We start from the raw sequence: 72,089 nt of genomic DNA, 5'->3' as shown, positions 1-72,089 counted from the left end.
AAATTTTAAATATCACGTAAAATTGTAACTGAGACATTTTTTTCCCTGTTCACTTTATACCCCAGGAAATCTAGTGTAAGTTTCAATTTTCGATTTAGCGGGCCAAGTCTACATGCTCGCAAACCTTTCGCGGGCTGGATTTCACTTAAATGTTTTGAACATCGGCGGACCGGTTACTCTCACTCGCGGGCAGTACGTTGCCTACTACAAACTCAAAGTATACTTAATGACCCACTTGTTATTTTCTGAACTGAAGTACCAGCAAAAATAATATAATTGATTTTTACGTTGATTAAATTTCAAACATGAACAAAGCGTTTTTACCTTTTTATACTTTTCTATCATATATTACTTTCAATAACAACAAAACTTGGTTGTGGGCTAAATTCTTACCCAGGGTTTCCCAAACTTTTTTTCATAAGGTTTCTATGAAAAATTAAAAAATTCATGGCTCACTCCGACTAAATTTTCCAAAAAACTTCCTTTAAATACACCTAAGACTTTTTTTGCTCTTCATCATCAACTCCAGAGTATCTAGTACAAGTTTTAAATTTAGCCCCTTTGCAGGCTGTGGCCCACTTTAGTAAACCCTGCTTTAAACTCGTTTAACTAAAATTGACAACTAAAAAATTAAATTTTGTTGTTTAGAAAATGAATAAAGCTAAGCACAGTGATAGTTACAAAATATAATAAAAGACTAAATATGAATAACGAATTTAATCTAATAAAGTTATTGTTGTATTAAATTAGCTTTGTTACTAGATTGAGTTATCTGTGTTTATATAATTAGTTACAAACTAAATCACCTACATATATAACTTCTGAATATTATTAATAACATTAAATGCAGCTTATTGATAAAGGTACATATACTAATTCAATGAACTATTATACGAGAAAAAAATTATTGAAAAATGAACTCAAAACTAAAATCTACTGCAATAAATAAATTACATTAACGGTAAGAATTTAAAAAATAACTAGATTATTTTTATTACTACTATTTTATTAACATTAACTACGTTATAGTTAATAGTTTGTGTAACTAAATATTTACAATTAAAGTAAAAACCGTTTAAGAACCCGAACAAATGTTTGATTTAGTTTAAAGATAAAACAAAATTTACTTTGATTTTAGTCCTTAACAAAATGAATGGTTGTGTTTTATCAGTAACTGGTAATTATTTTATAGTAAGATACTCTAAAATAATATAAGAAAAAAATTATTCTAGGGCCGGATTTGTTATAAAAAAGTCTTCGTGGGTGGCTGTAGTTTTGAAAAGTTACACTAGATAAACTTAAAGTCATAATTTAATGCTTTTATTTTCAATCATAACTAAATTAAGATAACTTTTGTAAATATTAGTTTGTAAAAGTTCTCACTTTATCGTTTAAAACAAGTTTAGCCTTGAAAATAACCAAAAAAGGTCGCGGGTCAGAGACTTATACTTGACAAGCCGTACTTTAACCGATTCCTGGCTTTTAGAAAGATAATTTGATACAATTGTATATGCTATCTGATTTTACAAAATGCTATAATTTTTTTTTTACTTTTGGTTTTTTGTTACTAACAAAATCAAGACTAAAGGTAGTTAACAATCTTTGATATTAGTAAGCTGTTTTTATAAATGTTAAAGTTTAGCGCTGTAAAAGTTTTTAGTAAAATCACTTCTATCCCCCGTCAGCAAAACTTAAAGCCTTTTTAAAACATATTTCAAACCTTTTATTGACACATTATTACAGTAATATTTATATTTAATGTACAGTTTTTTTATGCAAAGTAAAATAGTAAATATATAATATTGAATTTGTCAAAAGTGTGTTGTTTTTTTATTGATCGTATCAGTCTTTGAAATCAAATGTCAAGTTTTATAGTATTTATAACATTTCGGAAAAAGTTAGTCATTAAAAAAAGTTTTAAGTTAGTAAAATGCATATAATATTCTAGCTTACTAATGCTATATTTACTTTTTAGTTTTTTGCTATTCTATTATCTTTTTTGTTTACTTTTTTAAGCGTTTTCAATTTAAATAAGAAAATATAACAAATCTGATCTTTAAAAAATATAGTGATACTAAAATAAAACGTAACATAAAAAATAAACTCTACGCACATTCTCACTCACTAATAAAATGTTTAGTGTCATAAGTATCAAAAAGAAAACCGATGAAAAGTAAAGTTTAAATAATTACGTTACTTTTTTACTGAATGTAATTGAATTAAAACTGTTTATTTATCATTTTTCTGGATCTAGATTATATAAACGAAGGATATAAGATTAGTATTAATAAGAAACTGTTAAAGTTTTAACATAGTTATTACTGATGTAATAAGCAGTTAGTACTATAAGATAAATTCTTTTTTTTTAGATAGTTTGTTATTTTTATGTATAACAGAGTTTTAAGCTAAAGCCTTAAAAATTCTCTAAAATAAAGACCTGATTGTAAAAGTACACAACATAGTTTCCATTTTGATTTATTTCACTTTCAAAGTCTGATTATAAAAACAAGTGAAAGAAGGTGTTCGTACTAAGCTTTGAACTATAGTTTTATTTTATGTGTACTTCCAATGAACAATTTTTATAAAGTTAAAAAAAATTAAGAAACGCTTATTAATTGGTCATATTAGAGTATATTTAACTCACAAATAAAAATTTAATAAACTTTTAAAACAAACATTCATACAGAATTTGTTGTTCTTTATCAGTTTTTTTGATAAGATTGTAGAATAGCAATAAAAGTATTGAACAAATAAAATATGCTTGATTTTTAGTTTTTACTAAAATAAGAACAACATTTGGTTGTACAATTTAAGCTTTGAGTTAAACTTCAATGGTTCTTTTTTGAAATATTCAATAAGTTTTTTTTTCCTAAAAAGTAAAAACTTTAAATATAAAACAACTAACTTAGATTTCTAAAAGTCTAAAGAAAAAAATTCAACACAAAGCATAATTTTTTTATGATTTTTAAATCAAGTACGATTATCTTTTTTAAAATTTTTTGCAGTTGTATAAACATAGCTACTATATAAAAACGTTTTATATACAAAAATATTTTTTTGCTTATTTTTCACTTTACTTTAAGATAATGCAACAACATTAGCACCTTTTACAAGGTTTCATCGGGAATGGGTCTAAATTGCACGAAGACAAAATTGCACGAGATTACTAAATTGCACGGGGGGACTAAATTGCACGAAGCCAAATTTGCACGAGGGCACAAAATTGCAAGAGGGAACAAAATTGCACGAAGACGATTTTGCACCAAGGGCCAATTTTGCACGAGTTACATTTTTGCACAAGAGTAAAAAAATACAGAAAAAATAAAAAATCAAAAACAGAAAAAAAGCTTTAAAAAAAATAAAAATAAAAAGAAAAAAAAGTTACTGACCGAGGGTAAGGGTTAGGGGTAACAGTGATAAAAAAGATAAAAAAAAATACTAATAAAAATTATTATTAAAAAAAAATTAGAAAAAAAAGCTACCGACCGAGGGTTAGGGCCTTAGGAGTAACAGTGATAGTAAAAGAAAACTAAATAACAAAATTTAAAATCAAAATTCCTACAGAAATTAATAATGTAATAAAAATAAAAAATATAATTTGTGTAAAAATGTCTCCGTACAAAAGTGTCTTCGTGCTAAAGTGACCCTTCGTGCAAAAGAGTATTTGTGCAATTTTATCCTCGTGCAATTTTGCGCACTCGTGCAAATTATACAGCTTCCCGTTTCAGCAGTGGAAATTTTCTGTATATATTTAATTAAAACATTAAAAAATTTTATTGCAATATAAGTTTAGCTTAGTTTGTAACTGCTTGTTTATCTAATCGTTTGTAATTTAGTTTTTTTATAATTATTTCATTCTATCAAAAAATAGTATTTAAAACATAGCTATAAATTTTCGAAATTTTCTACGTAACAGTGTCAGTGAGTCTTGAACAACAGTCGGACTGTTACTTTAAAACTAGAACTCTTATGTATTAGTCTTAAAAAGAACTTGCAAAAAAATATTTTTTAACTCCTTACATGTTTAAAAGTTTATATAATAACACTATTTAAACTTTTTCTTAAATTCTCAGTTCTCAATTGAAATTAATTTTTGGCAGATTATTTAAAAACATAAAGTAATATTAAAGTAAGTAGCACAAAAACAAAGACCATAAAGCTTTTGTTTATTTTTAATTAACAAGCATTTATTACCAAACAGTTAAGTTTTATGTTTGCAATCAGATTTCGCAAATATTTAAACAGATCATACACTTATAAAATTTATTTAATGTTAAAATATTTATAACAAATATTAATTTGTAGTCAAAGATTATAAATTAGTATTATAACAAAATAAAAAATTATTTTTCAAAGAGTCAAACAAAATGATTCTCATACTTTAAAGTAGTTGCAAAGTAAGCTATTTGTTGTAAATTAATTATTGCAAAGTAATCTAAGTATATGTGTTTAAATTATGATAAAAATTGGCACAAAAAATACTTAAATTTAGTTTTGTTTTTTAACTTGTTAAGCCGTCAGTAAATTATTTTAAGTTCCCTCAAAATAAAAGTACACTAAAACGTAAGTACAATATTATTCAATGAAAATGTATAAAAACTAAAAGTATAAAAAATTTAACAAATACTTAAAAAGCTAAACTGAAAAAAACATCAGCAAAAGTCTACAGAGTCTAAGCCTGGACATTCGTATGCCGTGAGACAAGCTCAAGTTAACATAAGGTTTGATCATACCAATTCGATCATCAGACCACAAGCCTTCGGTAGACTGAGACCAGTTTTGTCCTTATAAGGACTGATCAGTCAGCCACAACCGAAAAACTTGCAGTCATTAACGCTGACTGATAAGTCCTAACAAGGACAAAACCGATTTAAGTCTACTGAAGGCTTATGGTCAGATGATCAAATTGGTATGATCAAGCCTTAAATAAAAAGGTAAGAGATATTAAACAGTCTGTTGAAAAAAGAATAAAATAGTATATTTATAAATCTGATAGAAAACTTTAGAGATTAATTCAGTTCGTAAAATATATAGACATGTAAGCTTTGAGAATTTAGTTTCTTAAAATGCTTTTAAATACAAAAAAAAGTAAACAGCTCGATATTTTTCTATAGTTTATAGTTAGAAAAGTTTTTAAAAGTCCAAAAATATTAAGAAAAAAAATTTTCTAGTTTTAAAAACAAAAAAAAAATTTAATCAGTTTTTTAGTATGATGTGTTTACATATATTAAAACTAACAAAAATTGTCAGAAACTAAAATTAAAAAAAAAACCTAGTTTACATTATTGTAAAAAATACTTTTAACTACATATCGTGCTCACTATAGTTAAAATATTTTTTTAACTAATAAAAGTGCCATTTAAATTAGTTTTAAAATTCGACTAAATATTACTAGAAATACTCAAAACCTACCACCTATAAAAAAGTTAATAAGCAAAAAATAATAATTAAAACTTTTCGTTTTTTCATTAACGCAAAAATAATTTCATACATTAGAGTCAGAAGACTCGGAAAACTTTTTTGTCCCACTTGAGTTACTGTTACTAATAAGCGATTTTTCTTCACTTGTTGACTTTCTTCTCGAGGAGAAGGTGAGAATTTTCCACCAACTTTCGTAGGAAACGACAACTGAAAATAGCAAAAGGTTCATCACAATATCGAACACCGAGTTTCTCAAACTCACGTGTATATTTTCCTGCAGGTCGACGAAATGTCCCAAGACACCCAACACTACTGTCGCCACCGAGCAAATGATAAAACTTACAACCACCTGCTTCAGAGTCCTTAAAACTTTTTTGCTCGTTTCAGAGCTCTCGGCATTTTTGTTCTTCCTGAAATCGCGTAACGGACGCGCGAGAAGCACGAACAGAATGAGCTGGTTTGCGAGAACGCCAAACGCAGCAACGTAGTAGCAGATTTTCCAAACCAGAACGTTCACGCCTTTATTGACCACCACGCATTGCATCGTGTTACGATCCATCTCGAACCGTTGCGGAACGACCACCAAACCGCCGATCAAAAGAACGAAGACCACCGAAGTCGCTAGCGCCAAAGTGCTCACCACTCCCACCGATTTCGTGTTCAGGTGCTTCAAAGGCGGCTGCTGGTACAAGTAGCGCTGTTTTAGCCAAGGGTACACGTAAATCAGCAGCAACGATACGAAGAAGAAAACTTCCGCCGAGTCGGTTACTGTCTCGCAAGCCATGTTGCTCGGTTTTGTCGACGACCACTCCACGAACAGTATCGATAGAGTGACAACGATCCTGATGAGTGGAAACGCGGCGGTGAATGAGGAGTAGTTCACCAAAAACGTCCTCCGCTTGGATTTTTTGGCTTTTTTGTGCCTGTACGTGGCTAAGTTCAACAGTGCGGAAAACATCCATGCGCACAACAAGATGTTGAGTGTGTTTATAGACTGCACGGTGTAGTTGTAAATTCTAGTTTGGTTCTCTACATCAGGGTTATCCACCGAAGTAGTGTTGTTTCTAACGTTCATATTTTCCATAGTACTATTGTTAGTAAGCCTCAAGGTACTAGATTACTATTGCTTGTATTATTGATTTTTTTCAGAGTAATAATGTTATTACAATTCATATGACTTTACTTCGTTTTAAAACCTGAAAAAACCTCATTTATTATTGATGAATATGATAAACTATAGTTTTCAGCAAAACACTTAACTAGCAGTTTATAAAAAAAACTTTTTCAGATTGCATTACATAAAATAAAACTGTTGTTCGTGTTTTGGGTATTAGCTAAATTGCCTGAGCATTATATGCTACTATGCAGCAGTAAAAGTTTAGGTAGGCATAAAAATGAGTAAATACACTAAAAAACTTTAAATAAAAAGTTACTTATTATGTTCATTTAGTTTTTACTATATAACACTTTTGATAGAAACTGGCTCGAAATAAACTGAAAAAAATCATGCAATTAGAATAATCTTTAAAGTTTTCTATTTTAACAAAATTTAGTAAAAAGTTTAAAGTAGATATTTATAAAAAGATCAAAAACTTACAAACTATATATATATATATATATATATATATAGTGTATAAACGACAAAAGAAGCACTCAAAATACTTGGTCATGGAGTATGAAAAGGTATATTAGTTTTAAAAGATAAAAACAAGCTAAATGCAAATTAAAAATGCAATCCAATAAAAACATACTTATATAATTTAGAATGAATTTTAACTAAATTAATTACTTTGAGTTTTGTATGTTTATGTTAATACCTTTTGTTTTGTAACTAGTTGCAATATAAAGTATCAGCTTATAAAAATATCATATACTTGCAATGTAACTTGAAATAAACAAAACTTTGCCTCCTTAAAATTTCTAATATAATCATGAATTAAAAAGTTTAAAAAGAGCATTATAATTGATAAAAAGAAACTTATAAAGTCTAGTTTTTTTTCAAGTATTTAATTCTGGATTTGTATAGTTTTTTAAACGTAACTAAATAAACTAAAACTATAAATAAATGTAGTTTGTAAATAAAGTATACTATAAGTTTTAAGTATAATGTCAAAATATTGTTGTAACACCGCATTTTATTGTTTTTTAAATCCGTATTATTAGTTTAATATCTACTAATTAATTGGGTTTATCAATATTAATTACAGCTTTATAGTTTAAAACGATTTACATAAGCTCTTACTAACTTTAGTAAAACTTTAAGAGGCGTTTAGAAATTTATTTAAAGCTTATTTAGCAACTTTTAATTTTGATTAATATTAGTTGTGTTATAAGATTCAAAATAGTAGAATAAATGTTAGAAAAATCATAAATGTGTAATATGTAAATTAATAGAATTATTATCATTATTAACATTCAAAAGTTTATACCATCGAAACATGTTAAAGATTTTTGATTTATCCTTAAAGAAATTTATACGTAAGTTAAACACAGACATTTGTTTTTATAAAGTGCTTTTATACTTTATATAGCTAATATTTATTTTTAGACACTTTTTGTAGAATCTCAAGTTAAATATTAGTAAATACACCAATGTGAAGAACATATTTTTAAAGTTATATTTGTTTAATTGTACGAAGTTTTCTTTTTTTACATCACTTAGTCTAAAACATTATTTTAAGAGTTATTAAATAGAAAAGGATTTTGTAAAAATCTACTACAAACGATAAATCTTAATTTAGTGAAAAATAAGGTAATTGTTTAAAAAATGTTCTGATTTTCTTAGTAGATTTTAGTTATCGAACTATATTGTACAGCATTTTAAGCATATTTATATGAAACCTTTTACTTTCTTCAATCTACTATTAAGTAAAGTGTTAAACTTGTTGAAAACTTTAATCAGCTTATATCAAAGGTGTTCTTATAAATACAAAAATTCTTTAATTACAACAATTAATTAAACATAAACAATGTTTTTTTACATACTATATCTAAAATATATTTACTTAAGTTTTATTTTTCTTATTATGTAATCAATATAAATCAACTAAGTCACCAAACTTAAATATTTAAAAACTTTTATTTTTTACACATTTCTGCTCTACTACAAAAAAATTATACATAAAAAATTCTACTTCAAAGTAAGTTTAATATAAAGTTGCAACAAAATAGTTTTAAATAAGAATATTATGGACCAAAAAAATTACAACTAATCTTTCATAAACATATATGTCTTATATAACGTAACATTAAAATATTATATTAGTTATGCAAAAATCCTGTAACTAACACTAATTAATTGTTAAACTATTATTGATAAATATCTAATTGGCTTTAAAATTATGCTTTGATTTTTATGTAACTTATTAAAATAAATAAACCATATTAAACATGTTTTAATTAATACCTTTTACTAGGTTTACATTGTACAAAGATTTTTAATCGTAAAAGTATTTATAATAAACTGTTAAACCTTTAAGTTATGAACAAAATTTAATTAACGTTGTTTAGAAAATTAAAATTAAAATTTTTTGTTTTTTATTCGAATCTAGGAATTGATCTTATATTAAGACATTTTTATATAATTTATAAATTTATAATGCAAATAATTATTGACTTGAGTACTCGATGAGGGGACGAGTAAGTTTTGAACAAGTCATCACTATTGCACGGATCTTACTTTCATAGCTCAATTTGTAATTAAACAAAATTGTAATATATCTAATAAAATACCTCTTCAAAATTTCAAAAAGCATTAATAAAAAGCTAAACTTAAATTCAAATATTGATACTATATACCAAAATATAATTTGTGCAAAGGTGACTTTTTTGCATTTTTTTACGTACCCATACCACTGGATGAAACATTTTTTTCTGAAACTATCGGTAAAACCTTTCATTCTGTATGTTGTTAGGCATATAGTAAGAATTGTTTTATTTTACATTTGTACATTATAATTTCAAACTTGAGCTGTTTTTAGTGATTAAGCACCTTTTATCTAGTACTTAAAATGGATTAGAAATTAGTTAATCTTATAAATTTTATAAGATAATTTAAAGTTATGTATGTTTATATATTTATATATACTTATTTTTACTTCTTTTGTTACTAAACAAGTTTTTAAGTACATTTTTAAACACAAAATTCAGTTAATTTTCGTTAATTTTTTTTTTCATTTTGTTTAATTGATTGTTTTATTACTAAAGATTTGAATAATTAAAACAAAGTTATATAATAGCTCGTAAGAAACTTTATAAGCATGTGGTGTACGACTCGATAACAGAAAGGTTCCTTTGTACACCAAGTCCTTAGACTAAACTTTTTGAGCGCTTTTTTTATCGTTAAATAAACAAAAAAAAATTCCAATATGAAAGTAATTAACTTAAAGAAGCAAGTCAACTATTAAGTATTTTAATTCTTAAGTACAAAGTAAACTTGTTTTGTTGATTAAACTTTTTTTAAATTTATTTATATATATATATATTTTTCAAATTATAAGGAAATGTATTAGCTAAAACTATCTTTAATTTATTCAAATTATAGCTGAACACTTTTCTGTTTAAAAACATGTTAATACTAAACATTTAAATAAAAATATTATAAACTTATGTGTTTACATAATATATAGACATAGCTTCAATTTATAAAAAACCTACCATTTACTTTCTTTTAAGAGCTGGTAAGATGATCTCTATAACAAAGGGAAATATTGCAAAAGAAAAATTAGTTCTGTACTTTTAAAAAATATAAATCTAATTGTTAGTTTGATAATTGCTTGTTTAACTAATCTATTTTGACTGTAAGTTGTTTTACTCGAGTAAAATTCAAATATATAGAAAAAATATTATGAAGCTTAAATCTAATTCTATTTTACTTATCATAAACTTTCCGAATATTTAAAATGAATTTAACTTTTTTGAAGTTCACTACTTGTTACAACTATTTTTCATTAGTCAGTTTAACTTTAAGTCTTCTTAAAAATTTACTTATTACGAATATGCAAAGCAAAAATTTATTTGTGAAACTAAAGTTTATAGCTTTGATATTAAAAAGTGTTTCTATTCCTTAAATTTAAACTGAAAACTAACAATTAAACATGATACCATTAAAGTTTCGTAATAATTTTGTTGAAAGTTTAAAAACTTTTATTCAAATTCAAAGAAATGTAAAATATAGAGCTGTTAATGCAACAACAGATTCAAAATTTTTGCAAGTAGCTGCTAAACCTACCACTTGTTTTATGTCATATCATTAAGCACTTGACACTTTAAGGTAAAACAGATAATCAAATTTTGCTGAAATCGTTGCATAAGAATCGTAAAGACATTTAATTTTCTAAGCTTAAACGAGAAAAAAACAATGTTATCTAATACGAACTATAGCTAAACAAAATACCTAAGGACTGGCAGTAGATTAATAAATACCAACTTTTTTACTAGTTTATTATGTCCTAACCATGTAAAGTAAAAAGTTATGCTTAGGAACATTATAGTCACCCAACTTTTATTTGTAAAAAAGTACAAGATATTGGTAATTGCAAAAACTTTGCTTGCTCTAATTAAGTATAAAGAACTACTTTTTCTAAATAAACAAAAAAAATGCTAATTTTCAAATTTTAGTTGTGTCATTTAAAGAAAACTTTAGTGTATAACTAATGAAACAACTGCTACTATACAAGACTAAAAATCCTTTCTAGCAACAACTATTGATAAAATATGAGATTTAGTATTTTGACGTTGTCGTATTTTATGTTTTACTCAACTATCTTATATTATAATGTTTGGCAACGTATTTAGTCGGCGGGCCAATTGAGGAAACATTTAGTCTTTGGTTGGCCGAAGCATTTAAACCAGATTTCAGTTTTTTTTCCTTAAGGAGATTTCCCTCTGAAGGCATTTAAAAAGCAATAACAATATTTTTTTTTGCTCTTCGTCATCAGCTCCAGAATAGCTATTTTAAGGTTCGAGTTATGGCCTGACTAACTTTTTTAAAAATGCCCAGTTTGGAAACCCTGGTCTAACATCAGTTCAATTTTTCCTGATATATCTAATAAAGAATGAACTTCACAACATGACCAACAAAAAAAGCATCCAAAACACCCTACGGCCGGTTTCGTCCATATTAGGACTCATCCGGCAGGCTTAGTCACTAGAAACCGCTGTTGAGATTTTACCAAGCAAACATATCTAGTATAAATTTCGAAACCACTCTTATTTACGCCTAAAACTTTTTTTGCTCTTCATCATCAATTCTATAATTTTAGTATATATTCAAATTGTGACCCATTACTGAAAAAAATAAATAATTAAACAAAAATGCCGTTTGTTAAGTTTAGACTGTCGACATTAAAATTACATTCGATTTACAAAAATTAGGGCATTAAAATTTTTGAAGAAATGCTATTTAAAACGTTACTACCTCAATTATAGCAGTTTTGAACAAAGCAGGTGTTATCTTTTAAATTCTAATCTCTATACTCAAACTCATGTAACATTCAACTAAGTGATTAAATTTATAAATTTATTTATTTTTTAAAAAGTAATACATGTATTTGTATATATTTTATATGCACAAATTTTTTATAAACATCAAACTTTGTCTTTAGCTTTAAATCAGGAATTTTTTTTATAAAATTTTAGAATCATTAAAGATTGCATAATTACTACAGTATAGTTAAAAAAATATTATTAAGTTGCTTTTAGTAAAAAGTTGTTCTAAAGTTTATTAATCAAAAATAACATCACAGTGTAGTAATTATTTAAAGTTTCACGAAAAAAAGATGTTGATACCAAAGCAGCTAAATGAAAAATTTTATTTTTAATTAAAAAAAACTGTTTATAAAAAAAACTTAAAATTTATACAAATATTCACTACTGTTGGGGTTTGAAAAAATCGCATTTTTTTTTACAAAATAAAAACTTATACATAAACTACTTATTTAAAACGAGCGTAACAAAATCATCAAATATTAATACAAATACTACTATTCAGGCTTGACGGGCATTGTGACGGTGAGCAGCTGCGTCCTGACGTCGAACTGGCAGCCGATCTGCTCGTCCACCAGGTCGTACGGCAGGTGGACGTCCAGGCTGTACTGCTTGGGCCGCGTGTTCACCACCAGCCTGTCCTCGTTCGCGTCCACCAGCACCTCCGAGGCCCTCCGGACGCCAGAGAGCAGGATTTCCGCCACCAGGTGCTCCGGGCGGCCGGTCTCGGGCTCCCTGGCCAGCACGTACCGCGGCCTCTTCACTTTCGCTTGTTGCGGCTGAATTTTTACATTTGAAGTTTGATAAAGATTGTTTTATTTGAGTTTGACATTTTTGAAGAAAAATCAAATGCCTGGTTGAAAGATGTAAATGCTTAAGAAGCTTTATATAAAGCTGAAACCACATCGTCACTCTTAACTCCGTAAATATATGGCAGAGTTAAAGAATTCCATGTTTGAAAACAACAAATACATTTAATACAAAAATCATATATATTTGCAAAACATTTAAATTTACAGAATACAACTGACTTTAGGGAGAGGATCGTTCTCGCCGAACTCCTGAACGAGCGCCTTCTTCCTCAGCCGCTGCTCCCGCACCCTCCCGAAGAACTTCTTGTTCCTCAGCAGCGCGAAGCTCTCGTCCACGTCAACGCCGTACTTCTCCTGCACTCCCTGCTTCACTATGCTCATCAGGAAGCCGAAGAACACCCTGCTCGCCTTGATCGTCGCCAGGAAGCCGGGGTTTATCTGCAAAAACTCGCAACGTTGAGCTTTCGAGCGTGGTATGAAGTTTCAAGCTACATGAACTGCTGTCAAGTTAAATTATTTTGATACTTTTTATTGTTTTACTGTTTTAATTTGAAATCTATAAATACAGTATCGGGGATACCAAAGGTTTTTTGTAAACTTCTTTCAGTTTTTTTGGATAAAAAATCAAACTTAAATTTAAAAAAAGCTTTTAATAGTATAATAGCATTAAAAATATACTGTAGAGCTATTTAATTTTTTTTTAATTGATTAAGAAAAATTATTCATAAAAAAAATAAATCTATTTGATAGATTTTTTGTGTCAAATCGAAATTTCATTACATGTAAAAATAGTTTAAAATACAAAGTTTTTCCAAAATTTTAGTTATTGTTGTTTTAAATTCAAGTTTTTCTCAAACATGTCAGATTTAAAATTTTTCCTGTTTTTTTTTTGCCTAAATTGTCAAATTACATATTTTTCCAAAACTCCAGATTTTTGGTAACCCTGAGTATATATCAAAATAGTACTAGTTGTACTATGAAAAAGTAAACTTTATATTTTACATTTCATAATATATTTACATTTTTGTTATATCAATAGCATTTACCTTTAAAATAAACCTTAATAAGAAAAACTTTTGAAACTAAAGAGAAAATTTTCTTCTAAACAACTATTTAGTATCGTAATTTAAACTAATGTAGTTTAAGGGCATAGGGGAGTCCAACACTTTTTAACTAAAAATAACATTGGCTCTTATATGAAAGCCTGAAGTACAAACTACAAGCCAATTTTTCTAGAACTAAAAAATCTTATTTAAACTTTGAGATGTTGTAATTTTTGTAAAAAGTGTCCGATACGCACGTATGGACCGCAAATTTTTTGCGGTCAATTTTCTCGGAAATTAAAAAAAATCACTAAAAACCTATCTGATTCTTTATTTTTTGAGCTAGAGAACTCAAATTTTCTGGAAACGTTCCTTTTATAGTTTAAATGACTTTGAATAATGCGACAATTTTAGTATAAACATTTTTAGATAAAAAAGATTTTTTTTTGACAAAAATTTTATTTTTTAAATAATAAAAAAATTCTGCATATAATCTTTTTTAAACTTAATAATGGACTTCTGTTAAAATTTGAAGAAAGTTGGTTAAAAAATTAAGAAGAAGATAAATTTTTAAAGAAATACTTATTTTTGTTTGATTTGCGCCTTTCATTGGGAACCTTTTGAGGTCACCAACTTTGATCGCTTATATCTCAAAATTTGATTGATTCTTTTTAAGCTATCAAAAATTTCTGATAGCTCAGACAAAACTCTATAACATAAGATCAACTTGTAAAAATCAAGGTGGACCCCCTACGCCCTTAAGTATAATTCATTGGAAAAAAAATTAAAACCTTGGAAAGTTAAAACAATCATAAACACAAACAACTACTCACAAGTCTCAAACAACTCCAAACTACGAAAAAAAATCATAACATTATGAATGTTGAAGCTACACCAGGGGTCGGCAAACTGCGGCCCGCGAGCCACATTAAAATTTTTGTTCAGCTAGTTTAACATAATAATATTTCTGAAAACACAAAATAAAATTTTATTGATATATTTAAAGGATATTCTATCGCCTAATTTTTTTTTGTTCAAAAAATTGTCTTTAAATATGTTTTTCAAAGCACATAAAAAACGTTCCTTTTTGACCTGCCGAACCCTGAGCTGCACAAACGAATTTTGACACGATCAAACCTTTACACCAACAACTAACGATGACGTCGTAGGCGGTGCAAGCTTTACTTTTGTTGTCGAGTTCCGTGTGACCCTCGCCGATGCTCATGGGGACGCGGTAGCTGACCACCTCGTCCGACTCGTCGTCGTACTCGTCCAGCATTTTCAGCAGCTCCTGCTCGCTTATCGTCTTTGGCGCCGGAACGCAGCTCGACGTGCAAATGTTGATGAACACCTGTGGGATTGGAATTTTTTTAATACATGCTTTTAGGAAAATATTTAATGTTTTTTTTTTAATGACCAACAGACTTGAATCCCCGATTAATATATTAAAAAAGTGTAAGGGTTGTTAATTATTGGGTAGGTATTAAAAATTCGCAAAGGGGCACTTTTGCACAAAGACATTTTTTAAAGGGAATATGTCAGAAAAGCACAGGTGACACTTTAGCACGGAGTGAAATTTTAGCACGGAGTGTCACTTTAGCACGGAGTGACATTTTAGCACAGAGTGTCACTTTAGCACGGAGTGACATTTTAGCACAGAATTTATATTGCAATTATTTTTCTATACTTAGATAACGTTAGGTACTGTTATATTTAAAATCTAAAAACGAACTATGTAACATGTAAATTAAAAGTTAACAAGCTTTAAATGAGTTACAAGTTTAACTTTGGTTTAAACTAAAACAAAGGTATATTTCAAAAAAATATTAACTTCTTTTACTATTTAAATTCAAATGATATTTTGATACTTTTATTTATTTTTCGAAATAAAACTATTTTAATAAAGCTAGCAATAAATACAAGCTCTATGGTTATTAAAAAAAATATAAGGCATAAATTAATTATAATAAGGCTAAACTTTAAGCGTACTAAACTTTTAAATAAAAGGTGAAATAATTAAAAATTAAAAACTTACTTATTTCATTTTAAGCTCATAGTAAAAACATTGTTAATAAGTTTTTTAAGACGATATTTAAAAATTGTTAGAGCTTATTTTCACATTTGTTTGTTAAGTTAACAATTTTTAAATAATTAAACATCATTTTAATGAACATTTTAAAAGATTTAAAATTATTAAGTGCAAAAATATCAGTCCGTGCTAAAGTGACGCCGTGCAAAAGTGTCAGTCCGTGCTAAAGTGACGCCGTGCCAAAGTGACACTTCGTGCTAAAGTTTCACTCTGTGCTAAAGTGACGCAGTGCTAAAGTATCACTCCGTGCTAAAGTGACGACACGTGCTAAAGTGACGCTGTGCTTTTCTGACACCTACCTTTTTTAATAATTATTTTACGATCATTGTTACTCCTTACCCTTGGTCAGTTTTTTTTTTGTTAGTTTTTATTACTCTCGGGCAAAACTGTCATTCTAGCAAAATTGACCCCCCGGGCAAAAATGACCTTTCGTGCAAAAGTGGCCCGTCTCCTCATTAATTAGTTTGTTGATGGAATTTCCGACAAAAAAAAGCTTTTATGCTCGTATTTTAAAGCAACTTTAAAAGTTAAAAAAAAACTATATAACTGCAAAGAGAAACATTTTTTTTTCAAAGATTAACAATGGCTTTTATACTAAGGCATATAATATGAACTATAAAATTATTTTCATAAAATATGTAATTAAAGAAAATTTTGAGTTATATGGATTTTTTTTTAAAGCGTATATAAAAGTATATTCTGATTTCTTATTACTAGTTGTGTCAGAAACTTTTTTGAACACAGTAGGGACATTGATGAAGTAAGCACCGTAGCAAAAGTGTGTACCTTACGGCTTTAGACAAATTTTTAGGGTTACCACAAATAGAGCTGAAAAAAAATTCCCGACTTTCTATGTAACTTTCTTAGCTTTTTTTTCAGGTGTAATTTTTATCACCTTTTGTAAGTTTTCTTCAGTTTCCAGTTTTCTTATTCAAATAATCAAGAATTACCACCATAAAACTTTCTTTAAATTGTCTTAAACGGTTCACAATGTGTGTTTGTAATAATTGCCAAATGTAAAAAAACTTCCAGCTAAAATCTTCAGAAAATCTAATTCCAAGTTTCTTCAAATTGTCTAAAATCTTGCACAGGGTGTTTTTGTAGTATTTGGCAAATGTAAAAAAAAAATAGCTGAAAACTCAAAGGTTGCCATATTTATAATTCTACTCTAATGAACACTATTTGCAATATATTTCGTGAGCCATTCAGAATTTTTTTAGAAAAATAAGAATTCTTGAAATATGTTGGTTTTGACTTCGAAACTGTAATATCAAATACGTATAACAAATTTACTTAAGTATTATAAACTGATCTGGAAAGAAAAAAAAGACTTTTTTTAACATTAATTTTTACATTAATAACTAAAAAACCAGCTAATTTTTACTGTTTATTTAAAATTAAAGAAACTTTTGAGTGAAAACTGGTCAAATTTTAAAAACTTATTAGGTTCTTTATGGGAAGCGCAAACTAAAAATGCAAAAAAAAAACTACTTCACCAAAAATATATCTCCTCCTAGGTTTTTTGAAATAAATACCTCAAACTTTCAGGAAATGTTTCTTGCAATATTTAAAAAAATATAATTTAAGAATTTTTAAGTTTTTTAACTAATAGTTTTTTTTCAATTTTACTGCAGATTATTTTATTATATGAAAGAAACACTTTATGAAAATTTGAGATATGCGTCTCAAAAATGTATTTTTTCAGTTATTTTTATTTATTCACTGTTTTAGTTTTCTCCTCCTAAATAGAACCTACTGTATTCTCTGACTTTATATTAAAAGATAGTTTAAAAACCTATAAAAAGCAACCTTTAGTTTAGTTAAAACAATTAAAATAAAGATCAAGTTATAGAAAAGTGATTTACATCCACCTATTATGCCCTTAAACATACACCTCCTCATTCTTTTTAAAGTTAAAAAAATGAGTTTTTTAGAAATACTTTTTTAATATTTAAAAGTAAAAAGTCAAAAAAAAAAATTTAAAAATGAACTTTTATAAAAATATATTTTTTACATATAAATTAAATTTATGAATATAGTAAGGATATTGACAAGTCAAACTTCTTTCACCTTACAGTTTTGATGTTTAACTTTATCGCACCTAACAATAGTGAGTGTCTACATCAGGGTTCCAAAACTTTTTTATAAGGCCTCTTTAAGAAAATTGAAAAGCTGTAGCCACCTCCTACAAGATTTCACAAAAAGCTACCCATAAATCAGCTTAATACTTTTTTTATTGCTTTTCATCATTAACTCCAAAAGAATATTTAGGGTAAGTTTCAAATTATGGCACCTTTACTACTTGTGGCCACTAAATTTCTGAAATGGCCCTGAAATTTGGGAAACCCTAATCTACGTAATATTTACAGCAAATACATTTTCTATATTTCGACTATGACTGTAAAAATTTATAATGTGTAGGTTAGTTAAAAGTTGTGAATAGATTTACATGAACCCTAATGTTGTAAAAAAAAACTGTTTATTAACTTTTCAAAAAAAAAACTTACTTTAGAAGCATCTTTTCCTTTCAGTTTAGTTTTAACACACAATCCCGGAGTTGGATTCACCGAGTTGTAATTTTTCACTTCATTTTCTCCTGAATTGTCTCTGGCACTTTTTTGAGATTGCAACAGCAGGTCATTGTAAAAATTCTCAAGCTCAGCATCGGATTTACTCTCGCTCGACTTGTTCACATTCAGCAACTCTTCCATTTCTTTTTGTCTAAAAAACAGAATTTATTGCACTCAAACAAAAAGCTTACATTTTGAATACTTTTAATTTATCAACTAAATAAAAGTCTCAAAGTTACTGGGTGCATGACAACTTAAATTCCAACAATTCAAACTCTGTGTTATTTTAAAATAGTTTTTTTTTAATCAGTGTTTTTTGTTTGTCATCTTTTTAACTAGACCTTTTTTTAATGCAGCTTCTTTAATTTTTTTATTGAGTTTCAGTTGTCATGTAACCAAGTTATTCAAATTTTGTAGATTTAGCTAAGTAGAGGGTTGCCAAAGGTTTTTTTAAAACTTTTTCAAGTTTTGACTTTCTTCCAGGTTTTTTAAGAATTTTTTTTGTTCTGTTTTCAATATAAAATCAAATTTAAAGTAAAAAACTGTAAACACCATTAAAACGATACTGTATAACAATTTTAAAGATGTTTTTATAAAAAATATATTTTATAAAATTTTGTTTATCCATTTGATAGATTTTCATATTTAATTAAATTCTCATTACTTTATGTGTAAAAACAGCTTAAAATTCCAGTTTATTTAGTGTTTTTTGTTCTAAATTTTAGATTTTCTAGGTTTTTTTCAAATTTTCTTAAATTTCAGGTTTTTTCAGGTCTTGTTTGCCTAAATTCTAGGTTTTTCTAAAACTTCAGGATTTTTGCAACCTTGTAGGTATGTTGAGTTTTTCATAATAATTCATATCAGAAATTTTTATTTATGTGCTTAAAGCCAAATCTTTGAGACCAGGCTTTTTATAATTTTTTGTCTATTTTGAGGTAGGAAACATCTTTAGTTGCCATATAAAGCAAGTTTTAGTACTTGGTTTGAGGGAGCATTTAAATTTCATTTAATTCACAAAAATTACTCACTTATCCAACTTATTTCTACAAAATGCTAACTCTATGTGAACTTATTACAAATATTTCAATGTAAGTTTAAATCTTACGTAAATTGTATCTTAGACTTATGTTTTTTTTTCTTTAATTTAACTGTTGAAATATATAGTACAAGTTTCAAAATTTGGTTTAGCGCAGTTTTATTTTTGCAGGTCAGATTTCAAATAAATTTTATAATTCTTAGCAGGCGGATTATTTTCACTCGGCGGACCATACGTTGCCAACTTATAGCCAAATTCATAACACTATCAACTAATAAAATATTTTTTAAAACTAATGTATTCAAAAGACCACATAAAGTTATTGATGCAAAACAACTACATAAAACATACTTAATATTTTTGCCTACTTAATACACCCTCTAATTTACATTTACTCTAAAAGAAAAAAAATATTTCAATAATTTACTTCAAATTCTATAAACTGATAATAACTTTTTCAGTTATTTAACTTACTAATAGTTGCATAAATTAGAATTGCCACTCTTAAAATAACAATCCAGCTACAATGAGCAAAAACTAGCCAGGTTTTATGAGAAAATGAAAAAAATTACTGGGAGCCAAAGACCAATAAAACTTACAGTTAATCAAGCTTGAAAAAAATAACAAAAAGGTTTTATATTTAGAAAAAAACCATACTTGAGGAAAAAGCTGAATTTAAAGCCATAAAAATCAGGCTAAGATATATGAAATAAATTCAAACCAGCAAGAGTTTTGCAAAAAATAACAAAAAAGCTTTGAAGTGGTCTACAAATAATTAATCTTAAATTAGCATAAGTGTGTTGCAACTCTGTTATTACATTTACTTATTCTTTATAGCAACTTAAACACAAATAAAATTTGTACCTTGTTCGAAAAAATTCAAAACACCAATAAGTTGAATTTGTTGTCAACTTCAATTATTTATAATCTGCAAAATAATGTGTTTAAAATATTTTGTAAGCATTGAAAAATGTTTAATACTGCCAAACATTACAAAAAAGAAAACATAATTATTTTGTTGAGAAAAGCTTAACTTATTAAAATCATTATAAGAACATTTAAATATGTAGTTAGTCAGTTAACAAACTAAATTTTTGCAGAAAAAAAAACAAGAATGTGCAGAATAACATAGTTTAAAAAAGCATTTTCCTAAAGTCCTACACTTGAAATTGCACATCAATTCAAAATGTTCTCATCCACCATGCAATGTTGATATGAATGTTACAACATCCTTTTCTTCCAACTCATAATCCTCTTTGTAATGGAGCTCCCAGTCTTCATCGTTTATCAGCACTAAAATTCCTGGTCTCACTGTGTCTCCGCTCATAAAGTCTGCTTTACGCTCTTGTATCAGATTGTCATTGATGTACATAATCAAGGACCTTATCGTCCATTTCTCTTCTTGTTTTTCCAAACTAACTTTGATGCACTTTTGATTTGCAAATAACAATTCAGCGCCACCACTAAACTCAAGTGTGATGTTTAAAGTCATGCTTTAAAAAAATTTTTTAAATGCTCCTGTTAATTTTGGTATGTAGGTTTGTGAAAAATAGAACATAATTACTACAACTTCTTTTGGTTTTGTTAAATTTCCAAATAACAACTTAAGGCAACTTATTTTTAACCTTTTATACTACAATAGCTCTATAATAAATCATTTAATACTTTTATGCAAATGTAATATTCTTTTAAGTAGTTCCTAAGTTATTTTTAGCTTTAGAAGTTATACAACTTAATTTAATACTTTTTTTTAATTATGAAATCATGACTATCTTAAAAAACAAAAACTATTGTGGGTATAGGGGAGTAAACACTTTTTTCACAATTTGATCTCATTTTATATTTTTTTTACTAAGCTACAAGTTTCTTTATACAGATTTTAAACACTCAAAATAACTTTTGAGATATAGCCGGTCTAATTCAGAAGCAACAATAGGTTACTTACGGGAGTTGCAAACTAAAATAGCAAAAATAGACTATTTCACTAAAAATTTCTCCAACTATTTTTGAGATAACTACTTCAAACTTTCAGGAAATGTTCCTTGTAATTTAAAAAAAAAATCTGCTGTAAGGAATTTTTTAAAAGTAAAAAATAATAATTTAATATAAATTGTAAACATAAAAACAGTTTTTTTGTTTTTGTAATAAAACTTTTATTTTTTAATTTTTAGAACTTTGTTCCGACAGAATTTATATTGCAAGGAACGTTTCCTGAAAATTTGAGGTAGGTATATCAAAAAACGTAGGACAAGATAGATTTTTAATGATTTCTAGTTATTTGCTGCGCCTCCCATAAGGAACGTACTGTTGCCTCCAACTTTGACCGGCTATATCTCAAAAACTATTTTGAACTTTTAAAGTCTGTAAAAAGGATTTTGTGGCTTAGTCAAAACTATATAAAATAAGATTAAAATGTGAAAAAAGTGAAAGACCTCCCTATGCCCTTATCTCAAAAAACATAGGAAAAATTTTTTTTAGAGAAATAGTTATATATATTTATTTTTGCTCCTCTCATAGGGAACCTATTGTATTTTGAAACCTATTATGTTCTCTGACTTTCAGCAGCTATATGTGGCCACTGGTTTTACAGAAATTTCTTACAAATTTTCTAAATTTCTTTCAGGCTTTTGAAAGTAGACCTTTTGTGTTCAACTATTTATTAGTATAAAGTTAAGTTTAAGGTAAAAAACTGCATTAAATATTAAAACAACATTTAAAAGATACAGTTAAGCTACTTTAAATGTGTTTTTAAATAAAAAAACTTTTGATGGTGACAAACAATTTTATCTTTATGATATATTTTTTATAATATTGTAACTTGTTTCAAATCAAACAATTCAAAGTTCTAGACTTCAATGTCTTTAAGGACATTTTTATCTATTATTTATTTTAACAGTTTATTACTAACAAAACAATGTTTCATTTCTTTATTTGCATATAGGAGATCCTCAGTTGTTGTAAATAAATCTAAAAGTAATTTTGAACAAAATAAATGGAAGTAAAACAAAATTTAAAACAAAATATTGAACTAATGGTTTAACAACAAAAATAAAACTTAAAGATACTGAACTTGAGTAAAAATTTAATGCTTATGTTATGCTTTTAAGAATTTTGTTAATAATGAAGAATAGAAAAAGGTTATAATATTATATACCTTAAAATAGTAATAAAACATGACTCACATTGAAATTAGTTGCTAAAAAAATAGAAATAAAATAATAAACACAATATTTGCAATTGATAATGTTATAAACTGACTGTTGAAATTTAAAGCTCAAAATTTTTAACATAGATTTATGATGTAACTATATTGTTGTTTAAATTAGTGTACAATTCAAAGTTAAATGTTTTTCCTACAAATTTTAAAAATTTTCTTAAATTGCCTTATTGGATAAAGTTTATCTAATCAAAAGTTTTAATTTGGCATCACATTTTAAGGTCATAGGGGGTCTAACATTTTTTTTACAAAAATTAACTTTAGCTTTTATATGAAAGCGATAAGTACAAACCACAAGCCAGATTTTATAAAATTAAAAACGTCATTTAACTTTGAAGATATATATATTTTTGTAAAAATTTTTCAATATAAACGTATAGACCTCAAATTTTTTGGGGTCTATTTTTTTGGAAATTTTAAAATTCACTAAAAATCTATCTCCTCCTTCATTTTTCAAGCAATCTTCTTTAAATTTTCAGAAAAAAATTCTTATAATAAAAGAAAAAACGTTACTTTAGGAATTTAGAAAAATAAAAAAAATTTCACAAAAATTAAAAAAGAAAAGTGTTTTTTTTTTCAAAAAAAAAAAATTTTTACAAAAATTTTTTTAATTTCAAAGTAACGTTTTTTTGTTATTGTATAAAGATTAGACTGTGAAAGTTTGAAGAAGATTGCTTGAAAAATGTAGGAGGAGATATATTTTAAATGAAATATTCATTTTTTGCTGTTTTAGTTTTCCCTTCCTATAGGGAACCTCATGGTTGCCACTGATCAAGCTGAGAAAAATTTCCTGACTTTTCCCGACTTTTTCCTGACTTTTTACTAAAATTTTCCTGACTTTTCTAAATCAAACTCTTAAATTAAACTTATTCTAAAATACATAATCAAACACTTGAAACTATATAAAGCTTTCAATCTAATTTTAATACAGATTAAAAACAACAGTTTTTTACTGAATTCTATCATCAAACTTCCAGTACATCACTTAAACCATCTTTGTATGATTGATGTTTGTAATAAACAGCTCTATCAGCAAAATACTTGTATTATTACCTTATAAACAATTTTTTAGCATTTCCTAGCATAAATGTATCTAAATAAACAAACTTTAGTCAGACTTAGCATATAAGTTGTAAAACAACCTAGAAGTTAAAAATATCTAATAATAAAAAGTAATTACTTAAAACATGTTTTATTTATTTAAATTGTTTTATTAGTTTAATAAAATACTACCCAAACTATTTAATATAAAATCCTTAAATTAAAATCCAATTAAAAAAGAATATACTTAAGTGACTGTAAAAAAAAGACATAAAAAAGTAAACTCTATATCTGTTGTATAAAATATTTCCTCTTATCATTTAGTACAAATTTTGTAACAAATAAATATACTCTTATTTACTTTAAAAACTTAAGTTACTCTACAAAAAATACAAATAATAAGTAAACTTAATCTTGGCATATACCTCTTTTATAACTTATTTTATAAGTTTAAACAACTTTGAAAAATTATAAAGAGGTAAAGTATACACATTAACTTGTTACATAAAATACTTAACTAACTGCTTAGTTATAAAGAGCTCTATTATTTACTTGAACAAAAAACACTTCGATTCTAAAATTATGCTAGATAAACTTTTGTGTATATATCACAGTTTCACTATGGAAGTGTCCTTGCTACAGATCATCAATACTAAAAAGCTTACAAAATCTGCTTGTTCAATATGTTAATAGAAAATTTTTGCAGTATTATTAAGGATATTTAACTAATTTATACCAGATGAAGGCATTGGAAATAAAATTAAATATTTTTGAAAATTTTGGAATTTTTTTCTGACTTTTAATTAATTTTTACCATTTGAAGGCTTTGGAAAACAAGGAACTTTGTAAATTTAAACTAACAAAATTTGACTTTTTTTTAAATTTTATTAAATTTCCTGATTTTTCCTGACTTTTTTTCAAAACCCCCCATTTTTTCCTGACTTTTCCTGATTTCCTGACTTTTCCTGACCAAGTGGCAACCCTGGAACCTATTATGCGGCCCGACTTTGACTGGTCATATCTCAAAAAAAAATTTTAATTTTTTAAAACGATAAAAATCATCTAAAAGCTTAGAAAAACTATATAAAATTAGATCAACTTGTAAACCCCCCCCCCCCCCACTTCCCCCTATGGCCTTAATGTAAAAAAAATTCTAGGGGCAATAAAAACTTCTTACAATTACAAATAATTTAACTTACTAATTAACAGGTGTTATTTTAATTTTTAAAGCAGAGCTTCTGAAAATGTGGACAGATTGAAAACAGCTGTATAAATTTTGAGCTTTAAATTTCAATAGTCTGTTTATAACATTATTAATTGCAAATGTTGTGTTTAATATTCTATTTCTATTTTTTTGGCAACTAATTTCAATGTGAGCCATGTTTTATTAATATTTTAATGTAAATAACTTTTTAATTTTTTTTCTAGTCTATACTACCAACAAAATTTTTAAAAGCGTAACATAAGTATTAAATTTTTACTCAAGTTTAGTATCTATAAGTTTTATTTTTGTTGTTAAACCATCAGTTCAATATTTTGATTTTAATTTTGTTTTACTTCCATTTATTTTGTTCAAAAATTTTTCAGATTTGTTTACAAGAACTGAGGATCTCCTAGATGCATATATAGGACTGAAACATTGTTTTGTTAATAATAAATTGTTAAAATAAATAATAGATAGATTTTTCATGTCAAATTAAAATTTTACAACTTAATGTGTAAAAATTGTTTAAAATTCCAAGTTTATTAGTGATTTTGTTTAAAGTTCAAGTTTAAGCCTAGATTGTCAAAGTCCAGGTTTTTCCACAATTACAGGTTTAGTGGCCACCTTTTATATCTCAAACACTATTTTGTAATTAAGACATCTGTAAAAAGAAACTTTTAGCTTAGATAAAACTGAATAAATAAGATCAAATTGTGAAAAAAAGAGTTATTTTCCTATGGCCTTAAATATTCCTGTTGGTAGTTCAAATTCTGTTGGAAAGAATTTTTGAAAAATTAATAAAAAAAAATTCATTACAAAAAAACAAAAAAAAATGTTTTTTTTTTGTTTTTTTTAATTTTAATTTTTCAATTTTTAAAATTCTTTTCAACAGAATTTTCTAAATATATCAAGGAACATTTCCTGAAAGTTTGAGGTAGTTATCTCAAAAAAAGTAGGAGAAGATAGATTTTTAGTGAAATAGTCTTTTTTTGCCGTTTTAGTTTGCGCCTCCCATAAGGAACCTATTGTTGCCTCCAACTTTGACCAGCTATATCTCAAAAATTATTTTGAATTTTTTAAATCTGTAAAAAGCATCTTGTTGCTAAGTAAAAACTATATAAAATACAATCAAAAACCAAAAAAGGGTGTTTACTCCCCTATGCCCTTAATTTCAGATTAGAAATTAAAACTACAATGTTATTTCTAAGAATAGTGAAAAAATAGCTGCAAGGCTAAGCATATTTTATTTAAGGATTTCAAAACCAACAAAAAACATGTTCTTTATCAAAACTAGTTATTTAAAATAATAAAATATTGAAACTGGATTAACTAAATCTCATTCTAGATTTATAAAAAAATGTTCTGAGATTTTAAAAAATCTTAAATCTCTGAGATTTTTATGAAAAATCATAACTGTCTCAAGTTATCCTGAGTTTAAAATAAATTTAAAATATTTAAATTTTCTATAATTTCAAAATACCCTTATTTAAATGTGCAGCAACCCTGAATAATTCAAAAATCAAGATTTAGGTCATGATTTAGAAAATATGTGCTCATATGTTGTTAAATATTATCATTTTTATTAAAAGATTTTCAACATATTCAAAAAATTTTTTTTTTATCTTAACAATACTACAACTTAATTTCAGTTTTTCTTAGGTTTTTGAATAAGAACTTATTTAAAATCGATACACAAGCTTAAATAGTCCAACAAAAATTGGATTGAAACTAAGATGAGATGACATGGTTCATTATTAATGGCACAGTCATTTAAAAAACACAGCCAAACATAATTAAACACAGTTATTTAAAAAGTATACAACAAAAGAGCGAAATAATATTAAAGCAATAAGTAAGCAACTAAATTTTGCAACTAACTATATATAAAGTTTTAGAAACATGTGTGCAAAATTTAGAAAAAAAATATTAACAAACTTTAAAAAGAATACTTAAGCATTTACTTTTTATGTCAAATTAATATAGAATTCAATCAGATTAATACAATGATTATACTAAAATTGTTGTTGGTAGAGTCTATGTGCTATACTATTGGTGTTTTTAATTTTCTTACTTATTTATTTACATTTTGCCAGTTTGCCTAAGATTAATATGGCTTAAAACATAATCAATGCTTATGTTAAAGCAACATGCATGCAACAAAAAGACAACTTTTCAAGATACAAAGAATTTTCGAAAATAAAAACAGAAATGAAATACATTTTTTAGAACTTTAATAATACAGACTGTATTCTATCAGTAAAAAAAAAATAAAACTGTTTTTTTTGTTTATAAAAAGATACCAAATTGATTATTTACTAGTTATAGTTTTTAAATATTTATTCTACCGAAATTTGTACCTAAAGCTGATTTGCTTCAAAAGCTTTAGTAGTGTTTAAAAGAATAAAAAACACGAAGTTCAAAAAATATAAAAATATTGTTATGAAGAAAATTATAACTAAGCATTAAAAAAAAAAGATATTTCTAAAATTAAAAGAAAAACTTTACTTTTTTATCAACTTTATACTGTTTAAACACTTTTTTAACTTTTTAAAACTTTTTTTTATATTGAAAACTTGTGGTTTAACAGATTTTTGTGGAGACAGCCTTTATCTTATGGTTGATGTACAAGATTTTTGATAGTTTCCACCCCGCAACCAGCATCTGAAGGAGTCTGTTTGCAATATTACGAGTAGTTTAGTTAGTATTAAGTTACCTTAAATTTTATTTCTGTGTTTTAAAGATATAACTAAAAAACAATGTACAACAAATATATATTAATTTGATTTTGAAAATTTTTCTATTGACTTTTATTGTCGTGTATCGTGTCTTTGTTTTACGTTTTCAATAACATCTTTGTTAACTGAATTTTTATTTTTCATGATAAAAAATAAATAAAATATAATGGTTATTTTATACTAACTTTATTTATTATCTTATTTTTTAACTTAATAAAACTATAGTTGTTACTTATAAAAACAAATAAATTTTTTTTTGTTTGTTTTAACAATACAAAAACAATAAAAAATATAAGAAAATTTTGTAAAATAATTAAAAGAAAGTAGTATTTTACATGTTTTTATAAAACTTTTAACAAAATATTAAATATACTTTGCATAGTATGCAGGTTATTAGTCGTTAAAAAAGTAACTTTTTTTTAATTATTTATTTACAAAAGTAAAATAGCTAATACTCATTGCATTAGCTTAATTGATAGAAAAATATTAATATTGCTTTTAATGTTTTTAGAAAACTAAAAGAAATAAATAAAACTTATTCATATTAAAACGTTTAGTTTAATCTTACACAAAATTTTCTTGAATTTTCTATAGATCCAATTTCCGCATATCCTTAACAAAATTACTCTAAAACACAATTTCATAGTTGCTGTTAAAGTTCTTTAACACTAGTGTAAAATAATATTAAATTATAGTTTTGCTTTCTAATTCAAGTTTTGTTTTGTCTTTTTTAAGATGAAACACTTTTGCGTATTTTTAATCAAAGTGCACGTATTAAAGCATTTACAGAATGAAAGTATTGAGACTTAATGTATTAAAATTAAATTAAGAATACTTAAAATTGTATAAGAAGAAACTATTTCAAATAAAACTTCTAAAATGTTACATTATCAATATTCAAAAATTATGATAACTAAATATTCAAAGTATGGTAACTAACTCTATAGTTTAAATAGTTTAAATTAAGGCTTACAGCTGTAAATAAGAAACAAAAATCTTTTTTTTGATAATGGTTGATTCAGAAAGCTAACATTCTAATGAACCAAGAGCTTTAAACATAGTTAAAAAAATTCATTTAAAAGTAGAATTATTTCTGTGGATACTTAACAATTTGAAGAGTTATCCATTATAAAAATATTTAGAGGTATAAAATTGATCTTGAAAAGAAAAACTGTTAAAAAAATATTCTTACTTTAAGTATTTAATTTTTTTTATTGTTTTTAAAAAAGATTTAAAAGTTTTTTCTAGTCAAGATTAATTTGTTATTTAATTACAAAATAAAATATTTTCCTTAACCTGTTACCAAAGTCGTGAAAAAAAGAACAAATGATGCCAAAATTTTCATAGAGTAAAATCATATTGTAGTTCATAATAATGTTTGAAGGTAAACGTAATAAAAGTGAAACCTCATAAATTCAAGCTGTTTATAAAAACACAATTTCTGTCATTTTATTTCTAAAATAACTTAAATTACTATATGTTTTGATTTTTTGAAAACTATTAAAAAGATCTCAAATTTCAGAGGAGAAATTATATGTATTAAATTTTTTCAAGACATTTTATAGCAGACTCAGTTTCGGTCAAAGTCCTCTTCAGTTTAAATAAGCACTGAAGAGGTCTTTGGCCGAAACTGAGTCTGCTTTAAAATATCTTGAAAAATTCAATAGATAACTTATTTTACTTAATAATTTAAGGTATAACATGTTATATTTTAAACATTAAACCGTTATAATTCACATATACAAGCTGTTTAAGCACAAATATGACTATACTAGAAAACTTAATACTTTTATTTTACGTTTAAAAAACACGTAAATTTATATAATTAAGAGCATAGTATAAGAAAATTTATAGACTGATTATTAAATATATTATAGATTCCGTTACTTTAGGCTATAATAAGCGTTCTTTTAAAAGATATAAAGGTACTGTTTTTAAAACATTTGATAAAAAAATTTTTATATATTTATTTAAGTATTAGATCAAATCACTGTATCTTGCCATAGCTTGCCAAAATCCAGATCCAATCAGATTTTTATTAGAATTATTGTATTAAATTTTAGGAATTTTTGTTTAAAAAAAAAAATTTTATTTGGATTTCAATTTAAACAAAAGGTCGAATTTTTTAATTTGGCGTGACCATGTCTTTTTTTTGGAAAGTAAGATCCGGTTAGAAACGAAAAGAAGAATTTTTCAAATCATAGTCTGGTTTAAACCAGATCTTGGCATGTTATGTCTGGATCCATCTGGGTCAAGCATAGGGGTCTGATATACCATCATTTTACTTTGAAGCAAACTTGGCCCAACTGCAATAAGTTAAGTAACCTATAGCTGTTAAAAAAGAATGTGAAAAGCTGTTTACTGTTTTTTTTTTGTTATACAAAAAAGGTAATTAATAAAGTATTTAGTTTAAGTTAAACTAGCTTTTTTATAATTGTGTATAAATATTACTGGTGGCTTTGCTAAAAGAAGTATATATCATCTTATTTTGAATTATTTTGGGATATTTTTTTTTTCAGCTAAATTATTCAAATTTTTTGACTAGTTTTAGAATAATTATTTTACGTTCTGTTCAGGTTTTGTTTGTCGTTTTTTGCAACCTTAGTAGGTAATTAACTATTTATTATTCTATATAGGAAATGTGTGTTTTACAAATTACTTTTACTAAGTATATAGGTAAAAAAAACTTAGGTTCTTTGAGATAATTGAAATTTTAAGTATCAAAACCATTTTTGAATTTTGTATGATTTTAATATTACATAAAGTACAAATTGTTTAAATAGTTTTAAACATTTTTATATTTTATATAAAATATATTTTTAGTTTAATATATACGTTATTTGCAAACATTAAAGTCTGCGATTTTATATTTGTTCATTAAAATTTAACTATCTACACTTAAATTTCCATAGCTACATATTAACACATAATTTTAGATATTTTAAACATAATTAAATTAACTTATAGAAAAAGTAAAAATAAAACTGGATAGCATATAAGCCTTAAACAAATAAATTCATTTAATTTTATTATGAACTTAATTACTTTAAAACTAACCATAACTTATTAACACATAATTTTAGATATTTTAAACATAATTAAATTAACTTATAGAAAAAGTAAAAATAAAACTGGATAGCATATAAGCCTTAAATAAATAAATTCATTTAATTTTATTATGAATTTAATTACTTTAAAACTAACCGCACACTTAAATATTACTATTATATGTTTTGGTTTTAAGAAAACAAATAGAGAGATCTCAACTGCTGGAGGAGAAGTAATATATTTATTCTTTCAAAAATTTATTTTGCAAACTAAGTTTCAGTCAAAGACCTCGTCAGTGCTTAAATAAATTTTATTTAAATAGAAATTATTCAAATTCTATTTGAATAAGATTTATTTAAGCACTGACGAGGTCTTTGACCGAAACTTAGTTTGCAAAATAAATTTTTGAAAGAATAAATATATTACTTAAATATTACAATAAAAACTCACAGCCATAGTTGCACCTTTATTTTTAAGTGTGGAGTCGAGTAGTATTTTAACTATGACTGTTATACAATATTAACTCTCCCGAGTCTACGCAAGTTGTGGTTACAGCAAATGTACGTAACTAAACGAGAGAACGTAACTTAACAGAGAGGTAGCAAATATGGGCTCAGGTCAAATGTGTACGAAGACGCTATTGCACAAAAGGGTAACTTTTGCACGAGGGTCACTTTTATATGAAGAAGCTTTTGCACGAAAGGTCATTTTTCTACGTTGGTAAATAAATAAATTAATTAAAACTTGTAAAAAAATTAAAAAAGAAGAATAAATTAATTAAAAACTTGTAGTTAAAATTAAAAAAGAAGAAGAAAGAATAAGTTACCGACCGAGGGTAATGATTAGGTGTTTTTAATAATTAACAGTGATAGAAAAAATAATGATAAAAAATATCTGATAAAAATTATTATTAAAAAAAACTAAAAAAAAAAAAAAAAATTAATTAAAAAAAAAAAGTTATTGTCCGAGGGTTAGGGTTAGGGGTAACAGTGATAGTAAAAATGAAAAATGAAAAAACAAATAATAACTAACAGAAATTATTACTAAAAATATTGAAATTAATAATAAAATGAAAAGTAATAAAATTAATAAAAAAAAAAAACAACAAGAAGAAAAAAGTTACGGACGAGGGTTAGGGGTAAAAGTGATAGTAAAGATAAAAAAATAAAAAAATTAAATTAATAAAAAAATAAAATAAAAATAAAAGTTATAAAAAAATTCAACCCTTGCAAAAGTTTCCCTTCGTGCATATTTGACTCCTACCCAGCAAACATACCAAATATATTTCGTGTTTTCTTAAAATGAGTTTGATTGGTACATTTTGGGAACTTTCCTGCTTTTTTGTTTACAAAAATAGTTTTGAATAAGTTGTAAATATATTTGAAGAGTTGAAAAAAAAGTTTATGTATGTTCGTACAATTTTTTTCCTACTTTTTTCTTTGTCCACCTAATATTGTTTGTACCATGCAAGTTAAGTTTAATCTTAGTTGAGCAAGGAACAGATTAGCTAAAGAGGGAGATTTATTTAGTTGCAAATAAAACTTTATGCCATAAATATTGTGAGTTAGAACATTGCACCTTGTTTGATTTTAAGGTATAAAAAAGGGTTAAGAAACCGAGAATATAAAGAGCAAAGCTTTAGAGGTACGGTTAAATGTTTATACAACCATCAAGGAACATAATTTTACAAAGTGTTAAAAAATATAGAGATAACTTACCATTTAAAACTTCAAATATATTGTTAACTATATGTATAAAATAAGGTTATTATTTAAACTTGAACACCTTCTACTGAGCCCACTTGAAGGGCTTTTAAATAATTTATTGGAAAACTAAAATTTTAGAAAATACTGGTACATATGTTTCATAAGACTAGACGCCTTAATCATCAGCCAGTTAAATTTAAAATAAAAAGCACTTTACTAACCATAGATGCAAAAGTTATATACAAAAACAAAAACAGTATGACTTAATATTGTGCATTACAAAAACCGATCTACCATTTAACTTTCAAACAACTAAAACTAACCATAAAAACAGTTAAGTGACTATAAAATACTTCAAAATTTATTGTATTTTAAGATGAGCTTTTTCATATGTCCACAATACGATATGAATTCACTACTCTTATTTAAAAATAACCTCCCTTTTTTAACGCATACATAACGGCTGTTGATTCTATTTAGCACGGCTGTTGTTAAAAAAGGGAGGTTGTTTAAAAAAGAGGAGTGAATTCATATCGTCTTGTCGACATATGAAAAAGCTCCTCTAAAAATACAGTAAATTTTGAAGTATTTTGTTGTTACTTAACTGTTGTTTTTGTTAATTTTAGTTGTTTGAAAGTTAGATGGTAGATCGATTTATGTACTGAATTTTTGTAATGCACAATATTACGTCATACTGTTTTTTGTTTTTTTGTATAACTTTTGCATTTATGTTTAGTAAAGTTCTTTTTATTTAAATTTAACTGGCTGATGATTAAGGCGTCATACAGTGTTATTTTTTACAAAAGATAATCTATTTATGTAAAAAAATTGTAGATAATTGAGTACAGTTTTATCTTAAACTAGTAGCATGTTAAATTAAATATCACTTTATAGTAGTTATATACTTATATGACATCTTGTTAAGTTAAAACAATTTGAACTAACCGATGTTTGACAAGATTTTAACAAAAATTTTTTGAATGTCTTACAAGTTATGATTATCCAAATAATATTTTAAGCATACATAAAGCAATTAATACTTTACTCTTTCATTTTGTTTATTTTACAAAAAATATTATCAAAATAAAAACTCAACTAAATATTGTTGAGTGTTTTAAAGTTTGAAATCCTGTTCAAGTTTGAGTTACATAAGCCTTGTCTAGTTAAAAATAAATCATTAACTTGTGTGTTGGATAGACAGGCATCGCCTGTGAAAAACAAATTTCCTAATCCGACCGCCAGCAACAGGATTAGACTACGCAGCATCAACAAAAACAACTTTGATCGACGACACACCTAATACTTACAATTAACAAGAGAGCTGCATACATCGAGATACAGGGACCGCAGGCTTGTTTTGCAAGGCTGCAAGTGTAACACACGCTCGCTGCTAATCCACACACTGCCGGCAAAAACACCAGGAAATGGTTAGGAATTAGACGGTTTTGCGGCTGTGGAATGCTACTTCGTTAGCAGCTTTGTAATGGAGGTGAGCCACATAACTAGTGAGTATGCTTTGGACTGTGTGTTTGTGCTGTTGACCAGAGGCTACCGTTTGTGAGACTTATGTCGATCACGTTTTGTCGTTATACATAGACACTTACTTTTTGTCTTTATTAAACAAAAACCTTATGATTGGTTAAATCATATAATGTAATAATTTAGATTGATATTAATATATCTTTGTGTAGCCTATGGTTGTCTGTACAACTGTCAATGGTCAACTTATTTAAAAAAATGATCTATTTTAACTTTAAAAACTAGCTGCCCACTTCAAACCTATAAGATAGCTTATTAAACATTAGAAAAATTATTGTTGTAAACGATTCGTACTTTTAAAAGTACATGGAATAGTTATTTACTTGAAAGTTTGTATTGTTAAAAATGACCAAATATTTTTCAAAGTTTTTATTTAATGCTTATTAATATATACATTAATTACACTACAAGTCTATACACTTTTTAGACTGTCTAAACTTTGTCTTCATAATATTTAGATTTACAGATATATGCTATAACTATACTAATAAATCTACTAGTAAATAAGCTTATTTACTTACCATAATGAATAGAAGTGGCAATTGATTTAAAACTTTTACACATAATAAAGTAAAAAATAACTTAATATGAATACATAAAGCTTTTTCAAAATACTATAGCAGCAGCTCTCAGATGGCCTTAGGCACTTAGAAACCGAATTTGGTTTAAAATCAAGTTTACGCTGCGAGAGGTCTCCGTTTTAATTTTGACCAGTACAAGTACTTTTTTTTGTGAGGTATTGTGCGCTAGATTGAGATTAATGGTACATGCTTTCAGCATATGTTTATTGTTGTATCGAAACAAAAGAATTCTGGTCAGTTTTCAGTTGTAAAATACTTTCTGAAAGTTGTTTTGTTTTAGAAAAGGTGTTCTTTTTTCATCACAAGCTTTTGTAACTTTATGCCCAAATAAAGTAACATCGGGCCAAATGATGTGTTATTAATGTTTACTAGAAAACAAAAAACATAAAAAGCTTCTCTAAAGTTCTCGTGTTAAAAAAGTCACGTTTAAAAAATATTGTTTTACTGCAAAATCTTTTAGTACAATAACTGTCATATGCCAGTAAATTGTTTACGACAATTTCTTATAAAAGCTTTAAGAATTCTGCGTGATCTAAGGAAAACAAGAATTCCTCAACTGTTTTTGTTAAGACTTTTAAAATTGCTTGATACAAGGTAAAAGTGTGGTTTTTATTCATTTCAATTAAAATTTGACATAAAAATTTAAGTTGTATTTAGATTTTAGAGTTGTCTTAATTATCAAATACCAAAAAGATAGAACTCGATTATAAATATATATAAAATAGTTTAAAGATTATAAAAAACATTACAATTTTGACTTCCGTTTTTATTATTAATAAATAGTTTAAAAATTATTAAATCGTAACGTTTATAGACAAGACGCTAAAAGAATTCAGAAACTTGGGCATTAAGAAATAGTGAAAACAACCATTTTAAATCTGAAACTAATTTTAACACATTATGTATATCTACTTTAAAGTCATATTATATTTGTAGTTGACGTTAAGGTGGTGTTGAGACATTTAAAGCACTACTAAACAAAGATTTTTCGAGAACTTTAGAAAAATCTAAAAAGGGCGAACAAATATATTTTATTTAAAAAACAATTTCCAAGACTTTAGTTTTATACAAGAGTAAGTTTTTAGAATAACAATGCAACGACTTTTAGAATTATTTTCAGTTATTTTTAAAACATTTAAGATAAATATTCAACGAATGTTCGTAATTAAATCAAAAAACAATTTTTTTATTTATATTTAGTTTAAAGCTAAAAACTGGTATTTAAGGTATTATGCTACTTCTAGGTATTATAATATGAATAAAAGTTTCTTTTAGATTATATACTTTTCTTTACTTTTTAATATTAGCTCTGCAGTGTTCTTTAAGACTTACACTGATTATTATACAAAAAGTGTAAGTTATATAAAAATTATAATGTTAAGTAAGGCTTATTTTTATAACTTATAATTGAAATTTTGTTAATTGATAAAGTTCAACAAACAAAACAGTTTTAAAATGGAATATAATTTAGATTATACAGTATTCTATTTTCTTAAACATGAAAAACAAAGTCTTTAAGAAAATATTTAAATTTTTAACACATACTCATTTAACTTGTGTTATTTGAGCTTACAAAAAAGTTTCTTTTTTTATTTAATTTCTTACTGATATTTATAATTTACCCCATTAACATTTTTTTTGTTTTTTAAATATTCATTCTAAAATAAAGACTACAAAAAACATTTAAAATGTATGTTTTTAAAGTTTCCAAGTAATTTTTTTTAAATAATTCAAACAAAGCTTTTAATAAGTTAAGTATAACAATCCTACAATAAGACTTATTACTTTAATTAGAAAGTTTTAATCGATTTTTTAGCTTAAAATGCCTTGGTAACTACAAGTACTTCAGAGTTTTTAAGAACATAGTAAAAAATAATGTTAATGAAATAAGCTTTTTTCATATATTCTATTACAATATATAATAGATAGTTCTTTTAGATAAATTACAATTTTTACTTCTAAAGATTGTTTAAGTGCATTATTTGTAAAATACTTTTTAATTTAAATTTTTGCAACAGAGCTTATTAAACGATTCAAGTTTTCTAAAAACTCAAAACTACGAATTCCTTACTTTTATTTTAGCTTTTACAGAAAGCCAAGTCAGTTTTGATTGCAGTACCAATGTGTTTCGCTGCAATCAAAAGCTGATTATAGATGCCGGGCGGCAACTGGTTTACTGGTTTTACGCTTTCATTTGAATTAAGTTAGTTCAGTTATGTAAGAAAAAAACAAACATTGATAAACTACTTGTATTACATTAACTACTTGTAATAGTTTTTTATTTGGAAACATAAACGTTACATGCTTATTTGTACTAATAAATATACAAAAGCGTTTAAACTTAGATACAGTATTCTTTAATATTAGTTTAAATATCACAATAAAAACTTTAAATATTTAAAACTATTAAAAACTAGCATGAGATGCTTGTTTTGTAAATTAAATAGTAAAACAAATGTGTTTAAAAAGTAGTAGTTTTATCAAAATAACTTTACTTTGTATGACTGAAAAGTAAGCATATTAAAAATTAATGATAAAGTATTTAAAAACTAAGACAAAATAAGCTTATTACGTAAGATATGAAATATAGATTACTTGAAAAGTTACATTTTTTAGCTACCTGAAGCTTTAATCTTTGTTTTTATTCAAAATACACTGCAAGTGTTAAGACTTAATATGTTATTAAACACTTGCGTTTACTTTGAGAAATTTGCGGCTGCACTAAATTTAGAAACATGTCGGTTAAAACTGTTAGTAAATTTATAACTAGCTAATACTTAAGTAAATTATTCTTTCTCTTTGATATATTTGACATTTTAGTAAGCATCCTCAGTAGCTTACGTTATAATCTTCATTAATCTTTTTTTTTAAAGCTCAAATTTATAAGTTTTGAAAATTATAAAGTGCCTATTAAAGTGATTAAAGCAACAGCAAATTAAAATAGTCACTAAATTTTGTATAAAAAAATATTCTTAAAACTATTTTTGATTATACACGTATAATATGTCATATATACAAATATTTTTGAACGACAAAAAAAAAATGCTTAAACAATTGGTCGTAATACCTGGAGCACGAAAAGACCTTTCGGTTATCGAGTCATAGACCTCGGATACAGTTTAACGTCTAGTCCAGGACATTATCTTTTTTAAACAGTTATAGAAATAAGTTTGTTAGCTAATTCATTTTAGTTAATTCTTAGCCAGGCACAACTTACAAATATGCGTGACTTAATGGATTGTTCTTTAAATTTTTAGACTGATAGGATTACTGCGTTGCAATCCTTTTTAAGAATATATCTGTGTTCGTGCGAAAAACTAATTAATTTTTATGTTGATTGATAAAACTGTTTTGTCTAAAACTAAAACATAAGTGAGTTTTTGCAATTCTAGCGTGTTTTTGATTGTTTAGCTTTCTACTTTGACAAAATTAGTAAAAACATAGTATGCTTATTATGAAAATATAATAAAAGATTATGTATAAAAACAAACAGAAGAAACTTGCTTGTACACACTTGAACAGAAAATTAGCAATATTTAAATTAAATTACGCATAGTGTTATTTCAAAAGAAGCTACTTTACCATTGAATATTCTGTATGTAACTTTGTAACTTAAATATTTTTTTATATACTCTTTTTGTTTTCACCAACTTTGAATTTTAGAACATGTAAACGTTATATGAATAACAAGAAACTTAAATATTTCAGCGTTTCTGTCAAACAAATTACTTTTTTTATAAATTTTTTTATTAGAAAAAAACTAAATTCATTTTAAGTCAATTGTGTCAAAGTGATAACTGCTGAAAAAAGTAAGTTTTAGGAATATTTTTAAAAATATTATTTACGTTTGTTTACTTAAACTAAACTCTAAACTTTATTGAAACATTTAAATTAAAGCTTAGCTACAACTTTCATTTTCAAACTTAGTTTAAGTAAATTACAGTTTGTTAGGAAATTTCGTTATGTCTATTAAAATTTGTTGAAAATAACTTGTCAATTTTTTTTATAAATAAATTTATAAGTTACTTAAAATAGTTTTAACATTTCAAAGCATTAATTACACAGGTTTTGTATTAAATTTATTTTAAAATGTTATTTCATTTATAGCTGTTTACTTTTAGCTAAAAAGTACCAAAAAATACTTTTTTTTTTCAACTGGTTTTAAAAAACTTTAATCCAACTTCCAATATTTTAACATTTCATTTTCAACAAACTCTGGAAAACATAAGGTAAGCATGTGATAAGTTATTAGGCTTAACTTATATTAATCCGGTCAATAAGTTTTGAAAACAAACGAAAGTTAAAACAAAAAAAATAATATGCTCCTTAGCAATAAGTTGAGATTTTAATTTCTTATCTTTAAAGACAAAAGATTAAAAATAACCTTAATATATACATTTACAATTCAAACAAGTATCAACTAAAGTTTAAGCTTAAAAAAAATTGACTAGATTTTATTTTTGCACAGATTTTCGGCAAAATATAAAATTATGTTTAATAAAGTTACATTTTTTTGGCTAGTTTTTAATTAAGTTTAACAAAGTGTATTACATTAAAAATAAAGAGGTTAATTATTATTTATTAGTTTAGGTTTAATCTGTTTTCTTATTTCAACTTTTAGAATATTTTAAAACTTTTTATAAATCGATACTTTGTTTTAAGCTACTGTAACTTGTTTAACTTTAATTTTTGTTTATTAGATTGCAACTATTGCAGTTCGTAAAAGAATAATGAACAAAAGAACGAAATAGTGTTGTAGATAGATAAAACAAGTATTTTAGAAATTTACAACGCATGTTTAAGCAAATGTATTCTTTTAAAACTTAGTCTTTTCAGTGTATGGATACTTTGTACACTGTTTTATATTGCATAATTTGCGATAAAATACCTTTAGAGATCAAGTAAAGTAACCTTACAAACATGAAAAACTAAAAAAGTTTAATAAAGTAGTATAGAAATATAATTGATAAGAAGAAGAGTTAGTGAAATTATTTTTTTTGACATTTTCATTTCAATAGTTACATAAATACTTTACATTGTTTGAAACTTTAATTCTGTAACGTGGAATTGCTAACTAAAAAAAGATTTTTTAAACCCTGCAACATCTTACTAATACATATTTTTAAATCTATTGTTTAGAAAAAAACTAAATTCTTAAACTGAAGAACATAGAACATAAGTTTTAAAAATGCGTTCAAAGCATTACGTACAAAAACTTAAAAACTACTAAGAAAAACCTAAAATTTTACAATAATGAGTTATAGCTAAGATTTGACATGTTTTGCCAATAAAATACTAAACTTTAAAAGTATACTTATATTTTATTTAGTTACAATGGCTGGAATACTAGTTATCTTTGCTTTTTATTTGTTTAGAAAAAGTTAGGATACTTTTACAAGTTTATTAAGTTTTTTATTATATCTTTTAAAACTTCGTTCAACTTTGCACGTGCAATTTTTTATTAAAAAAAGAGGTATAATAATTCTTTTAACATTGCTTGAAAAAAAAAATTCAATTAGTCGTAAAATATGAAAAGCTGTATAACTATTTGTCTACGGCCATGTAAACTATTATTTAGCTTTTTATCTTATAATATAGCAGCATAAAATTTAATGTTATTTGTAAAAAAATTCTAATTAAACAAAAAATAAACCTATTTATTTTAAATTTTGTCATATAACATTGATAATGATTATTTTTCCAAGTTTTATTTAATATGTTTCTAATTTCTCTTTCAGGTACTGTGTTATGATAACAAAACAAGTACGACTAGAAAACATTCTGTTTGGATAGAGCGTTCACTTTATAAAATCACGTAAGAAAGTTTACAATATAAAAATTACTAGCATTAAATGTGGTTAATTGCTACAGATACTTAGACTTGAAACGCAGCTTTTTTCCCGTGTATTGTAATATGTTTTTAAGTATTTCCCGTTTGTAACTGTCAAAATTTATTGAAAATCTTTTTTTGCTTAATGTAACTTAATTATTTCTGAACTATTTTTAGTATAGAATTGTCTGCCGTTTCAAAACTTAGATGTTTAGACGCGGTTATTATAAAATGTTAAATTGTTTTCATAATTTTTCTAATAGTATACACAGAAAAATAATTGCGTAACTTCTTTGTTTTTATGAGTTGAAGTATTTTTATTAATGGTTTTTTACTTTGCAAAACTCCAGTAAATGTTTGCCTAAAAAGGTTAGTTCTACCAATAAAAGTAACTGTTGCCAACTTTATCATTTCAGCTGGAAAAAACTCCACGATCAAAAACAGTCAAAGCTTTTTTATCACAAAAAATGATTAAAACACTGAAAGTATTACGCGAAAGTATTGAAAAACCCAAAAGCAATCCAGATCAGACTGGTAGAGCTTGCCGGGTGTTGAAGTCTAAAGGTGTCTGTTCTAAAAGTCAACTCGCGAAAGATCAAGGCGTGGTTTCCATGCATTTTCAAGTGTAAAGGAACAAACCGGCGACCCGTTCTCAGGAAAAAATGAAAACGCGAGAGCTCATTGTGTGTCTGAGGCCGGCTCCTTTTTTGTGTATTTCATTTTGTTTTTGTTGCCGGTAGCAAACTGCGGAAAAAACGAATGTCGTCGTCGTGAGGCCCAAGAGCAGAGAAAAAAGGAGAGGCAATTAAAAACCGGGAGGCAACGGTGCTCAGATCAGTTCAGAGGCTTCCATCAGGTCACCGGCGTCGTCGAACGAAAGTGAGTTTGAATTTTACTTAACCAGTGTTAAAATATATATATATATATAAAGCATGTGAAAATATATTTATTAAACTAAAAGTTTAAAACTTCAGCTAGCAGAAGAATAATCAACGTAGCTTTACAGTTTTTAAGTTTTTAAATATTTTTATACTAAATATTATTTTTAGATCAAGTTTGTAACTCTTGATTCTAAACTTTTTGGTCTACACCCAGTTTAAAATTTCAATAAATCTTCAAACTGGAATAATAATTAGATCGCTTAACATACTTAAACAACTCGCTGAAACTAATTAAAGCAACAAGCGTTTATGTACAAAGTGTTTATTTTCAAAATCACCTAAAGTCGAGATGCTTTTGCCTGTTTTTCTCAACAAACAACCAAAAATATGTTTATTGTCACACTCGTTCGCGTGCACTCAGTCAAACTTGTTTCGCTCTCGATTGACGGCAAAGATCACGAGATGTCCGCAAAGAACAAAGAGGAAGAGAATGGAAGGAAAAAGTGAAGCTGGTCACCTTCTCAATGTACAAGAAACCTGCTTAATTAAACAAGTCTGAAGGCAGATAAGAAAGTGAAAATTAGCGCACCGAAATTTTTGCGTAGCTGCCGGTTTTTAATAGTTAACAGAAGCAGCGTAATACACAGAAGCGAATTAGCCTGCGGTGCTTTCGGTTATCAGTAAACATTTAGTTAAAAGTAATTTATATTAACACCGTGAAATATTTTCATAAATCAGGTTGTTATCGCCGAGCAGATTTCGAACTTGAATGCTTAAGATTTTTAAGAACTTTTTAATGGCAAAACGGTTTATTTTCGAAACGAGTTGAAGCGGTCGATTGCTACCAGTTGGTAGATTATTTCAAAATTTAAACAAGTTTTAAGTGTATTGTTTTTACTAAAAAGTTAAGTTCTACTTAAATTAGTTGTTAGTATTAATTGACTAATTGTTATACTATTGAGTGTGAAACAAATTAGACACATTAATCGATCTTAAGGGGAGATTGAAAATTAATAATTATTTACTTGTTATTTTACCATAAAGTATTTTAAATAGGAATAAAAGTGTATGCGATGGCAAAAAGGACTTATTAACAAATAAATAAAAATCTTGAAATGCCTTAATTGCTTTGGTTTTATATCAGCACGAAAAGTTGCTTCATATAAAAGAGGATAAAACACGTTTCATATTAACATGTAGATATGTTTGATACGTATTCCTTATACTATGTGACAAATTAAAAGTTTAGATTTGAAATATAATAATATTGATTGGAATTGACAGGCTTGCTACCTCAATTTTAAAAACTTTTATACTTAGGGAACAAAGTTTATCAATAAAAGATTAATCTTACATTCCAATTTATTAGTAACGTTTTTATGACCAATGAGCCTAATTCTACAGACGGTTTATATACATTAACAGTAGTTAGTTATAAAACTTAATTACTTAAAAAACTCTTAAAAATACTTACTTTTTTTGAAGTATCTTACCGAAAAGTTTTTAATTTTTAGCATAAAAAACTATAAATTAGTCGAAATACTGTTTATAATAGGCTTAATTTAACGTTGTTTTTTTATTAGTTTTAGATATAAATTTCAAGACAAACCTATTTTAGAACAAGAAATGAAACATGGAGCAAAATAACTTTGAAGCAATTAACGTTAGTTTATTTTTGAAAATTCCGATTGATTACTAATTTGTTTTTAGTATATTTTAATAATTTTTAGTTAAAAGTTTGCAAAAAAGTTTGAATTTGAGACTAAGTTCTAAAACCTCATTATAAAACCATTCTTGAAACTTATGAAAAAGTAGTTTTTGCAGATCATTAATAGTTTTGTTACTCTTCCTTATACTCTATATCTAGTAAATTATAACTTTTAAGTTTTAAGCCTTAAGGATGTAGAACTTTTATTTTTCGTTAATTTGAGAAGAATATAACAAACTTAAAGTATAGAGTAGTTTTATTCGATTTAAAGAAAATTATGACACTTATAAGTCTTTATTTTACTTAAGAAAGTTACACTATCCATTGTACACAAGTACAGTTTTTTATAATAAAACTACTATTTAATGTTATAGAACTGTCAATAACTGTACGAGTTAAGACTTTTATAATTAACGACATATTAACAACTTTTCGATAAAAATTTGTTTTTGTAAGAAGTAATCAAAACTATTGTAGTTTTTAAAAAATACAGCAAGGATTTTTTGAAAAGCTGTACAAAAATTTTATGATTAGTATTGAGTAAGTGTTAGTTTGTAAAAAATATGTTGTGTCACACAATCTTTAAAATGTAACATAACTAAAAACTAAATCAGTTATCGAGAAATTACGATACGTTTTCAATTTTTCGTATAGAATGCTTCTAAAATCTTTTTTTGTGGGCAAACAAACGTCGTAAGTAAAAAAACATATTATCACACTGAGTTTGATTTTTATTTTTATTTTTTCTAGCTTTGCTTGGACCTTTAAGTTAATGGGTTCTGTTTAGTTATTTCCGATATTATTATGAGTATACGTTTTTTATTTTAAAAGGCAGTTAAAAAATAAAACATACTTATAAGCTATATGTGTTTTTTTAAGCACCATCAGTTATTAGTCTGTAAAATATTTTACAGTATAAAAAAACTTTTCAAAGTCGAAGTTTAATAACAAATCGGTTTAAGGTGTTTACAACTTCTTTTATGAAATATACTTTTTTATATAAGTTGTTTTACCGTGTATTACATTTTTAGTTAAAACAATTTCGCGAATAAATCATTTTTAACTACCAACATGGTAAAGAAACCAAAAAGAAATAAACCAAAGTATAATTCATTTAAAGAACTCAACTCAGTTATAAGCGTCCTATTCTTATTCTGACGCAAATACCGCAACACAGTGATTAATAATAATTTACGGTTAGAAAGATGGTCAAAACGGTTGCACATACTTATTTTCAAGTACATTTTTTGGTTTCGTAGAAACAACCATTAAACAAACAAACAATTAGAAAGTTCAACTCGGTTCGATACACAAACGCCGATGTGATTGAGCTTTATAACAAAAAATTTATTGGAAGGTGTTTTTGGGTGATGATTAATTATTATTGTTGTTATTAACAAAAAGTTTATTGTAAATAGATGGATTAAACTATAATCTAGTTAAACAGAATAATATGTAAAACACACAATTTATATAAACTGAATATTTATAAGTATTAGATATTGCCGTTAAGCTATTTTTAGCTTAATTTTAACTGTTGCTATTAGTTTTTAAGCAAACCCTCGAAATTTTAAAAGCAAAGTTTGATATTTAAAAAACCTAGCAAAAATTTTGAATCGTGTGATAGAGTGCAATTAGTGTGAATTTTTTAATAGTATAAAGACGTTAAAACCTTAATAGAAGTGAACAAGACCAAACTTTCAGTAATATGATTCGAAAACTCAAATACAATTTTATACCTTGTGTAGTAATAATTTTCTTTTTCACCAAACAACACGATAAAAACAGAACTCGAGTTTGGTGGACAGTAGCAGGGAACAGGCACCGTCGACTTCAAAAAGCGAAAACGATTCGGAGTTCAGAGACCGGTTGAGAACTTGGCTCGTTAATCAGCTGAACAGGTTTGAAGTTGTTTGATATCAGTTTCAAATTAGTTTGAATATTTCTCAAGCTCGTAACAACTTAAAAGCACTTTAAGTTGTCTCTTCAATCACAACTTGGCTGTGTACTTCGAGTGAAACTGTGTTGCGAAACACTTTTCTTCGGTGTGTTAAATATTTGTATTTTCTCATTAAAACTATCTTATACAATCACTTTCTAGATTTGACTGAGTATTTTTTAAGCAGATCAAAATCTATGGTTCTAAACTTTTAAAACTATTAGTATTTTATAAGTATTTTATTTTGAATATTGTAACGTTACGTGTTTATATAAATGCATAAAATTTTATTTATACTAATCTTAAAGTAAGGTTCATCAACACTTAAAGTTAAAGTGAACTCACAGTATTAATAAAAACCTCTAAAAAAAAATTAAATAAACCCATTTTGTAACCACACATTCATTCATCAGCAACAGCATACCGGATCTCGTGTGGCTGAACTCGGAGAAGACGATTTTCAAGGTTCCTTGGAAGCACGCCGGCCGTCAGGATTACCAGCTGGAAGACTCCAGAGTTTTCATGGTTGGGGAACTCGTTTGTATTTTGGGCATACTATCAAAATCTACCCGCGTTCAAAATCCACCCGATTTTTTTTACATTTTCTTTATTTACAAATTTATTTCATAAAATTTTTAAATTTTTTTATTCAATTTTCACTATCACTGTTACCCCTAACCCTTACCCTCGTTCGGTAAGCGGTTCTCGAATTGTACTGGGTGGATTTTGATCGCGGGTGGATTTTGAACGTGTCTCGTATTTTGACATAAGTGTTGACCCAGATGTCATTTATGAAGATCTGAGAACAATTAATTAAATTTACCCGTTTGAAAATTTTTCAGGAGTGGGCCAAGCATTCGGGGCGGTTCAGGGAGGGAATCGATCAACCGGAACCGATCGTGTGGAAGACGCGGCTCAGGTGCGCCCTCAACAAAATGAGCGACGTCAGGGAGTTGCAGGGAAAGTCCCGTTTGGACCACGACAACCCGTACCGCGTGTACGAGCTGCTTCCCGCCGTTGTTAAAAGTTCGTTGCCATGACAAATTTTTTTTTGTTTTTTCAGTTTTGCTACGATTGGCTTCTTAGAGTTTATTATTTTATTTTAGCAACTGTGAAGTTGGTAGTAATAAATTTATTATTATGACCTTTTAAAACTATTTAGTTTACTCGTCTATCTTTAAGTTATTGGTAATTTCATTTCAATAATGATCAGTAATGGTAATCTTTATTAACTAAGGTAAAGAGAGGTGTATTTTAAAGTGGTTTTGAACCAAAACTGCGTAATTTGAAATAGTAAATTTTTAATTTAAATTTTAATAAAACAAATAACTTGAAATAACTTATGAAAAATAAATTCATTTGTAGAAAGTCGGATAAGAAAGAGGGTTCCACGAAACAGCAAAAACGTTCAGAAGATCGCAATGAAGAGGGATTGGAACACTGCAATTTCCAACAAACCGACTTCATCCGTCAATCCCATTTTCAACGTGACGCCGAATGCGCTAAATGTAAGACGATTTAAATGCTGATGCTTTGAAGCTCTGTTTTGTAGTTTGAAAAAATTGATTAAAATATTCTATAAAATTGGTTTAATTATACAAACACATAAGCAAACTTTGTTGCTCATTTGGTTGTTTTTCAGTGTAACTTTTCGTTTATATTTGTAATTAAAGGTTGCGCATATTTAGGTAAGTCATTTATAAATGCGCGGTGAGGAAAACTAATGATTATAAATATTCTGGTTTGATTAATACTAATTTTTTCGTTTGTATATTCTAAATTTATTACAACTCAAAAAAAATTCAATACTACTTATAGGTTGCTTAATAAGTACATGTTAATACTTGTAATTTATATACTTTACAACATAGTTTGCAGTTACGCATCTAATACAAACTGATGCTAAATTGTTTTTTTTATTTGAAGCCGGCAAACACATTTGACAATGCATCGCAGACGAACATGTTAAATTTTAACCGACCAACAATAAATCTGAACAACAACCTCATGCTCCCAATCAACTCCAACTTCAACAACAATCCGCTCAATTTGAACTTCACCGCACAGATTTTGCAGCAGCAGCAACAGCAAGTAAGCCATTAGTTTTTATAAAAAAGTACTTTACTCACAAAATTTAACTTATGTTAGTAAAATGTTTTTAAATTCCGAAAAAATTTTCTATGCCAGTAGTATTTTTATTTTTATTTTACAAAAGGCATCGAGCAGCTTATTTCCTTTCAACTTCCTGCCCAATCAAAACCTCATGATGTCGAACATATTCGCCAACCAAACGCTCAACAACTTGCTGGCGTACCAGGCGCTTTTGCCGAAAATCGCGCAGCAAAACGCTTTGTTCCCGGAAGCTGGTCAGTTCGGACCGAGCCGGATGACGCCGGTCAACAGCATCGATTCCACCGCTAGTGGCGTCAGCGAGCACGTTGGAATTCACGCTGAGCAAGTTTGTTTGTTTGTGATTTAAAACAAAGCTGTAACTTGGTTTCAATGTATAAGCCTTGCATTGTTTAGAAATTTTAACAAACCATTAGCGCATCGATTTTGATCGAGTTAAACTTATTAAGTTTAAGCATATCAAAAGCATTTTTTAATTTATAAGTGTAGGTAAGGTACCCAGTATCTGTATGAGTAAAATTTTCTTCTGGTTGCGAGTAAGTTATGTAAGTAAACGATCTTAGTATTACTCTCTTGACTTAAATATTTGAGAGATAGGTTTATTTAGCTTTACACATTAATTTACAAACAGATACGAAATCAAAACGCAAACAACATCAACTTTTATCGGCATGAAAAGGTAAAACTTAAGATAATAAAATTAATCATGGGTGTTTTTAGTGAGTGGTACAGAACTTTATGCACACAAGTTGTTTTGAATATGTACTTAAAAAAAAAATAACTCTAATACTTTTGTCTCAATTAAAAACAGTTGAACTGAAACTTGATAAAATCTTTTTAAATAGGGTCAAGGAAGTGTAGATTATAACAATTTCGGGAAACAGTGCTAAAAACTTTTATACTGCGTAGAAAGTTTATGTTTGAAAAATATTTAAGTATTAATATGTTTCATTAAAAAAAGTACTTTAAGGTGAATATAACACACCTTAAGCTTTTGTAAGCTTTTACAATACTGAAAGTTAAAATCATAATTACTGATAAACAAAACCTTATCGTATAAATAAATTCATTTGTTTTATAATCTTCGCATTACTCAGAATATTTACTTTTGAATATACATATATAAACATCTCAAACCAATCTAAAACCGTCTGATTCGGTTTAAAAATATTCAAGCACAAACTTATATTTATTTTTTGTAGGCTAGAAGAGCTGTTGAAAGTTTTAAGAGAAATTTATCTAAAATGATAGAACAGCAAGTGAAAGATCGTTTTGAAGTGATCAATGCTCAAAATAAGGTTAATAATACGACTAAAAACAATATTTGTAAAGAATACTTAATTTTAACTTACTAGCTATTCAAAATAACATTGTATAAATAAAAAGGATTACGTTCTTCATCAACACTTACAATTGTTTTGAAACTTTAACGAGAACACTACAGATTTTAATGTATTTTTAGATAACTGGAACCTATTTTATTAAGTTTGTTTTACTTTGTTTATACAGAGTAACATGTCCGGAAGACAACGGCCCAAGCTTATGAGACAAGAGCGTGTAGATGAAGGTAGCCCCCGAAACCAGGTACATTTACGCTTTAAAAAAAATAATTTTAAAAGTAATTTCAAGTATTGAAGTACTTATGAAAAAATTTTAACTACAAATTTAAAGTAAAAATTTAGCTTTTATATTAATGTTTATACATATTTTTTTTAAACATTGGCACAAGTTTTTGTATATTTAAAATGTCTATATATTACTTTTATCTTTGTATCTTATAGCTAATCCAACACAATATCTAAGAAAAACATTTAAAAAACAATGCACTTTTGTTAATCTCTAGCTAGATAGAAAAGGCAACACAAATATTTAACTAAATGACACTCAGCAAAGTAAATGATGGACTTTGGCGACAAAACAAGAACTAGACTATTTGAAAACCAGCTTTTTTTCTTGATAAAAAAGTTTCAAACTTTGTTGACATTTATTTCAGACACCAGCGGCTTGGCATCGTCCAGGGGTACGACAGGAGAGGTTGACGTCCACAGGAATAACCAGGGACAACTCAATGGAGGCGCAGGAGGACGGGACATCGAAACAACAAACTCCCGAAGTTTCTCAATTCTGTGCGTTGTTGATGTTTTTGTTTTTAAATTTTTTAAATAACTTACTACATGAACTAAAAACAGTTTATATAATAAAAATATTTATTTATTTCATGTGATGTATTAAGAGTTGAATTGTTTTCACTTTGTAGCAAATAAAGTTTTCAGACATGAAACTATCACAATTTTAATGAAAGCCCCTTATTATATAAGTTTTGTATTTGAGATGTACAACTTTCACAGATATGACTCAGTAATTGGAAATTCATTATGAAGTGAAGGCTGTACGGGACAACAAGTATAAACGGTTATTCAAGCTGTTTAATTACTAACACAAACTTTACATTTTTTTCTTTTGCTTCTACTTAAAGTTGACTAGAAGAACAGCATCATACGTCGTTTCGTATAAGTATTTTTTGGTTTCTGTGAAAAAATCTAAACAAATGCCGTAAATGAACGAACAGTTTTTACTTATAGTTTCTAAGCTTATTTAATCTTGCTTTGATGGCTACTTAAAAAAAGTTTTGAAAATTTATCTTTCAAGGCTCGTTCTTTTACCACTGCTTTACTTTAAGTTTACATTTGTTTCTTTTCGTTCATGTACTTTAATTTAACTTTTAAATATGCTTTTCAAATATATTTTGAAGCATCGACGGACAACATGATTAGATATTAAATGAAAGTAAGATAAAAGTTAGTATAAGCGCATCAATTAAAACTTTTCAAGCAACTAATATTTTCAGTTTAGGGTTTTTAGATATTACAAATATTAAGTTTTTAATAATGTGGTTTCTTTGTTTACTTTACTCTGGAAATGTTAATTAAATTTGGAATATAAGTTTATACTTTTAATTAAAGTCTCGACAAACAGCTTTTAGCTTTAACTAATTTGTGCTAAGTTTTGTTTTGTTAAAACTAACAGTGTAAAAGTTTTGTTGTATAAGTACATAAAGTAAGAAATTCATCTTTAAACACCTTTTGTTTTTGAAAATATTCAAAACAAGCAAAAAGTATTTTTGAACTAAACAATAGAAAAACTTTAGTTTTTATTATGAGCTGTAATAGTTTGTTTCTTAAGCACATATCAAATCCTTAAGATATTTTGAATTAAACAATTTAAACATACCTAAGCATAATCGGACTTTTAAGTTAAGAGTTATTTAAAATATAAAAGTTAAAAACTAAAGCATTTATTTTACTATTATGTCATTGTGTGCTGTTCTTCTTATCGAGGCTTGTTTTTAATAACCTCAACTAAAGATGTTTTAATTTTTTTCATCTTGTTTCGTAATTATCCTTTATTAATCGCTTTCATTTCAATAAAACTTTCTGGGTGAACTGTAACTATATTTCAACACGAGTTCAAAAAGTTAACTTGTATTAACAAAGTCGTTACACAATTCATTTAAAAAAAACTCTAGTATCACTAATACTTCAACGTTATTATGACAGCTTACAAGTTAAAACCAGTCGGAGAAGTTTTGACGATGAGCGCTACCGTTTCAACAGCGCTTAACTGCAGCTCGACCGCACAGCCAGATATGTTTTTTTTCTACTCGAAACCACAAATACATACTTCAGCGGCCGTATTTAATCATAATCCGAAAACGGTAGCTCGCCAGCTCACATGCAAGCTCACTGTTAACCTTGTGCGAAACGTCAGCACAACAAAACTTTCAAGAAACAAACTGAAATTCCTTCCGGGTTGCAGCGGCGTGTTATCTACGTGCAAAGCGCGAAATAAAACCGGCCCGAGACCGCAGCGAAACCAAAGCAATCAGTCTGAAAATATAACTAGCGTTGCGACTACGTGTGCGGAGATTAGTTTTAATAACCATTTTGTTTTCCTCGTGAAAACTTTGCTCCTTCGACTTGCTTCGGCCGAGAACCGCGCGAGCGTTTCGCAGCGGAGCTTTCCGACGGTCACAATGCGATTTCAAAACACGTCGCTTGAACGAAATTGTTTTATTGTTAGAATGTGAGAACTGCGCTCGCAATGATTGCAAACAATGTTGCCCATATTTGGTTGAGTTAATTTTAGTACTATTTTGGAGAATGTAGTGTACAGGATGAAAACTAGGAGTTAAGTTATAAAAAAACGATTGTTTTTTCTAATAATTTCGTTTTTGATATTTAAATACTCTCACTTCAAAAATCTAACTGCATTCTTGTTTCTTTAGCTTCGTAGTTTATAAACACTAATAGTCGAACTGTTTTTATTCAAGTACACTAAATGAATTGAGAAAATTAAAAATCTTTAAAAAATTTCTAAAGCACATATATCGCTTACTGAAAAGTTTGATATTTTAAATTACTAACACTTATTCGCAGTACTACTTTGTTAGCGCAATATGCTAGCCGTCGAAAAGTATGACCTAACGACTATTTTAAGTAAACTTGAAGTACTAAAACAAACAAAGTTGCCTGTTTGTTTTCACTAAACAATTCTTAATCTAATACTTGAATATCAAAGTCAGCTTTAACAAGAACATCGCTATTCAGTTGTTGCTTGCATAAACAAAACGTTGTTTACGAAAATACTCGGTCAACACTGGCTCACGCAGAAGCCGGCACCGGAGGTAATTTGTTAAAAATAAACAAAACTGTTTAATACGGCCAGTGTTAAGTTGTTATTAAAACGAAATTAATTAAACATGTTAGCTCCGGTAGAAAAATTACAAGTACGCTAACAGCAGGATTGGCATAGTAGTTTTTGTTTTTGTTACGAGCGAGTAAAGTAGAGCTGATGTGATGTAAACGGTAGCAAAATTTGTTTACACCGAAAACATGTTAGAGAAGAATGTTAGTCTCTGAACAAACACTCCGATTGCGCAAGTGTATTAGAAAGTGAAATAACTGCATTTTTAACTTGAAAAGTGTCGCTTTAAGGCAAAATAAACAATCAAGCAGTTCAAATGTTACAACTTAAAGAGCTTGTTGTAGCAAACTAAGTATTTGAAGTTAATATAAAAACAATTTACCTGTTTAAGACTGTTTGAAACATTTAATTTAATCAAATTACTTTTGTATGAACAATAATAAAAAGTTTTAAAATTTTAGTTATGCTAAAGCTTTTAACGAGTAAGTTTCAACTTTTGAATTTTACAAAAATTAAAATAGCAACAATTTACAAATTTTATTGACTTATTCTTTTTTATTAATTAATTTAGTTGGTTAATTATAATATTAAAGTGACATATCGTTGGAATCTAAAATACATAAACTAATTTGAATATATTTTGCAGTTAAAATTAAAACTACTGACAGATATCTAAGATACACTACAGCCTGTGTTATATAAATAAACCCTTTATACAACTTTGTTATGTCGTTGTCAAATTTTTTATTAGTAAATCATTAAATATTTTAATAAATTAATAAATGTTTTATAAAGTATTTCATAGATAGTATTAGTTATTGTAAGAAAATTAGAATATAAAAAAATTTCCTAGTTTTTTATCTAAGTTTTTTATATTGTACCACAATTTTAATTCATATAGTTAAAAATCTGGGTTTAAAAAACAATATTTTTTTGAACTATTGTATCTATCGTTCATAAAAAACTTTCGTTAATTATTATTTTTTACTTGAAAAGTTTTTTTTAAATGCATAAAAATACACTGGAACAGCTTTAAAATTAAGTACTACCAAACGATTTTATCTCAATAAACATTTTGTGCTATTAGTTTAGTGTACGAACTTTTAGATCATTTTGACTTCGAATAAGATCTTTTATTTTAAAAAAAGCATAAAATCACATCTAATTTAAAAAACAGTTTTTATTTTGTTTTTGTATGTAGTAAAATTAACACTGTATTTTTTTGTCACAGCATATATAGTCTAAGTACTTGTTTTATAGCAAAAAATCTAAATAAACTTTCAAGTTTATCATTCACAGAATTTTAATTTAGTTTTTTTAAATAGATATTTAAAAAAATAGTTTGAGCTCTCTTAGTACTTTAACAAGCTTTCCTTTAAAATGTTCCTTATCGAAACTAAATGTAAAAAGTATATTATACTTTTATGATACAACGTAATAAGGTATTAAATCCTAGAGATCTAAACTAGCAGAGCCCAATGGAAAACAAAAACAAATGATTTTGTACGCAAATACTTTATTGACTTACGACGTTTCGCTGCTCTTAAGATATAAACAAAACCACTGCATACTTCTGGAATTTTCATTCTGTAGAACTGTTTATATTTTATGAGCGTTGTATGTCAATAGCTACTACTTTAAGAAATCTAACAACAAAACCACTTTTATAATAAATAGTTAAAGCTTGCTTCTCTATTTATATCAAAACAATTTATAATTTCTAAAAAATTTTAACCAGTACAGTCTAAATCTAAAACGATCAAGTTCATAGGTTAGATAAGAATCAGATATGACGATTTCAGAGCGTTAAGTCGTCAGAAAATCAAAATTAAAGTTTTTTCTTGTACTCAAATAGCTCACTTATTTACTAGTACGTTTAGCACATACATATCATTATATACTCTTAGATAACTTAAAGCTGTGTTAGGTGATTTTTTTAAAACAGAGATACAAACTTACTAAGGTAAAACTTTAAAAATATTTTTATTTTTACCTAACGACCACATGTTCTTAAGTGTTACAAAGGTCTATTAAAACAACAAGTAAGTGGTGTTTAATCCTCGTCAGCTTACGAATGGTATTAAAATAGATTTTGCTTCATTTTTACCATTTTTTTTTTTGTATATTTCAAAAAAATGTCTCGGTTTTAAAATTACTGTATAAATATAAAAAATATTTATAAGAAAAAGTTTGTATAAGACGAAACATTTTTGTAAACCTGCACTATTGTGTAACATCATTAGAGCTAAAGTTTTGTTGTAATGACTCATTATGTTAAAAAAAAAGTTTACTTAGCTATTCTATTTAAAAAAAAATTACAGAGCGTATATATCGTACATTTCGGTTAAACATTAAGTAAGTAATTATTTAATTAATACCCGAACTTATTTCCTGGAAAGTTTCTAGCTCAAAAACATCTAAATTGTTTTACAAAGTCTGCAATTTTAAAGAATACATTATTAAAACAGATCATATTATTTTTATAATGTTTAGATTGGAAAACATTTCATTATCGCTTTAAAAGTTTTCTAGGCGTAGTTGAAATATCTATAACCATAAGTTTTGAAAACGAGTCTACTTTACTTAAGCAAACAATTTTCACCTAAATTCTGTTTTTATTTACATAACTTTAACAATTTTACAACAATTTATTTTAAAGTATGTTTTACAACTTTACATTGATTTTATCAAATAGGTTTTACTTTAATGCATCTTGCAAGCAACTTTATAACTGAGTCTAAAGTTTCCAAATGATCAAAAACCTTTATAAAATTTCAACGTTTTTCTCTACTGGTATCTGCTACAAGACAAAAGTTTTATTTTTTTTAAACTAGTTCGAAAAATAGAGATTAAATTTGGTAAAAAACAACTCAGCGGGAAAAGTGTCATTTTTGCCCAGATTCTAGGACAATTTTTTTTTCTAAGCAGAGCTACTATAAATGAAGATCTGATAAATATAGCGGTTTTTGTATTTTGTTTTATATTGGTTTAGCTAGACTAGTCATGACAGTACAAGTATAAAAAAGTATAGAATTTACAACCTTTAAATAAAAGAAAAATCATATTATGCAGTATTCTGAAAATAAAATGTAAATAAGTGTGCTGTATTTGAGATAACAAATAGTTTTCACTAGTTGGCCGCTCCTGAGTTTAATTGGTTCTTAATCTTATCATTTGATTTTTCTTAATCTATTTTTAATTTATCTAAATTGTTCCTTTCATAAACAACTTTAACATTAATTTTTACATGGTTGCTTGACCTTTATTATGACACCTTTAATAACTTTTTATTTATATAAATGTTACAAAACATATTTATAAAGTCTAACCTTTTTTTGTGTCGATTATAACTTATTGCTTTATATTATTGTTAGAAATAACAAAATTTAGTTTTTAATTAGTACAAAAGTACTTTAATTAATTATTATTTTGACATTATCTACCAAAAAACTATAAAAAAATTAGATAAACGCAAACATTACTTAAAATCTTGAAACATTACTTGAAATTAAGATCAACGCAAACATTTAACAGCTGATAAACTTAAATAACTGGACGATTGAACGTAAAATAATAAGAGTTAATAAACAAAATGCTGTAAAACTTGTAGTGAAGTAAATAGTTTTAGCACACTATTATGACGTATAAAACACTGTTCAGATTTATTCGTTTATTACTGACCACTTAGTTTAATTTTGGCAGCTGTTGTAGCAGAACCCTATGGAAACTTTTGATCTTTTAGGTGGAGGCGATTGTAATTTAAAATGTTCAAAACCACCAGAAAAAATTAGTCCAATTAAAAAGTTAATATCAGCGCAACTAGAATTAAAAAGAGTGAACAGAGAAATTAAAAATATTGAATGGGCAGAAAAAAGCTTGAACTTTGAAAACAAAAATATTGAGCAAATAAAAAATAAGATAGACATGCTAAATAAAAAATATCACGATAGTAGTATCAAAGACAAAAATAATCCAACGAATGAAACTAAGGAAGATACTGTATAAAAAACTAGATCATCTAAAAAACTTTGAAACTTGCAAATAATTAATAGGCCTGATAATAGTTGAAATCAAGTTATTAGAGTATACTTTTGAAGTTTTGTTTCATCTAAAGTGCACAAGAATAGAATAGCTGATTGTTTAAAATTTGTAGTCCTCTAATCTATGGTCAGAAGATTTATTTCACAGCTTTAAACTCGTCTACATTGAAAGGTGAGCATAAAAAATAGGATAACTCGCAACATTCAAATTTTTTAAAAAACTTACAGAAAAGAGTAGAACAAAAAATATTTGGTTAAAAAATAATTAATTTCAATTGTTTTAGTCACGTACTTACTAATGTTGTTTTTTTAATTTTAATGTTCTCAATCAATCTTAAAGTTTTATTGTTTTGTGTATTAGTCGTATGAAGACAATTAAAGTATATTTAATCAAAAAGTTTTATAATCTTATATTATTTTAGTTTAAACGATTTTTTAGAACCAATTCATTGAAGATTTTTTATAACTCTTTTAACTCCTGCTTTTTTGTGACCATAATTGATTTATTGTTTTTAAGAGTAAATTGTAATTTAACTATTTAAACAGTTTATGAATAAAATTTAGAATAAATTTGTATCAGAACTTAAAACACTTTGAGTTTTCTAGCAAATACATGCTTAAATTATTGAGTCTGTTTTTTATACATCTTTAATAAAATAAATTTTTGTATAACTACTATGTTTATACTAATATTAACTACAGTCTACACACGTGTAAAGTTTTAACTTGATTTTTTTATTTCTTAGAACATTCTACAAGAATTTATTCATTAGTACAACCTTTATGAAAACTAACTTATCTTTTACCAAATCTACTGTATATATTCTCAAATTGTGTTCTTTATCCTTTTTTAAAGCTAGCAATATACCTAAACTAATTGAATATATATTGGTTGTTTACAGTTCTACCTGCTTAACTATTGAAATAATACTAACAAAGGTTTTAGTAATCAAAATATTTCAAGTACAAGTTGCTAGTAAACTGTTTGCTATACTATTAAACTTGAATCAAAAATAAAATATTAAAAATAAATTTAAGACTAGAAAACTGTTTCACTTTTTGAAAGTTTGTTTAATAAGAACTAAAACAGCAGAGTATTTTACAGAGTACTGCTTTTACTTTTCAAAAAAAAAACTTTTTGAAACTATATAACATTGTATGTAACCTTTTCATTCGCAAGAAGAATAGTCATTAGATTAACTTATTCATACAAATCATAGCAAATGTAGTTAGCCGTAGTAACTTGTTTTTCCAATAGTTCTTCAATGTATAAGTAACCTGAGGGTAAAACTTAGGGTTCATGCATTTTTACCAATCAAATACTATTTATTAAGTTTTCCCTATATTTTCTAAGTTTCATCATTGCGCTGTCTGTGGCATATAGCTTTAAAACAAAAAAAAAAGAATATTTATGTTAAAAAAAGACATGTTTAACAGTTTTTATTTGCCTAACAGTTGAATTTTGCTGCTTGAAAAACTAATTTTGTTATCAATTTAAACATATTTTCATTAGACTAAAATTTTTTTTTAATTAAATTTAATTTTTGAAATATGTCGTTAATCGAGAATATACAATTTTTTTGCTATTAACTTTAAAGATTTTTAAGTATGCAAGCAACAATTTACTAAACTGACGTCCTAAGGTTAAAAAATTTAGACACAGTCTTTTCAAAGTCTTACAGTTTTGAAACGCATTTTATTTTAGTAGGAATTTGTAAGAAAATTTTAAATTTAACCTTTTCTTATGTAATGATTAAATTAAGATAAAGTAAGCCAATTTTACCTTAAAAAACTTTCTAACTATATCAATTGTATAACTGTGAAATACTTTCTAAATAAATAGCTACTTTGTAGCTGACCAATACTTATGAACAAACGGTTTTTGTAAAAATGTAAGTTTTTATTTGAGCTGACAGTTACCAAGATAAGTTTTAATGTTCTTTATAGGGAGCTTAATCAACTAGTATAGCTTTTCACACGAGGCAACAAAACAAGCGTTCTATTATTTGTTCATGTTCCCACAAAGAGATCCTTTATACATTTTTTAGTTTAATTTTTGTTGCTCAGCCTAGCCTGTGCTTTTGAAAATTATATAACTATAACAAATTTATATCTTCTGTACATAAGAATAACATCATAGCATAAAATTAAACACGTTACTCTACAACTTTTCGGTACTTTTTAAATACTTTTGTATAAAAAGCTATAGAAAAATATCAATAAAACATTGTCATAAACTGATAATTGGAAAAAATAAATATAATTTTTCTAAAAATCATCTTGTTTTTATGAATTTAAAGTTTTAAGCTAACAGAAACATAATTTAACAGTATGAGTTGTGCTCAATTTTTCAAAGTTATAAAACTTTCAATAATTAAGTTGAGATTAAATCAAAATTTTTCAAAGTTTTGTATTGTAATGTATATTCGATAAAGCTATTTCTATAAACAAAACTTATTAGCAACTACATCATATGATCGTTTTCAACCTCAAAGGTCCAAATTATTGTTCCACATTATTATTACTATTAGTTTATTGAACAACAAAAAATACGCTCAAAATATCTGGTCCTAGGAGCTGGTGCACAAAATGACCTTTCGGTTAACGAGTAGTACACCACGGATAGTTTTAACGTCTTGTAAATTTCTGTTATTAATGGTTTATTAGCTTGCATTTTTCTAAGAGATCAGGTTCCGACCTAATACACTTGCATCCGGCTTGAAATGAACAACTTGTAAAATAATTAATATAATATCAATAAAAAATAGTTGTTTTTATTTAATGATCTAGTTCAGGAAGCTTAACTGTTTAGTTTTTTCTTCATTGTGCGATTTACATGCGGATTCATTTAGTATCGAAACAACTAAAGTTTGCCGAGTCAATCGTTTGACTGTTTATGATAACATCTGCAGACTTAACTGTGATAACATGCCTATTGTATTTTACTAAACTATTTGATGCTGCCAAAGTAGTAACATAGTTATTGGCTTACATAGCTTATTTTTGACTGAAGTCCCCCTCAACGTTGGCTTGGAAAGTGACCTAGATTATCTATGTTACAGCTGCAAGATCTTCAAAAGATGATGTACATTAGTTTAAAAACAAAAATTAATCACTTTTTTTACTGTGTACTTTTAGATCTATCCCTGATTAGAAAAAGAGCCAACTTCCTGAGTATTAAAATAATTCAGACTCTATAAAGTTCTTTTTTCCAACCAAGTAATAACCATGTAATCATTAAAACTTGAACCTCGTTTAACATTAGCGCTTTTTAAATTGTTCAACTTTTTGTTTTATTGTAGTGAAAAAATTATGGTGACTGATAAACTTTTTTTAACAGAGGTTTTAAACTAGCAGGGTTGCCACAGATAGAGCTGAAAAAATAAATTACTGACTTTTTTAATCAAATTATTAATTTAAACCGACTCAAAATTACAAACCCTATACATAGAGTATTAGGTTTCTGTACAGGTAACTCTAATTAAACTCATTTAAACAAAAAAAAAAACTCACTCTCTACCGCATAGTAAATACACATGTGAGATCGTAAGTTTTAATTTATTTAAAAATTCAACCCTAAAAAAAGAGATGAATACCAAAAGCAAAGCTTTTTGAAAAAAAAAAACGTTAGAAAAATACAGTTTTTAGCGATGATAAACTTTCTTATTAAATGCATAATCATATTAACTTTAATAACTTGTTTTCGAAACTCCCATTTTTCCCTGACTTTTGTCTTTTTTTTTGTTGTTCCTAACTTTGTGGCAAACATGAACTAGTATTTGTTAACTTTACAAAAGGTTTAATATATTAAAATAAAGTCTATAAAACAACATTAATTTTTTTATTTTAAACTGTACACAGGATTTACCTGAATCAAACTACTGGGCACAGCCTTTTTTAGATTAGGATCAATAGTTCTGATAACTTAGTGTAATATTGAATTAAAATTGCTAGTCAAATCTTGTAATCGAATTAAAATTTAGAAGTCACATCACAATATAACTTTCAAAAGGTAAATTGATCACAATTTTAATAGGCTAAATATTTTTTGACCAGAAAATAACTTACCGTGAAATTTTATAATTTCCATTACAACTGATATTAGCTTTAGAGTTTATAATTTTGTCCCTAAGTTGTATATATATAAAATAAGGTTAATGTTCAAACTTGAACACCTTTTACTGAGCCCACTTGAAGGGCTTTTATATAAATAAATATATACAGATTTGTAAAAGAAAATATTTAATATAACCAGTACATGATTTTGACTTTAACATCCTCTATTTTTATCAAAAACAAAAGAAGATTACTAACAGATAAAAGATTAACTTAGGTTGATTTTTATTTTGAAACTGTGCTAGTTTTCATATTACAATTTTTTTTACTTAAATATTTATCTAAATTACTTCCATCGCCAGATAAAACAGTTGATATTCTTAAGCATGTACTCAATTCTAAAAGTTTTTTACGAGGTTTAAAAATAATTGTTATCATTAAACCATTTGTTACGTTTCAAGAACATGGAAGCACTGACTACTTCAAAACACGTGACTTTGTATGATGTATTTTCAACTTTATCACAGTAAAAGTTTTGATAAGCACCACTTTTGTGTTTTGAAGTGCAATCGCGAGGTTTTGAAGCGCAGCATGCAGTAACAAGTTACATTTGTACATTTAAACACATTTAATAACAAAAATGTTTTCATTTTAACAGTCTAAAAAAATTGTCTGAAACTAATCACGAGTAATTAAATCTCAAAAGTGTTTATAGCATAACGTGATATATTATTTTTTATTACATCAAATGATGTAATAATAAATTCAAAGCGTTAAAATATAGCTAAGCATGAGTGGTCATTAATTGCTCTATATATAAAAGGAAATGTAGAATATAATTTTAGCAAGCCAATATATTAACTATAATTAAGTGCAAAAAAAAAATCTAAACAATTTTTCTCAGGTAAACAAAAAAAAATGTACTAACAGGCACAAACTATAACAATGCTTTGATTAAAAAGTTAAAAGAGCACTTTAAAGCCAAGTATTTTTATATTGATATGAAACGATTATAAGCAGTAATAATTACAGATTTTTAACAGAGTTTTCTATAAAAATTATAAATATCAGTGGTTACCTTGATGCAAATAGCAAGTTTTTTTTGTCTACAAAATAACATGTGATAAAAAAAACAAAACGTATATTAGTTCAAAAAAGTTTTTCAGTAATCAAAACCTGATTCAACTTTTTGTGTAAGTTCTAAAAATGTGTAATGAATGTTAACAAGGCTACTATAAAATGCTAGTTTCACCAAATTATTTTTACGCTACTGCAGACTTCTTTTTCTTTCATTCAACTCTTTTGCAAGCTCTTCAACATCTGAATTTGTTTACAATCTTAATAAAAAGTTACTTCTAAAAATTAATCATGTATACAAAAAAAAAACTAAAAATAATTACTAAATACATTTAACACTACTTCAATAACTTTAATGCACTAATTTTAGCTACTATATTACTTATACTACCATATAATAAGGTGATAACTTCGGTCTATTGAAATTTATATGAAAACTTGAAATAATGATGTTAGTCAACTATACTGCACACAAAACTATTGTTAGTTTCAACCACTCAACACTATTTTTACTAATATTAATTACTAAAAACTAAAAATCACAATTTAATGACAACTTTTTAACAACTTTTTTATTGTTTTCAAATGCAAATAAGACAATATTACGATCATTAATATGTTAAGTTTTCAATGTTAAACCATGCAGCTATTTGTTTTCTTCATTTAACATTATTCTTTAATTACTTGACCACAAAAATGAACAGACGAATTAACTTTACAGAAAACTATCTAAAACTATAATAAAATTGAAGACACTTAGTTATGTAAGAATATTAAAAAGTACATTAATTTAAGTGTATCAGAGTATATAAAAGTGTTATACGTATACTGTCGACTTATAATAAAAGTAAAGAGCAAACATAAAAACATGGTTAAAACTGCAAAACAGACACACACAGTTCAGTATAAAAACTGTTAAACTAAGCCTTAATATGTAAGTTCAAAAATAAACATTCGAGTAGAAAATTTTTTTAGTAACATTGTAAAGTTAGTTAAAACTTCAGTTCGTTGTAAAGGTTTTTGATTCTAATTAAAATTAGTACAAGTGTAAATTTTGAATTTTAGATTAAAATTAAAACTTTGCGAAAAAAAACAAGAAGTAATTTTAAACATAGTAGATTTAATTGTAATAAGACAAACTTTTAAATTTAACTGGAAAATAAATTAAATAAGTGTTTTATTTAAAAATTTTAAAAGCAATAAATACTTTTAAAACTACCAATTTAAGCATTTTCTAAATAAAAAATTGATACCACTACTTTCTACCTGCGGCATCAAATCTTTCCCTGATGCTTCTCTTGATCGCTTCCTCTTTCGTCTCTTCCTTACCACCTTGCACTTGCAGCTGCCTGTTTAGTGTTTAAAATGAATTTTTAACTATATATTGAAGCTTAAATCAAAGTTTTTATCTTATAAATAAATAGTAAGTTTAAAATAAAACAATTTAGGTCCGTAACCCTGCAAGTTTTTACATTTGTCGTTTTTGTGCCTACCGAAATTTTTATCACAACTTTTTGTGTCAGTACATAAAACAAAATTAGTCTTAAGCACATACATGCCGCATTACACCCATAATCTGATTAATTGTATTATTTAACATTTTTTGCTGAAAATAACTGCAAATAAAAATATTAAACAAAATTTTTGTAGCAGAAATTTTTGGTGTTTTACTATTAAACGATGGTTTTCAACTCAAAAACGACTCATCAACAATAAAAGCTTATTAAAGCCAATAAGAAGAAATAAAAACCTAAACAAGAGTACAAATAGCATCATTACAACGAACTTGGTTCTGGTGCACGATGCTTCCACGGCGTCGATGAGCAGCGACCGGAACCCTCCCTTCTCCAAGTGGTGAAGCGCGTATATCGTGGCGCCCTCTGGCGAGCAAACGTCGTCCTTCAGCTCACCCGGATGTTTCTCCGTCTCCAACAGCATCCTTCCCGCCCCCTTGCGGTTACAATTTAATTTTTCAACGTATGAAAACTACTTGGTTTTAAAACAAATTACTACAGAGTGAAAAATTTGCGATGTTGCTCTGAAGTCTGAATGAACCTTACGTATTTAATAATATAAGATGTGAGAATTACAAAAAAATGTAAGAAATCAATATATGTAGCAGCACTTTAAAAAACTTATATAACATATTTTAAACCTTTAACTAATGAAGTTTAATCAACATGTACAACTTTTTTTTAGCATTTTTTTTTAAGTTTTATCAAATATGTAAAAACATGTGTATAAATAATTATAGTATTGTTAATATTTTTAACTTACAATTAATGACTGCGCTCCTAGTCTTAGAGCCAGCTTTCTTGGAAGACCCATTTTTACAGCTCCATCGCTTAGAGCTTCTATTGCTTCAAAAGCCTAAAATTTAAACTATTAAATATTTAGCAAATAATTTATGTTTTTAATCATTGCAAGTTCTATGTAACATTGTGAAATAAACTTATATATAACGATAAATTACTAAACTACAACTGCGTAAAAAACATGTAAAAAAATTCTAAATATAAACTAGAGTTAAATAGTTGTTACTCTGTTTAAAGTTTGTATTAAAACAGTTTACAACTCACATACGCCGGTCCAGATCCGCTCAATCCGGTGACAGCGTCAATTTGGGACTCTTCAATCTCCTCGCAGGAGCCAACTCTTCCGAACAAATTTTCTACGAGATCCGTGTCGTCCTCTCCAGTATTCCTGCCTGCGGAACGTCAGTGCGCTTTACGTAACTAAACTTTTATCACAAAACCTAAAACGTTTTCTTTTTTTGTATCAAACAAACACTTCAAACATTTAAATTAAAATGAAAATAAATGTTTAATTAATTTAATGCTTTTACATATAAAAAGCATGACTTTGTGCTGATTAAATCTAGCTTATAATGATGTACAAACCAACAGCGTACACAGTTGCTCCTTCCTTCACGGCGCAGCATGTGTTTGTCATAGCTCTGATAACCTTGCTATCCGGCAGTTTCTGTTTCAAAATAAAATACCATTATCGAAAACATAAATAGAAACACATTAATACAACAAACGGTAAAAAACAGAATTTAAGATTTTTAAGCATAGGGTAAATTGTTTTTTCAAGTCTTATTTTTTACATAAATAACTTAACTACCGGTTAGTTTACACCATTTTTTTAACATTTAAGTAATTCTTGAAGTATAAGTGATACAATATTTTAAGTTTTATAGGTGCTTTACGGAAGGTTTTTTAAACAAAAAGGCATAAAAAAAAACTATTTCATTAAAAATATATCTACTCCTACATTTTTTATCAACTTTTAAAAATTTTCTCATTCTAATCTTTTAAAACTTAGAAAAATCTGACATAAGAAATTTTAATATTTTTAATTAAAAACATTAGTTTTTTAAAATAAACAACAAAAGGACTTTTTAAAACTTTGATCATACAGTTTTTATTAAAAAACTTTTGTGTTATTAAAGTTTCTAAATATTGCAAGAAAGACTTTTTGAAACTTTAAGGTCTCTAGCATAAAAAAAGCACATGCATTCTAAGTGAGTTTTAAAATTTTAGAGCAATTGGCAATGAAAAAACTGCAGTCTGTCAATAGATTAGTATAAAGAACTTTTTGTAAAATTGACTACATTTAAAATACTAATTGATATTTCATACTTCTACGAAATCTGACTTATAATTAAGGTGTTTTTATTAAGAAGTAGTATTAATTTTTGTATTAAAATATTAAACTAAGCTATTACCGTCAGTTATTGAAAAAAAAAAATTTGATAAAATGCTTATAAAATTTATAAAGTTAAAATAACTGTTCAAAATTTAGGTTTAATTGTTTGCTAACAAAATGATTCGTTGACACACAGAAACATATGTTGGTAGAATAAAGGAAGATTACTGTAAAATTTGTTTTTATAAAGTTAAAATATGAATACAAAAATTTCTACAATAATATGAAATTTGGGTTATTCATCTACTTTTTAATGACTCGGGATTTTTAAAATTCTGTAACTTTTAAAAAACTTAACTTTAAAATATTTTAAGATAACTGCTGGAATCAATTTAATCCTTTGACTTGTTATGGTTGAAAGAATGAAGATTAAATTATTATTTGATTAATTAGACTTAATACTAATTTGAATTTGTATCCTTCAACTACACATCTTTATCAAGTTAAAGCTTTTAAACTAAATTTTATCAAATACAGTACACTACCGCTTAAGTACGCAAATTGAACCTGACCAAAAAAAGCGTACTTAGCACGGGTAGTGCGTACTTTTTGAAGACATAGTATAATATGAACTTTAGTTGTTTGTTTTCTTTCTTACAACTAGCCACCAAATAATTTAGCCAAATAAACAAGTCTTTTTATTTTAAATAACATTTAATACATAATTCTAATCTGCAAAACTTTTTATTAGATTTTAAAATGATTTATTTTGTCTATAAAAAGTTTCTACATAGTTAAAACATGCTATTAATATAGAAAGTCAATATCAGTCAATGGTATAAAAAAGAATATTAAGCCATATTTTGTTTTGTTAGAGGTAAAGTACCAAACTACATTGTGTTTACCAAACATTTTGAAAACATCAATGTGTGTACATTTAAATTAAGTTATGACTTAACTATGTTGTATTTGTAGGTTTTTTTAGCTTTGTCATCTAGATTTATTTATTTAATAGCATTACAGCTAGAATATCATTATTCTTTTCACTTTTCTGCAACCACTACATAAGTATTTAGTTTATTAACGTTTAATAACAGGACTGTCACAATTTCAGGCCACTTAGACTACTCAGGATTACTCACCCTAGTTTAAAATTTGTGAAAGTCTTAGGCTAACTCAGCAGGTTGGCCATTCTACCTTTCTTAATAAGTGCGTACTTAAGGCGTGGTGCGTACCAAAAAAGTGCGTACTTAAGCGGTAGTCTACTGTATCTCATATATCAAAAATTTTACTGGTCTGTTATTAATGATACAAACCTATATATAATATAATCTTAGTTACCTTTTCAATAGATGCAATGTTGACACCGGCAGCAAATGACAAAACAACATGTTGATCTGTTATATGTGGTTGAAGCTCGTCCAGTACAAACGGAATGATTCTGGGTTTTACAGCAAGAATAATCAGTTTGCTGTACTGCAAGTTTTTCAAGTTGTCTGCCGTAAACTTTACACCCAAATCCTGTCAAGAAAGCTTCAGTATTATTGACAATGAAATAATTCTTTTTTCAAAAACGATTATAAAAAAGTTGTTGGCTTTAAAACACAAATATTTCTTTTCTTATTTAAGAAATACTAACTAACTATAAATCTTTTATAATCACCAAAAACCTTGTACATCTTTCTGTTTGTTTTTACATTTTATTGCAAGCAGAGAAAAATTGAATAATTTGGAAATATGCTAAGTGTTTAGAAAATCTTATAAAAGAGAAACTCTTAGCACAATAATATCTTTATTGCAAGTGTAAATGTTCACTTTTTTTAATGTTAATGTTTATTTAAGTATAAACTTTTGAAAATTTATTTATTATACTTAATATAATGTACTGACTTGAAAATAAATTAACTAGCTTTAAATATATACTAGTTTTTACTTTTTTATTTTGGTAAAAAAAAATAATAATTGTGAAAAACTTTAAGATAAAATACTGATCACAAAATATTAAAATCATTATATTGAAATTAAAAATCCTTTTTATAATTCTAGTTTGTTTTCACAAATTACCTTAAATTCTCTAACTGTTGCTTTTTTAGTTTCAGGACTGCTAGCACAAATTTGGTTTGCTTTTACAGCACCTAAAAACAATAATTATTTAAAATAAAATTATTTGTTAATAATGTAGAATTAAAATTTTTACACCAGGGTTTTCCGAAGTGGAAAGAAAACAATATCTAACTAATGGGAGTATTATTTTTACATTTTCGGCCAAAGGGGCGTTTATGAAAATGAGTTTGGAAAACCCTAGTATACACAATTATTGAAGCAAAATATTTAAGTACTAGATTCTAGTGTTTCAAACTATTCTCATATCTTGTTATACAATAAAAGATATATAACAACTATAAAAAAAACTGTACAGTTTTATTTTATCACTTAATAAATATAAAAAAATCTTTTATTTTGAACCATTTAAGGGTTGGAACTTTTTATAATGAGAAATGATAAATATGAAAAATGTAGGAGATAGATTTTAAATAGAATAGTTTTTTATTGCTATTTTAATTTTCCATTCCCATGGGGAACCTATTATTCGGCCCAACTTTGACCAGTCATATCTCAAAAACTAATTCAATTTTTTAAAACAGTAAAAAGCAACTTGAAGCTTAGTAAAAACCATATAAAATATGATCAACTTCTAAAAAATATGGCTAAACCCCCTCTATGGCCTTAAACAGTCTATAAATTTTACGAATTTAAAAAATGCAATAAATAGGTTTATAAAATAAAGGATTTTTCAAACATTCAAATGTATGACTTACCAATGAAAATTTCAAAATAAAAAATAAAGGTGCTTTTAAACATTATTTATGTCTATAAAATTTTGCATAAAAAAAACACTATCATTTAATATTTATACAGCCATCAAACAACTGAAATTAAAGTATATATTATAAATAATTATGTATATCGCTTTCTTAATAAGATTGTAACTTTATCAAGCATCCTAAAAACATACTTTGGAAATTTAGAAGCAGTATAAAACTAATTATATTTTCCACTTAAGTTTTCAATGAAATTTAATTTGTAACAAGTAACTTTCTGTTAAAAATAAATAAAGTTTTGATCAAAAACGACATTTAAAATTATTTAAAATTAAAATTATATGTTTTTGAATAATCTATTTAGGGACAGTAACAATTATCAAACCTAAATACTCTAATGTTTTAAGACTACAATATTAAACATTTTGTATGTTAAAATTGCAAACTTTTTTCTTACACTAGGAGTGGGCAACTACTTAAGTTGGCTGGCTAGATTAGTACGAATATGTTTTTTTCCTATTATTGCTCTCTTTTTCTTTTGACTTTTTAGTAAATGATTTAGTGGGCAGAGTAATTTTGAAAACATCACTACTTTAATAATTAAAAAAAAATATATATTATGAAGTAATTAATTATTAAGCACTACTGTCTATAAAAATTAAATTAAAACGACTTCTATAGCAATTTTTATGAATATCAAAATTTTATTTGCAAAGTTGTTTAAAAAAAAACAGTGCAGACCAGATCCAGCCATTTATTGCCCACTCCTATTTTAGACTCATAGTTAAAAGTCCAACAACTTTTTATGAACTTTTATAAATAAGTAAGAAATGCTTGAAATAAATTAAACATAAAGGACTAATAAAGGACTAAATATAAACTAAAAGACATTTTAGTTAAAAATAAAAGAGGATACCGAAATTAATTTTTTATTGGAGTGAGCTTTTAAATTAGTACCTTGTTTTTGGGAAAGTTATTGCTCAATAGTTATAATAACTTATACAAGTACTATTGAAAATCATTGCTTCACCTTGTTTGAATTTTAAACTGATCAACTTTTTTTGAACCTGTAGACTTGTTCAACTTCAAACTTAAAAAAGGTATCATAGTGTTCTTCTATAAAATGTTTTTTTTGTATATTTGTCAACCACTGGGTTAATATCTTGCAAAAATCAACTCAGACAGTTTTCAAAGCTATCATTAAGGCCATATGCCATCAGGCTACACATCAAGAACTTTCATAGCCATATAAGCAGTAACTTTTCCAAAAATTATGTTCAGAACTATCTGCTGAAAGATGTGTACTGATATGGAAAAACAGTATTTTGGACATTTCATAATTAATGGAGAAATCTTAAGTTGAGCAGAACAATATAAAATAACCACAATGTAATAAACCATCTTTTTTTCAAAGAGATACCAATAAAGTTAACTTAAAAAGTAGAAAAAGCATAAATTTAATTTCAAATGCTGCTTTTATCCACATCAGGGTGATGTTGTGGTTTTAATTTAATTTAAAAAGATTAAATAGTTAATATAAAACAAAGTAATTATTTGAACATAAACAATAACAAACTTTATTCATAACAAGAGACTAACAAGATAAATTGTGTATAATTAAAAGTTTTTAGAGTTAACAGATGAAATTTCAATTGAACTATAATAAAACAACACAGAAACTAAATACATGTAAATTTTAGTTTAATTTATAGAATTTCAACAGGAAAATCAACTGTGCTTATTACCATCTGTTAAGTATAACAAACCAAGTTCTAAAACAATTGTTTACTTACTTTTATTTGAATTATAGTTTTAAAACTAAATAAAACTCACCAGCTCTGACAAAACCTTTTGCAAGATTTATAGCTAGGTTTCCAGCTCCTATTAAACCCACATTTACGTTCATAGGCTTCAGCAAATATGACAAATTCCTAGCACCACTCATTTTTTGATAGAGTTATAAACAATGTGGAATTTCCTTGAGCTTTTATAAAAAGGCACAACTCATAAGAATTAAAATGAAAAATCAATGGCAAGTTTGAGATTGCAGAGATTTACTCTGATGCAATGTGACAAATCACCACAAAAGTTGCTCTGCTGTACTCGAGCGCTAAGAAAATTCTTTGGAAGTTTTTAAAACTTCTGACACTTATAAGAGATTGAGTTTTAATCTGATATATAGTTATAACAACTAGGAAAAATATATGCATATAATTGCTTTTTTAATTATTTTACTTAATTTTTTTACTTATTATTGGTACTTTTTTTTTACTTTTTATGATAAAAGTTTATGAAACATCGAAAGCAATCGAAGAAAAAAATAGTTAACTTAACTATTTTAAAGCTTCCAAATACTTTTGAAACAGGCCAAGCTTTTTATATGTGATATATTTTAGTCTATAGAAGTTGTCCAATAAATTTCGAGTTACTGAATAAATTAATTTTAAACGCTCTGCAACTAATATGTTTTTCGCATTGCAACGGCTGCAAAATAAATAAAAAGAACAGAACGTTCTATTACGGGCTAGTATACTTAAAAGTCAATCTGAGCTTAAAATGCTGAGTCAGAAAAAAAAAACTTTTTCATGTTATATTTTATTTTTATTATTTAAACTTTAGTTTTTTAACTTTTTTTAATTTGTCTGAGTAAGGTGAGTTAGGAAAAAGGGAATACATAAACAGAAATGAATAAAAAGCCATATAGGATTTGCTGACTCATATTTTTTCAGCCTTTTTCAGCTCACACTGACCTTTAAGTATACTTTCGTTTATATGAAACTTTAATTGAGTTTCATCTGGTAAGTAAGGACTAGGGAGGATCTATTTGTAATATCATTGCTTACTGCCAAAATATTATCGACTATGTTACAACGCTCATACTAATATATCTATTCTGTGTAGTTCAATAACCAAGAGCTTGTTTTATACATGCACCATTTTCGTCCCAAGACCTTATTATGAGGAACGAATTCTTTTGTGTTCAAACTTATATATTAAGATATTTAATTTATTTTATAGCTTTTAAAAACTATTTGCTTAAACTCATTGTGATGTAAGTTGAAACCATTCTACTTAAGAGAGAAAAAGTATTTCTAAGGTGTTGTTCAAAATATAATCTGTTCTACACAGACACGTATCTGAAAAACTAAGCCATGATAACTATTGCTTTCTGAATCGTGAGGGCTTTAGAAAAAAAATATTTAAAGCTGGTAAAGACTTTAAAAAAAAAAGAAATCTAAAGTAAACCTAAAATTTTGATAATCAAACTTTTTTTACTCCTTTTACATTTGATAACGGCTGTTCTAGAAAAGAATTTAGACTTTTACTTATGCTTAATCTGCAAGTTGTACCTTTTACTTTTTTCTTAAGGTTTTATATGTGTTTAATACTTTTTTTGGTATAATGTATTCTAAAAACATTTTTCTAAGTTTTTTAAATGTTCAAATAAGACTTAAGTATTTAGTTGTAGCTGCTACTTTACATGTTACACTACAAGATATTTTAGCAAAAATATTAAATTCTTTTGAAGGTTTTTCGAATCCTTTTTTAGTTTGACAAATATGATTACTACAAAAACTTTTATTCTTATTTCGTTAGTTAATGAGGTCAGTCAAAGTTTTTACTTTTTTTAGATAAAAAACCAATTAATTAAAATAAATCAGTATTTAAACTATTATTATGTAATGTTGTTTTTCATTTACCTAAAAAGAATTATAACTGATGTTTTGATTTAACCAGTTTAAAATGACTATATAATATTATTTTAAATTAAATTTTTATAGATAAATTATTAGCTTTATTAAAATATTTGTTTTTACATTTGTTAATATCTTGTTTTCATTTTAAGGTGACTTAGTTTCGAGGAGTAAAACTCCAGCTTTTTGATAAAAGTTCACCAGTAGGATTGCATTTATAAGTTCCTAAGTTTAGACAAAGTGTTGAGTTACAAAATTTGTAGCAGTTAAATTAAACAAAAGTATATAAAGACATGTATTTAATGTTAGATAAATATTGAAAATTGTGTAGCATGATTTTTAAAGAAGACTTATTATAGCCTTTTGCTTAAAAAAACTTTTTAAAATTTGTATAAGTTTTATAAACATTTTTAAATATCTTTATTTAATTACAATACTTCAAAAGTTTGAATGATTTGTGGTTCTTAAGCTTTATACGGATTTGCTAAGTTAAAAATCGCGGCATACTTTTTTTTAAATGTACTTAAACCTCTAAAGAACCTGCAGTTGATTCATATTTTATAGGAGGCAAAACGTATATAGCCAAATAAAATATTTGCACATAAAAACATTATTTTGATTTAACGACTAGATTTGATAAATTTTAACGTTATAATCTGTTTTTACTAATACTTTGAACATGAAAGTTAATTTTAAAGTATCTAAAAACACTATTAACAGAAACGAAAATTTTTAAGTCATTTTTTATTTTCAAAGAAAAGTTCAGTTGTACTTTTTAGTGCTGTAAAATAAGCTACTATACTTGTTTTTAAATGGTTATTAAAAATCTATTAAACAACTAAGTGCAATGGATTTACAGGTTTTAACAAAACAAAACTAATACTATTTTTACATACATGACCGCTGCAATTTCACACTTATAACCAAAATGTACATGGTAATTTGGTTTAGACTTTAAATAGTTGAAATGTTTAAGAAGTTATGTTAACAACAGTCTTAGATAAGGGTATAACAATACTTTAGTAAAA

The 72,089-nt window shown here is 26.5% G+C and overlaps 3 protein-coding genes across 3 annotated transcripts; all 3 read right to left on the bottom strand.

Annotated features, from left to right (window-relative positions):
- Nucleotides 1-12,132: 12,132 nt before the first annotated feature.
- LOC145840312 (PIH1 domain-containing protein 1-like) lies at nucleotides 12,133-20,415 on the bottom strand. Its single transcript, XM_082947527.1, has 5 exons — nucleotides 20,322-20,415; nucleotides 18,359-18,572; nucleotides 14,919-15,113; nucleotides 12,939-13,157; nucleotides 12,133-12,686 (listed from the first exon to the last, which is right to left on the bottom strand). Exons 2-5 carry the CDS (start codon nucleotides 18,560-18,562, stop codon nucleotides 12,405-12,407), a joined length of 900 nt encoding a protein of 299 aa, XP_082803653.1. The 5' UTR covers nucleotides 18,563-18,572; nucleotides 20,322-20,415; the 3' UTR covers nucleotides 12,133-12,404.
- LOC145840313 (ubiquitin-related modifier 1-like) lies at nucleotides 20,385-20,971 on the bottom strand. Its single transcript, XM_082947529.1, has one exon. The coding sequence runs from the start codon at nucleotides 20,947-20,949 to the stop codon at nucleotides 20,650-20,652; it is 300 nt and encodes a 99-aa protein (XP_082803655.1). The 5' UTR covers nucleotides 20,950-20,971; the 3' UTR covers nucleotides 20,385-20,649.
- Nucleotides 20,972-60,099: 39,128 nt separating this feature from the next.
- Nucleotides 60,100-69,405, bottom strand: LOC145840890 (pyrroline-5-carboxylate reductase 1, mitochondrial-like). The gene is made up of 9 exons (XM_082948237.1): nucleotides 69,200-69,405; nucleotides 66,609-66,679; nucleotides 65,886-66,065; nucleotides 63,794-63,875; nucleotides 63,473-63,600; nucleotides 63,171-63,263; nucleotides 62,680-62,843; nucleotides 62,160-62,242; nucleotides 60,100-61,136 (listed from the first exon to the last, which is right to left on the bottom strand). The coding sequence occupies exons 1-9, from the start codon at nucleotides 69,309-69,311 to the stop codon at nucleotides 61,084-61,086; spliced, it is 966 nt and encodes a 321-aa protein (XP_082804363.1). The 5' UTR covers nucleotides 69,312-69,405; the 3' UTR covers nucleotides 60,100-61,083.
- Between the last annotated feature and the right edge of the window lie 2,684 nt (nucleotides 69,406-72,089).

Source organism: Thalia democratica, chromosome 7, assembly GCF_965202585.1.
Source record: "Thalia democratica chromosome 7, ktThaDemo2.hap1.1, whole genome shotgun sequence".
NCBI classification, from domain to species: Eukaryota; Metazoa; Chordata; class Thaliacea; order Salpida; family Salpidae; genus Thalia; species Thalia democratica.
The sequence above is the reverse complement of the archived record's forward strand: the minus strand, read 5'-3'. Positions and strand labels throughout refer to the sequence as shown.

Coding starts and splice junctions, on each gene's coding strand:
- LOC145840890 (XM_082948237.1), bottom strand. CDS start 69,311: ATGAGTGGTGCTAGGAATTTGTCATATTTGCTGAAGCCTATGAACGTA. Junction 62,844..63,170: donor TAGGAGCGCAGTCATTAATT/GTAAGTTAAAAA, acceptor TGTAACCGCAAG/GGGGCGGGAAGGATGCTGTT. Junction 62,243..62,679: donor GCATCGTGCACCAGAACCAA/GTTCGTTGTAAT, acceptor AACACTAAACAG/GCAGCTGCAAGTGCAAGGTG.
- LOC145840313 (XM_082947529.1), bottom strand. CDS start 20,949: ATGACTTTAAACATCACACTTGAGTTTAGTGGTGGCGCTGAATTGTTA.
- LOC145840312 (XM_082947527.1), bottom strand. CDS start 18,562: ATGGAAGAGTTGCTGAATGTGAACAAGTCGAGCGAGAGTAAATCCGAT. Junction 15,114..18,358: donor AAGGAAAAGATGCTTCTAAA/GTAAGTTTTTTT, acceptor CCAATCCCACAG/GTGTTCATCAACATTTGCAC. Junction 12,687..12,938: donor AGAACGATCCTCTCCCTAAA/GTCAGTTGTATT, acceptor GTAAAAATTCAG/CCGCAACAAGCGAAAGTGAA.